Genomic DNA, 56,091 nt, shown 5'->3' on the forward strand with positions numbered 1-56,091 from the left:
CCAATTCATACAGGGAGAGAAGGCTGACAACTGTGTGTGTGTGTGGGGGGGGGGGTCTGGGTGAGGGAGATGGAGAGATAAAGCAAAAAAGTACAAAAAAACAAAACAACCTCTCACAGACACAGACATCAGTGTGGTGATTTGCAGAGGGGAGGAGGTGGAGGAGGACGTGGAGGCATAAATGGTGAGGGACGACTTGACTTGGGCCGTCCTGAGCACACAAGATGGTGTATAGAGATGTGTTGTAGAATTGGGCACCTGAATCCTGTATAATTGTGTTAACTAGTGCCACCCTAATACATTCAATAAAATAAATTCAGTGAGCCTGACCTGTGGTGGCGCAGTGGATAAAGCGTCGACCTGGAAATGCTGAGGTCGCTGGTTCGAAACCCTGGCTTGCCTGGTCAAGGCACATATGGGAGTTGATGCTTCCTGCTCCTCCCCCTTCTCTCTCTCTTTCTCTCTCTCTCTCTCTCTCTCCCCGCTCTCTCTAAAATGAATAATAATAAAAAAAAACTTGTCTCAAATAAATTCAGTGAAAAAATCATTTAAAAATTATGCCAGATCCAGTCATGAAGGTTTACTTGTAGGTTTTCTTTCATGAATTTTATTATGTTAGCTCTTATATATTTAATTGTTGGGTACATTTTGAGTGAGTGACTGTTGGTGTATGGCACACCTTAAGTGTCCAACTTTATTCACTTGCACGTGCATACAGTTGTCCCAGAGGCCCTCGGTGAAGAGACTATTCTTACCTCCAATGAATGGTCATCAGTCGTCCACTGTTGTTCTTCCGGGAGCCAACAAAATGCTGAGCGAATTAGAAGTCAGACATAAACCGCTGGCTTCACAGGAACATCACCTGATGATGTAGGCAATATGAGAGTGTGATCGGAGTGGATAAAACATTGAAGCTTTGCTTCCCAACCTTAGATGAAAGAAATAAAACATGTGATTCAAAACAGAAAAAAAATATAACAGAGCTGGCTGCAAATACAAGCAGGTACAAGAAAAGTAAAATATTTTCTTTGAAATGCAGAGGGAAGAGAGAGAGATGTAGGGAGAGTGAAAATAAGTAAGATTCTCCCACTTTATAATCGCATAGTATGTCTGTCTGCACAGGGGAAAGAAGCGTGACTTTCATTTCCTTCATAAATTTTATATTTTATAACAATTATTTCACAGGTTATTTATTGGTTTTATAAGTAGAACAAAGACTCAGCGGTAGAATGTAAGTTAAGGAAGAGTGCTCCATATTAAATTATTTCGGGAAGTGGAGTGCTCTTTATTGCTAACCTCAGGAAGGATAACCTGAAAATGCATAAAGTCTTCTTGGAGTACTGTAAAAAATGAAAACATGGTGTCATCCTCTGCAGATAAGTGTCATCCGATACCTGTGTTTTCATGTAGTTGGATGAGAAATAAAAGGCATAGGTTTGATTCCCCTTAAAAGTTTAATACAGACAAGTTAATGTTGGTGATAGAAATGCCAAAAGGTGTTAAGACTCAATCTTGGTTATTCACGGGCTCCGAAGAGAGTCCATTGATGTCCTCTGTTTCTATATGTTTCTTGTTTTACAGGCGTTTCCTAGTTGCAGAACCAGCATGGACGGACTGCCTTTGCAAAACTAAGGCAGTGGTGTTAGGAAGCCACCAGATGGAGATGTTGAGCTGCCACTGTTAAGGTCAGCCAGGCCAACTTCAGTGGACTAGGAGCAACCAGCAGTTCCAGCAGGGGGCGCGGCTCGGCAAAAGTCCTCCTGCATGCGCACTGTGCTAGCCGATCAATGAGGGTCTGCTGTCCAGAGTCCCTCAGAAGAGCGTCGTCTGTCCGTCTGTCCCTGGTGGCAGAAGGCTCCGGGTTCTTGTTAGGTAGGCCCAGGGTCACAGCGCCACCACAGGTGGGCCCAAGGTCGTGTGTGGCAGTCAGCTCCGATTTCTCCTCAGACATGAGAAAAACGGCCTATGGAAGCAGGCAGGGAGGCTGAACTCTGAGGTGATGTCCCCCAGGGTTTCTTGTAGGACAGAGGACAGACAGAACAAAGCCCCTGACGGCACGGCCACACATGCGGTCATCGGAGGCCATCCTGGGTGAAGTTAAGATGGCGCGTTGGGAAGCCCCAAGTCGTGTCTGTCCCCGGACATGTGCAGAAAGGCTTAGTCCCAGTGCAAACGGAGGGACTCTTACTTTTGTTATGCCCAAAGTCAGGCCTCCCTCTGGGGACCGAGGGAGCCGAACATAGGGACAAGAGTACAGCAGAGCCCTGGCCAGTTGGCTCAGTGGTAGAGCGTCGGCCTGGCGTGCAGTAGTCCCAGGTTCGATTCCCTGCCAGGGCACACAGGAGAGGCGCCCATCTGCTTCTCCACCCCTCCCCTCTCCTTCCTCTCTGTCTCTCGCAGCCAAGGCTCCATTGGAGCAAAGTTGGCCCGGGCACTGAGGATGGCTCTGTGGCCTCTGCCTCAGGCGCTAGAATGGCTCTGGTTGCAACAGAGCGACACCCCGGATGGGCAGAGCATCGCCCCCTGGTGGGCGTGCGGGTGGATCCTGGTCGGGCGCATGCGGGAGTCTATCTGACTGCCTCCCCGCTTCTCCCTTCAGAAAAATACAAAAAAAAAAAAAAAAATATGGCAGAGGGGGCTGGCACTCAGATGTCCCAGGGGACGCCCTGGCTGGGGAGGGTCAGGTGGCCCCCATCTGCCTCGACCCCTTTCTGGTTGGACACGAGGCACGGGGACCCCTGGTCTTGTGCAGAAGCCTCTTGCCCGGCGTGGCGCACTGACCGTGTCCCGTTCCTTTAACGTGTGTTAGGGCTCACACGGTGCAGGAGAGCTGTCGGTGCATCACCGGAGACTGGGATGGCATCGCGTCGGAGGAAGGGTCGAGGAGAGAGGTGAAGGCCCCGGGGACGGACCAGGCTGCGGTAGTTCCTTGACTCTGGGAGCCAAGAAAGAAGAGAGCGGAGTGAGTTGAAGGGGTTCCCAAGGTGCCGTCTCTCACACCTTTGCAGGTATAGCACACACGGCTGGGGCTGCGTCCTTCACGGCCCTGTGTCTGAGCCCTTGACCAGGAAAACGGTAAAATCCACGTGTGTGGAAAGCAGTTTTATGTCCAGGAGGTGGCCCCCTGGGGCCTCGTACCCCCAAGCAGGGTGACAGAAGCTGGCACAGCAGCTCCTCTGATTGCCAGCAGGCCCGTCCAAAGCATCTGACGTGTGTTTGCTACAGGGTCGGTCTGACATTAACCCTGACAGGCTTGCGACAGCGTCTTCATGGCATGGTCCTGGTCCTTGACCTTTTTCCATCGGACTTGCACACACAGGATGCTTTCACAAGTCTGCCTTAAAAACTTTTGGTGGCGAAGATCCTAAAACACCACACAATGAGGAGATTTCTCGGTGAACAGTTACCCAAATAATTAAATTCACTTAATATATATATATTTTTAAGATTTTATTCATTTTAGAAAGCAGACAGAGAGAATGAGAGAGAGACGGAGAGGAGAGAGGGAAGAATCAACTCCCATATGTGCCTTGACCTGGCAAGCCCAGGGTTTCGAACCGGCAACCTCAGTGTTCCAGGTCGCTGCTTTACCCACTGCGCCACCACAGGTCAGGCCTAATATTTTTTTCTATTTTTATTTAGATGCAGGAAACAATCCTGTAGTTCGTGACAATGGGCAAGAATCATCCGGAACAGAATTGAGGTGTGTTTACAGTCATTTTTGCTTGTCCGACAGAAACAATAAAAGTCTGTCAGGTAACAAGTATTGTACGTAATGGCATGTACTTGGCATGGCATTAATTTCGGTACCCTTCATGAAAACTTAATGTAATTTCTGGTCCATCCTAATCCCTGCTGGTCAGCCTGTGGCCTGCGAGGTTTTGCTTGTGGACCAGAGCACCTTAGAAGATTCACCCAAAGAAGTGAGCTCAGCCTCAGTGGGCTCATGCCATGGGCACTTCTAGACACTCGGAAAAAAAGAAAAAAAAAAAAGAAGAAAAAAAACTTAATGTAATTTCTTTACAGAGCTAAATTATTGGATCTGGGGCACGAATTTTCAGATAAGATTTAAGAAACACTGCGACGGAAGTAAATTGTGTCAAACTGTATACCATTTACAATGGGAAATGTTAATCAGTGGTCTTCAAGACTGTCATTTAGTGCCTTGTTCTTAGCTACAATGAGTGTTTAGTGTGATTTGGCCTCATAGATTTCCTTAGTTTCCCTTTTTACTGTAGATGTAGAGAGATTAAAAGCAAAGGTGATGCTTTTAATTTATACCTGGACACATTTGATGGGCTGTGCGATTGCATGAAGTAATCTCTGTTCACTTGGTGTGGCAAAATAGAGATATATCAGTGTGTGTGTGTGTGTGTGTGTGTGTGTTTTAAGTGAGAGGAGGTGAGGCAGAGAGACAAGACTCCCCCGTTCAACCGGACAGGAATCCACCCGACAACCCCCATCTGGGGTCAATGCTTGGACCAACCGAGCTATCCTCAGTGCCTGAGGATACGCAATGGAACATTTTATGGTAAAAAAAAATTCACTTAAAACCTCCATAAATGTGTCTAGAAAGTATTCTTGAATAACATTGATTTCCTCAAACCACGCATGGTGGTTCTCTTTTAGTCATATATGTTCAAAAGCCTCTCCAACTAATTTTTTTTTTTTTGTATTTTTCTGAAATTGGAAACGGGGAGGCAGACAGACTCCTGCACGTGCCCGACCGGGATCCACCCGGCATGCCCACCAGGGGACGATGTTCTGCCCATCTGGGGCGTTGCTCTGTTGCAACCAGAGCCATTCTAGCGCCTGAGGCAGAGGCCATGGAGCCATCCTCAGTGCCTGGGCCAACTTTGCTCCAATGGAGCCTTGGCTGTGGGAAGGGAAGAGAGATACAGAGAGGAAGGAGAGGGGGAGGGGTGGAGAAGCAGATGGGCGCTTCTCCTGTGTGCCCTGGCCGGGAATCGAACCCAGGATTCCTACATGCCAGACCGACGCTCTACCACTGAACCAACCGGCCAGGGCCCTCTCCAACTAATTTTTTTTTTTTTTTACAGAAGCAGAAATAGACAGGGACAGACAGACAGGAACAGAGAGAGATGAGAAGCATCAATCATCAGTTTCTCGTTGTGCGTTGTGACTTCTTAGTTGTTCATTGATTGCTTTCTCACATGTGCCTTGACCGCGGGCCTTCAGCAGACCGAGTAACCCCCTGCTGGAGCCGGCGACCTTGGGTCTAAGCTGGTGAGCTCTTTGCTCAAGCCAGATGAGCCCGCGCTCAAGCCGGCGACCTCGGGGTCTCAAACCTGGGTCCTTCCGCATCCCAGTCCAACACTCTATCCACTGCGCCACCACCTGGTCAGGCTCCAACTAATTTTTTTTTTTTTTTTTTTTTTTTTTTTTGGTATTTTTCTGAAGCTGGAAACGGGGAGAGACAGTCAGACAGACTCCCGCATGCGCCCGACCGGGATCCACCCGGCACGCCCACCAGGGGCGACGCTCTGCCCACCAGGGGGCGATGCTCTGCCCCTCTGGGGCGTCGCTCTGCCGCGACCAGAGCCACTCTAGCGCCTGGGGCAGAGGCCAAGGAGCCATCCCCAGCGCCCGGGCCATCTTTGCTCCAATGGAGCCTTGGCTGCGGGAGGGGAAGAGAGAGACAGAGAGGAAGGAGGGGGGCGGGGTGGAGAAGCAAATGGGCGCTTCTCCTATGTGCCCTGGCCGGGAATCGAACCCGGGTCCCCCGCACGCCAGGCCGACGCTCTACCGCTGAGCCAACCGGCCAGGGCCTCCAACTAATTTTTAAAAATAATTTTCTCAGTGTTAAAAATTATTTTCTCCTGATTGGCAGTTACACAGTGGATAGAGCGTCAGTCTGGGACACTGAGGTCCCAAGTGCAAAACCCTGAGGTCGCTGGCTTGAGTGCAGGCTCACCAGCTTGAGCACGGGGTCTCCAGCTTGAGTGAGGGATCATCAACATGGTCCTAAGGTCACTGGCTTGAGCAAGGGGTCACTGCCTCATCTTGAGCCCCTGGGTCAGGGCACATATGAGAAGCAATCAATGAACAACTAAAGTGATGCAACTACGAATTGATGCTTCTCATCTGTTGCCCTTCCTGTCTCTCTCTCCTTCTCTCTGTCTGTCTCTTTCCCTCTTTTTCTCTAAAAAAATAAATCAATAAAATTATTTTGTTCTCCTTTGGAAACTTTTATGAAATGAGTAATGTTGTGTGTTCTATATAACAAGATCTAATAACGTCCATCTAAAACAGCGGTTTTCAACCTGTGGGTCGCGACCCTGGCGGGGGTCAAACGACCAAAACGCCCTGCCGGGGTCGCGACCCACAGGTTGAGAACCGCTGATCTAAAATGTGTCCTTTGAATTGGAGGATATGTTATAAATTTGTCAAAAATGAGCCTTTGTAATTGTTTCCTCATGAGGAAATAAAAGGCTGCCTCTGAGATCCTTTTAATACATTTTGGAAAATAGAAACTTTTGCTCCTTGGATCTTTCTGCACCCTAAAAACATTGCGCAGTTAGAAAATTTAGAATGGAGGTACTATTAATTGAAAGTTTGCACAGCACATACAAGGAAGCAGATAATCTTGGATTTTCAACTGATGCCTATTGTTCAATACTAACTGTCTCTCCACTACTGTTGAATAGACATTGCTCATACTATCTTGAACAAGCAGGGAAAAGTCATTTCAACATGGCCTGTTAATAAATATATATGTTTAATGTAGATAATGTAAAAAAGATTATTCGTGCAGAGGAAAAGAAATCCGCAAGCAAATTCAACACTGCCCTCAAAACCATTAACCAGAAAAGTAGGCTTACAGCAAAAACCATCAAAAGAAGTGGTAAGGTTGTTGGTTTTTCAGAGGTGGAACCTTTGTATCATCTCTTAGTATTTGTGGGTACAAATTCCCTAAGAATAATACTGTTATTTTCCATTTATTGAAGGCTCTATTGAAAAATGTAATAGGCTCAATTTTTCTCAAAGCAAAGCAAACAACAAAAATTCCATTATTCTAAATGTACACACCTTAACTAAATGGAGATGTATTAACTAGGGGTCACTAGACATGAATGACCCTTTCCCCCTTTCAAATTACAGCCGTGTTTCCTTGCTATTAAAGAAAAACATATATATCTTCATTCTAAGAATTTGCTAACTGAATAAAAGATAAATGTATCATGCTATTTAGTTATATTCACTTAAGTAGAAGAAAGTTAATTTTATATTGTAAATAATTTCTAAATTTACCTGAAGTGGGTTTATCCTCCATGTGTATAAATCTTTATTGTGCCGAAGAGGGTAAAAGTGAAATGTTCCAGTTTGGGAATGTTATATGGTAAATGGCTATAACATCTTGAATGATTTTATTTACCATAGCACATGCAATGTCTTGTTTAGTAAGGAAAAGATGTCAAAACCCCTTGTAGATACAATGCAGTTTTCTGGAAAACTTATACTACAGTTAAATCTTTCTTAGTTTTCAAGAGCTGAGACATGTGAGATAGCTCCCCTCTTAGCCAGTTAGGGACAAATACTCTTGCAGTGACAGTGAATCGTGCAGTTCATTTCCCTGTTTCCCATCGGAAGGTTTCAGCTCCTCTCATTCCCTCTCCCTTTACGGTAGAATTTTTGTCAAATGCATCGTGTTTTAGGTGCGTTTACTTTCTTCTTAGCAATGTGAAGTCTGACAGTGCTCACTGTTACGTTTCACAGGCAGAAGCCTGAAGACAGATATTCTCAGAATCTTCTGACTTTGCTTCACGAGTGGGAAGGAGAGGTGCAGAAAACACGGAAAAGGAAGGAACACTGACGGTTGGTATCAGGCTTAGCTTTATAATCACTTTATTGTGAGCAAGTCTCAAGCAAGAATGGAGAGGCTGGACATGTCTTAGACCCACTGAGACAATCTTTCTCAGTAAAGACCATCTTTGTCAGCCATTTTTGGCAGAAAAGCCCTCTGGAGGAGTAGCACTCGCCCAGTTTGGGTCATTGGCTCACTCCTGAGCCGCTCGTTGCGGTCGGGCATGGTTCATTGTTAGTGGGCTGACCCGATCACATTGAGGAGGACGGATGGTGGAGGAGGTGTTGCTTTTGGAGGGCAGAGGACAAGGAGTGGAGATGTTTCCGGAGAGGGGCCAGTGACTGGACTTGGGAAATACCATTGCCAAGCATCACTGCGGGCCCAGCTCTATAGTTAGTGTCAGAGAGAGGAGAATCCCTCATGGGACTAGTACGCATGCTGTGGCGGAGCAGCCGGGGGGTTGGACGTTTCGGGGTGGGGCGCGCACACACTCATGGACAAAATGAGCAGGGGGCGAGGCACATATGCAAAGGTGTAGGTGTTATGATCGACCGTGAATGGAATAAGGGATGGTGGGAAGTGTTCAGTTCAGTGGGTGTTAGTTCTTGATAGAGACCTTAGCTGTAGTATGAAAGGGACTGAACTACGAACACAGGGAGGTGGAGGATGGACGTTGGGGGAAATGGAGAAACAGCATATAGTATAGAGTGGTCAAGACCCTGGGCTGTGGAAGCATGGTGTTTGCGATCCAGCTCTGATGGACTTAATTACTAGCTGTGGAGCCAGGGGCAGATTGTGTATCTCTGTGTCTCAGCGTCCTCATCTAAGAAGGGGACGTAATAGGAGTACCTACATCATAGGCTTGTCCTAAGGAGAAATGAGGTCCTTTACGTAATAAGTTCATTTAACACTCTTCCAAACCAGACCTGGCACACGGTTCCTATGTAAGGCTGCTCTCCTTCATATTCTATAGATACTGCAATTGTTGGGGTCGACAGAATCTAGGGTACAAACATGTCAGCCAATGGCTCGGCTTAGAGGAGAAGACAGAACTGTTCTGGAGGTTCGGTCAGAGAATTCAAAGGCTGCATTACTAGAAAACTCATCTGTGTCCATGTTGGGTGACCAGTAATTACATGTTTTGAATATCGTTAGGAAAGGATTTTCCTTACTTAATTACTAAGTAGGATTGTTGCACACTTTTTTACTTCTTTTGCTAATGATTGTAAGGGCCATATGTGGTGGATTTTGAAACTACCAGGAATTACTGTAATAACTGGATGGTGCCAGGCAACACGGAAACTGTTAAAAATATTGACTTAAAAATAATCCTGGAGCCCTGGCCGGTTGGCTCAGTGGTAGAGCGTCGGCCTGGCGTGCGGGGGACCCAGGTTCGATTCCCGGTCAGGGCACATAGGAGAAGCGCCCATTTGCTTCTCCAACCCCCCCCCCTCCTTCCTCTCTGTCTCTCTCTTCCCCTCCCGCAGCCAAGGCTCCATCGGAGCAAAGATGGCCCGGGCGCTGGGGATGGCTCCTTGGCCTCTGCCCTGGGCGCTAGAGTGGCTCTGGTCGCGGCAGAGCGACGCCCCAGAGGGGCAGAGCATCGCCCCCTGGTGGGCAGAGCGTCGCCCCCTGGTGGGCGTGCCGGGTGGATTCCGGTTGGGCGCATGCGGGAGTCTGTCTGACTGTCTCTCCCCGTTTCCAGCTTCAGAAAAATACAAAAAAATAAAAATAATAAAGAAATAATCCTTTCAACTTAATGCAGAATTATGTTTTGCTGAATATTAAATTAACCATGTTTTATCTCAGTTCTTTTTCTTTATGCTTTTAGGATTTGTTTTGCAAGGAACAAAAGCTTCTTCAACAAACTATAACTGCTCAGAGCCAGAAACTGGAAAAACTTAAAAGTTTACATAGCCAGTTCTTAAAGGTCTGTTGTATTTGGTCAATACATTCTGATAAAAACGTATTCTATTCTAAAGGAGAAGTTAAATTGTTTCATAATTTATGGGAATGATATTTTGGTTAGATATTTTAAATCTTAGCTATTTTTCATTTGGACTTATTTTTATTTTTAGGATTTATTTAGAGTGTTGTGGTATTATTAAAGCAAGGAATGGTAAAATGGAAAGATTACTTAGACACGTGATTAAAATTGATGCTTTAATCATAAATTCATGCTCAGCAATCAGCTTTCAAGAGATTAGCAATGACTAGTACCAGGGGTCTCCAAACTTTTTACACAGGGGGCCAGTTCACTGTCCCTCAGACCATTGGAGGGCTGCCAAATACAGTGGTCCTCTCACTGACCACCAATGAAAGAGGTGCCCCTTCCAGAAGTGCAGTAGGGGCTGGATAAATGGCCTCAGGGGGCCACATTGCGGCCCGCGGGCTGTAGTTTGGGGATGCCTGGTATGGCTCAAAAAAGTCTATGGTTAGGTTCCAATGTCTTTTGTGTTGCACCACTGGTTTATGTAAAATAGGAGGTAGCAATTGTAATTATTGAATATCTCTTTTATTTTCACATATATTCTATGAGTGTCTTACGGCACATTTGCTGTTAGAATTACTACAGTGACTAAAAATGGCTTTCTATGCAAACTTACAATCATAGGGAGAAGGCCCGGCTACCTGACAGCATGAAAAAGCCACAGGGGGGCAAAAAAAGGTATGAATTGAGAATCACGTAGTGGCCCACTCTCACATGAGCAGGCCGTCTTCATGACGCTCTCCTCTGCTTCATACACATACACACTGATTTAGGAGGGGATGGGATCCCGGACATTCCCCTTCCTTTTTTGGATGGGATGTTCTTTTTATTCATCTCGTTCAAGTACATGTTACTGTGTCACTCTTCTGAACTAGTTGAGACGGTTTAAGTAAAGTAGTAGGAGAGTTTTAAAATACATATTCTTTAAAAACCTGAGAATTATGTATATGAAACCACTGTTTCACAAGTGTTTCCAAGTAGACAGTACATTGCTCTAATGCTCCCCGAGAACCAGTTATTAATTGATGTGAAGATTTGATAAAGCGCTAAGACAGATTTCTTCTAAAGTTTATTACTAAATGTCAGCACTTGGTGTAGGAACTTAGTGTTGTCCTTGTCTCCTCCAGGGTCCCGTATCCTTCCCATTCAGTTATTACTGAGACCTGCAGTTCTTACCTCTGCAGTTGTACTTTGATTTCTTTCTGTGAATTCCCACTGCTGCTGCCCTAGCTCAGGACCTCATCATTCCTAGCTTGTACTGTTGCATTTGGATCTGATTTCTCTCTTCTCCAATCCATCCTTCGCAGTTCTGCGATATCATCTTCCAAAACATACACCTTCCCTCCTGAAAACATGTCATTAGCTTCCCACTTTGAATTCTCGGGTATGTAATATTTAACCTCTGCCCCATAATAAGACTCTCTTTGTAGTTTCATTCTTCCATTCCTTCTTTCCTCCCACCCCTCCAGGTCTCTTTCTCTGAACTAATTCACCACGACGTCCTTTGCTTGTGCTCCTCCCCCTAGAATACTCTTAATTCCTTTTTTCCTTTACTTATTGAAATTGTATTATTTTGTCAACTAAATAATCATCTTATTTTTCACTGCATAGTCACGGGAAGATGTGTTTCCTTAATTGTTAGGTAAAAACAATTTTAGCTTGACCAGGCGGTGGCGCAGTGGCTAGAGCGTCAGACTGGGATGTGGAGGACCCAGGTTCAAGACCCCGAGGTTGCCAGCTTGAGCGCGGGCTCATCTGGTTTGAGCAAAAGCTCACCAGCTTGAGCCCAAGGTCACTGGCTCGAGCAAGGGGTTACTCGGTCTGCTGAAGGCCCACGGTCAAGGCACATATGAGAAAGCAAACAATGAACAACTAAGGTGTCACAACGAAAAACTAATGATTGATGCTTCTCATCTCTCTCTGTTCCTGTCTGTCTGTCCCTATCTATCCTCTTTCTGAGATAGACTCTCTCTCTCTCTCTCTGTAAAAAAAAATTAAATTTTTTTTTTTAAATTTTGGTGTTATTTTTATTTATACGGTTTTTTTGCTCACCGGAATAAGGAAGAGATAGTGCATCAGTTTTTAAGTTCCTCCACAACACTCCACAGAGTACTTTTTATATAGGGTGTGCTAGATGACTAGTTGTTGAATGAAGAGAGAGGAAAGGTTTAGAACATAAGTTTGTTTTTCATAACTTTCAGAGGCCTTTTTACATACAGATCATTGTAGTCCCTCCAACAGAATCACATTACACTGATTACCAGTCACTTACAAGAACATTGTTACCTGGTGCTTAGAGAGTTTATTAGAGAGTTTTTAATTAATAGTATTTCATGATATGGGACTTTCAGTCTTTTTCTTGTTTGTTTTATCTGCCCCACCTTGATGTGAACTGTCCCAGTAAAGGGTACTATCTTTGCACTTCTACAATAACAATATTTGACTCAACTGTGATATTTAAAATTTCTCTTAGGTGGGCAGTTTGATTTGTGTGCATTCCTTATAATCTTTTTATTGGGAATAAATAATGAATATCCTGTGAACATTAAGAGTTCCTTATTTATTTATTTATTTTTTTTACAGGGACAGAGAGAGAGTCAGATAGAGGGATAGATATAGACAGACAGACAGGAACGGAGAGAGATGAGAAGCATCAATCATCAGTTTTTCGTTGCAACATCGTAGTTGTTCATTGATTGCTTTCCCATATGTGCCATGACCGCGGGCCTTCAGCAGACTGAGTAACACCCTCCCTCCCCCCGCTCAAGCCAGTGACCTTAGGTCCATGCTAGTGAGCTTTTTGCTCAAGCCAGATGAGCCCATGCTCAAGCTGGCAACCCCGGGGTCTCGAACCTGGGTCCTTCCGCATCCCAGTCAGATGCTCTATCCACTGCGCCACCGCCTGGCCAGGCAAGAGTTGTTCCTTTTGAAGCTTAATTGTACATGCTTAGAACTTGAGATGAAAAGTAGTGGTTTATAACTGAGCTAGGCTTTTTGTTTTAGGATATACAGCACTTAAAAGAGGACTATGACCGTCTTGTTACGGATAAAACAGAACAATGTAGACAAGAAGTGGTCAAATTGCTAAACAAAACCATGGAGGATGAGGTAAGTAGTGTATACTTAATATTCAGAACTAAGGAAGGACAGGAGCATTGGGGTGTTTTGTTTGTTGAAATGTATGTAAAAATTGTCTAAATATTATTTCCTTTCCTGAGACAGTAACAGCAAGAGCTGGCATCTTTCAGAAGCATCTTCAGTGCCTGCTATTCTTCTGACTCTGAAGAAGGATCTTGAAACTAAGTTTTTGATACAAGGATAACATTAGATACATTACAGTGGTTTAAAAATTTCTAGTTGAAATCAGTACACCTTATTTACCATCAGTTTGTCTTTCAAGTGCGAGAATCCTTTTCTGTTATCCACCAAGTGAGCCCTACCCAGTTCCGTGCGTAGCAGCAGAGCCACAGTTAAATGTATCAGGCTTTCAGCCCTTTGGGAGCAACGGAGACCCTTTCTCCCCAGCACTGTCAAGGAACCTTTAGCAATAAGTCGATATAATTTTAGACTTTGGCCTCAGCAATTCCATATCAGTCCTGAAAGGTAGAAAGCAAAAGTATGCGATGTTGCATTGCCTTACTTAAAGAGAAAAAAGGAAAGAATACCTGATTTGCTTTATATGTATAAGTACCTTTTTGTGTTTTCTCATCAGGCTACAGAGCCCATTCCAATTAAAATAAGACTTGGAAAGAAAATCTATTCTAGTGCTTATAAAAGTTATTAAAAACAACTTGAGTTTGCATTCTAAATTGAATTAAATTGGTTAATATCATTAATACAACTGAAAAAGATAGAACTATCTGGGCTGAGACGTGGGTTTGTGAATGTGTCATTTCCACGAAGACATCAAACTGTCATTTAAATGCGACTGTTTGACTATTAAATGACACCTCTCCTTAGCATTGATTAAAAGTGTTTCATTAACATACACCTACACTTAATTTTGTATAGTTTAAATATTTTACACCTACCTTTTTTTCTTTTCTTTTTTTAATTTAAACAAGGGGAGGGGAGCTAGAAAGACAGACTCCCGCATGCGCCCCAACTAACATCCACCCAGCCACCCCTGTCTGGGGCCAATGCTCCAACCAACTGAGCTATCCTCGGTGGCATCCGGGGCTGACACCTGAACCAATCGAACCACTGGCTGTGGGAGGGAAAGGGAGAGAGAAGGGGCAGAGGGAAGAGAAGAGAAGCAGATGGTTGCTTCTCATGTGTGCCGTGAACGGGGATCAAACCCGGGAGGTCATCACTCAGGGCCGACGCTCTATCTGCTGAGCCAATCAGCCAGGGCTTCCACCTATCTTTATAGATAAATTAAATCCAAATTTTTGTTGTTTTTTTTTAATTAAATTTAATTGGGTGACATTGATATATAAGATTACATAGGATTCAGGTAAACATTTCTATAGCATTTGAATAGTTGATTGTGTTGTGTGCCCATCAACCAAAGTCAAATCATTTTCTGTCACTATATATTTGTCCCTCTTTACTCCCTTCCACCCACACCCCTCCCCCTGGTAACCATTTCACTTTATGTCCATGAGTCTCAGTTTTATATCCCACCTATGTGAGAAATCATAAGTCCCTAGCTTTTTCTACTTGACTTATTTCACTCAGTATAATGTTCTCAGGGTCCAACCATGTTGTTGTAAATGGCAAAGTGTCATCATTTCTTATGGCTGAGCAGTATTCTATTGTATATATGTACCACACCTTTATCCAATCCTCTATCAAAGGACACTGGTTGTTCCATGTCTTGGCCACTAGAAATATTGCTGAAATAAATATGGGAGTGTGTGTGTCTTTGTGCACCAATGTTTTTGAGTTTCTTTGGGTAGATACACAGTAGAGGGATTGCTGGGTCATATGGTAGTTCTATTCTTTTTTTTTTTTTTTTTTTTTCATTTTTCTGAAGCTGGAAACGGGGAGAGACAGTCAGACAGACTCCCGCATGCGCCCGACCGGGATCCACCCGGCACGCCCACCATGGGGCGACGCTCTGCCCACCAGGGGGCGATGCTCTGCCCATCCTGGGCGTTGCCATATTGCGACCAGAGCCACTCTAGCGCCTGGGGCAGAGGCCACAGAGCCATCCCCAGCGCCCGGGCCATCTTTGCTCCAATGGAGCCTTGGCTGCGGGAGGGGAAGAGAGAGACAGAGAGGAAAGTGCGGCGGAGGGGTGGAGAAGCAAATGGGTGCTTCTCCTGTGTGCCCTGGCCGGGAATCGAACCCGGGTCCTCCGCACGCTAGGCCGACGCTCTACCGCTGAGCCAACCGGCCAGGGCGGTAGTTCTATTCTTAATGTTTTGAGGAACACCATACTTTCTTCCATAATGGCTGTACCTGTTTGCATTCCCACCAGCAGTGATAAGGGTTCCTTTTTCTCCACAGCCCCTCCAACACTTGTTCTTACCTGTCTTGTTGATAATAGTCAATCTAACACTGACAGGCAGACCCTGCAGGCCCCAGAGCCCTGCTGAAGTAAGTTCTGCTCTGTGGGGTGGGTCCCTGCAAGCTGATCCTCCATGGTGGTCACAGCCAGTCCTTGAAGCTGATGGGCCTTGGAGGAAATCCATCTCATTGATGTTCCAACAGCAATCGAGGCTCAACTACAGGGTGTACACCACCCACATGGGGGGATACACCCAGAGTGCCCAGCTTGGGTGAATGGGGAGGCTGTGCCACTAGGCCCTACAGGATACTCACTACAGAACTCCACTCTGCCAGGCCCAGGAGAGGTGGCAACTCTACCTAATACACAGAAACAAACACAGGGAGGCTGCCAAAATGAGGAGACAAAAAAACATGTCCCAAATAAAAGAAAAGAGCATAGCTCCAGAAGAACTAAACAAAATGGAGATAAGAAATCTACTAGATGTAGCATTCAAAAATTGGTTATGAGGATGCTCAATGAACTTAAGGGAGGAATAGAGAAACTTAGAACTTCAGCAACATAAAAAAAGGACATGGAAACCATAAAAAAGAACCAGTCAGAAATGAAGACCATGCTAACTGAAATAAAGAACAATTTACAGAGAATCAACAGTAGAATAGATGAAGCCGAGAATCAAATTAGCAATTTGGAATGTAGGGAAGCAAAAAACACACAATCAGAGCAGCAAAAAGAAAAAAGAATCCAAAAGCACAGAGTGTAAGGAGCCTCCGGGAGACTTGAATAAGCTTTCCAACATTCCCAGCATGGGGGTGCCAGAAGGAGAAATGAGAGAGCAAGAGATTGAAAACCTATTTTTTTTTTTTTTAAAAAAGGACAAAACTTCCTGAACCTGGTAAAGAAAATAGACATACAAGTCCAGGAAGTGCAGAGTCCCAAACAAGATGAACCCAAAGAGGCCCACACCAAGACACAATAATTAAAATGCAAAAGGTTAAAGACAATGGGAGAATTTTATTTTTATTTATTTATTTATTTATTTATTATTATTTTTTTTTTCATTTTTCTGAAGCTGGAAACGGGGAGAGACAGTCAGACAGACTCCCGCATGCGCCCGACCGGGATCCACCCAGCACGCCCACCATGGGGCGACGCTCTGCCCACCAGGGGGCGATAATCTGCCCATCCTGGGCGTCGCCATGTTGCGACCAGAGCCACTCTAGCACCTGAGGCAGAGGCCACAGAGCCATCCCCAGTGCCTGGGCCATCTTTGCTCCAATGGAGCCTTGGCTGCGGGAGGGGAAGAGAGAGAAAGAGAGGAAAGCGCAGCGGAGGGGTGGAGAAGCAAATGGGCGCTTCTCCTGTGTGCCCTGGCCGGGAATCGAACCCGGGAATGGGAGAATTTTAAAAGCAAGAGAAAAGCCATTAGTTACCTACAAGGGAGCTCCCATAAGACTGTCAGCTGCCTGACCAGGCGGTGGTGCAGTGGACAGAGTGTCGGACTGGGCTGCAGAGGACCCAGGTTCGAGACCCCGAGGTCGCCAGCTTGAGCACCGGCTCATCTGGTTTGAGCAAAAAGTTCACCTGCTTGGACCCAAGGTCACTGGCTCGAGCAAGGGGGTTACTTGGTCTGCTGTAGCCCCCTGGTCAAGGCACATATGAGAAAGCAATCACTGAATAACTAAAGTGCCACAATAAAAAACTGATGATTGATGCTTCTTATCTCTCTTCATTCCTGTCTGTCCCTATCCATCCCTCTCTCTGATTCTCCCTCTGTCTCTGTAAAAATAAATAAATTAAATAAATAAATAAATAAATAAGGATTAGTACTTACTTTAAAAAAAGAAAAAGACTGTCAGCTGATTTCTCAACAGAAATTTTGCAGGCCAGAAGGGATTGGCATGAAATACTCAAAGTGATGAAAAGTAAGGACCTACAGCCAAGATTGCTCTACCCAGCAAAGCTAGCATTTAGAATCAAAGGACATGTAAAGAGCTTTCTAAACAAGAAAAAGCTAAATGAGTGCATCATCACCACACCCGTATTACATGAAATGTTAAAGGGTCTGCTGTAAGAAGAAGACAAGAAAAAGAAAGAAAAAAAATGTGACCAATAATATGTTATAAATACATATCTATCAACAACTGAATCTAAAAAACCAATAAACAAAAAAAGCAAAACAGAAACAGACTCATATATACAGAGAACCTTTTCCTGTATGTGCCTTGACCAGGCAAGCCCAGGGTATCGAACTGGCAACCTCAGCATTCCAGGTTGCTGCTTTATCCACTGCGCCACCACAGGTCAGGCACAGAGAACCTTCTGATGGTTGCCAGATGGGGAAGTGGTTGTGGGGTTGAGTGAAAAAAGTGAAGAGATTAAGAAGTACAAATTGGTAGTAACAGAATAGTCCTGGGGATGTAAAGTACAGCCTAGGAAACATAGTCAGTAATATTCTAGTAACTATGAATGGTGTCAGATGGGCATGAGATTTATTGGGATGATCAATTAGTAAGTTACATAATGTCTAATCACTGGGGTGTATACCTGAAATTAACATAATATTGTATGTCAACTGTAATTGGAAAATAAAAAATGATTTAAAAAAAGATGTTAAAGAGACATCACGGTTAAATACAATGTGCAATCCTGGTGTGAACCCTGGACTAGAAAAACAGAAGTACTCTACAAGACATTATTGAGACAAGTGGCAAAATCTGAATAAGGATTGTGGATTATGATATATCAATGTTAAATGTCTTGATTTTGATGGGTATATTGTGGTGATGCAAAAGAAAGCCCATAAATGTCCATATGCTTAGGAAATACTGATGTTCTTAAGAAATACCCTTAGGTTGAGAAAACAATAAAGTAAATGTGGAAAACTGTTACCAGTCGGTGAATTTGGGTAAAGGATATATGAAAGGTCTTTTGACACTTCTTGGTTTTTTGTTCTTGTTTTAAACTATTTTCACTTTTCTGTGAGTTTGAAATTATTTGAACATAAAAAGTTGAAAAGAAACCTAACTGGTAGTGGCGCAGTGGACAGAGCACTGACCTGGGACACTGAGGTCCCAGATTCAAAACCCTGAGGTCGCTGGCTCGAGCGCGGGCTTATCCAGCTTGAGTGCGGGCTCACCAGCTTAAGCGCGGGCTCACCAGCTTAAGCGTAGGGTCACCGGCTTGAGTATGGGATCACAGATATGACCCCGTGGTCACTGGCTTGAAGCCCAAGGTGGCTGGCTTGAGCAAGGGGTCACTGGCTCGGCTTAAACCACGTCCCAAGTCACGTATGAGAAGCAATCAATGAAAAATTAAAAGTGACGCTACTATGAGTTGATGCGGTTTTTTAAAAAGATTTTATTTATTGATTTATTTTTTTTCTTTAGAGAGAGAGAGACAGAGAGAGAGTGAAAGAGGGGGTGAGGACTGGGAAGCATCAACTCGTATGCTTCTCCTATGTGCCTTGACCGGGCAAGCCCAGAGTTTCAAACCGGTGACATCAGCATTCCAGGTTGACATTTTATCTACTGCGCCACCACAGGTGAGGCACAAGTTCATGCTTCTCATCCCTCCCTTCCTGTCTCTACCTCTCACTTAAAAATAAAAAATTGAAGAGAACAATTAAAAAAAAAGATGCACTATGATGCATTTTATTGAAATTTAATGAAAAAGTCACATAGGTTCAGTGTCGTTAACATCAAGCAGGCTTCACAGGACCTGTGACCTGGAACCTTGGTTAGAAGAAAGTATGCTTGGCACATTTTCAATAGACTAGGATCTGTCTTTGCTTTTGTTTGTCTTCTCCCATCCCCCTCCTTTGAAAGGTGATGGTGAACTTGCTGACCAAGTTCATGTTAGTGTTTCTGGTTGAGTCACACAGTAGGCCCTGACAGCTTTATGTTGGAGAGGCACCACAGAGAGTGGAAATGCCACTTCCAATAATATTAAAGGTACTAGTAATTAAAGTAATGATAAACCTTTAGTTGTTAGTCTCATCTATTAAAACATAGTGAAGTATACAGCAGGATTAATTTACCGGCAAGGAAGTATGATAGTCACAGGACAGCACTACTGATGTTCTCTAAGCCCAAAACTGTTATGTCACTATCTTTGTTTCAGCTGCAGAATTCTCTACAGCTTTGCTCATTTCTCACCCTGTATCTTTCTCAAGTATCCACGTACTGGTCAAATTCCATTACAATGTCTTACCTTCTGTTTGGTCCGTTTATTGCTACTGTAACAACCAACGAATATCTACTAGGCACAAACCTTATAGAAAGGCTGGAATTTACCATGAGGCTCACTTACACATTGTCCGAACCTCCATTTCTCTAGCTGTAAAATGCCCTTCTGAACAGACAGATCTTGTCTTGTTCAATTTGAGCCACATCCAGTCAACACATTAGAAAAACTTGTGGGGAGAAGGAATATTTCATTTGGTGATACTTTCCCTGGCCTAAGGGAACTTACAACATAATTGGAAGGACAGAAACACATCAGACACTAAGTGACTTGTGCAGAGGATAGATGTGAGAAATAGGAAACCTTAATCCTGGTCTACCGTGTTTTCACTGTGTCACCATGGCAAATGACATGATCTCTTAAGGCTTCATGCCTTGTTTGTAAAATGACGCAGTTGGATTGGATGATGATAATAGCTGAAATTCACTGAGCACTTATTATACACCGGGCCCAATACTCAGCACTGAACAAAGATTAATATATCAAAATCTCACAATTCTGTACTGCTGGGAGGTAAATACGACTATCATCTGCATCTGACAGATAATCTATAAGATCCTTTTAACTCCGATGCTATATAATTATGTGATTTCAAGTTAAGTAATACAGTAAACTGTATTTTCCAAAGATGGCCACAATATTTCCCATCCCACATGCTCTTAGTTTGACATTCCTGCCCTTGAGAGGTGAGTCTATGTCCCCTCTCATTGAATTTGGGTATGCTTGTGACTGGAGAAAGTGATGTATGTTACGTGACTTGAGGCTAGATCATAAAAGACAACAGAGCTCATATTAGTTTTCTATTGCTGCACAACAGATGACCACAAACTTACCGGCTTAAAACAATACCCATTTATCAGCTCACAGTCTGTAGGTCAGAATTCTGCAGATAGCATGGCTGGACTCTGTGCTCAGGGTCTCATGAGGCCAAAATGAAGGCGTTGGCTAAACTGAGTTCTCAGAGGGTCATTGGGGATCATCTTAGAATTCTGCCTACCACATAGCTTCTGTCTGATTCTCTTCACTCACTTGTTCTTGGAGCTTAGCCACTGTACTGTGAGGAAGAACAAGCAGCTCATGGAGAGGAACTGAGACTTGCTCACCAAGAGTTCCAGCTAAGCTCCTAACCAGACACCAGAATTAACTTGTCAACCATGTAGTGGGCCATTTTGAGAGTAAATCTTGCAGCCTCCAGCTGAGCTGCCCCAGCTGGCAGTTCATGGAGCAGATGTGCTGTCCCCCATTGAGTCCAGCCCAAATTGCAAATTTATGAGTAAAATAAAGGATTGTTGTTGTAAGTCACTAAGTTTTGGGGTGACTTGTTATGCAGCAATACGTAACTGAAACCAAGTAACAATCCAAGTGAGAGGAACTACAAGTACTGAAAGCTTCTGTGGACAAGGAGTAGTAACTTCCATTTCCTTTAGGACATTGGGACATCTAGCAGTATAGGCCTAAAATGCATTCAATCCATGCTTGCTGACTTATTAATTCGAAGAGTATACCAGTCATCTATATTTGGAATCCTACTATTTTAGAAGGGTTATCTAAGAATTATGCTGCTTTCCTTTTGAGGAATGGCTATACTATATATTTTTAAGCTATATTTGTGAAATATTTGGGATGTAAATGAACATAATGAATGCAATAGTTTGTAAAAGTACAATGTGCTTGTTTATAAATCACTCAAGTATTAATATTTCAGTGTAATTACTTTTCAACATTTATTATTTTTACTGGAAAAAGTAGAAAACACCAGGAAAATAATAATTGGTTTTGTCATTAAGAATTTTCATCAACGAACTTTAACTAGTAGGTGAAAGACTGTTGGAGATGAGAATATCCATAGACTCTCAAACAGGCTCCCCCTGGATTATGTTGATTAGGGAAAAGGAGCCTTTACAATGCAGGAACCTGGCACACAACTCCTTAACCAAATGATCAAACTTAATATCTACAATGATGGAACAAAGTGCCTGTCATTGTGATGCATTAAGGACACAACATCACGTGTGTAGTATTCCTGCCAAAAAAAATGTCTAACCTAAATCTAATTATGAGGAAACAGACAAATCCAAATTAAGAATATTTTGGAAAACCACTGACTTGTTCCATTAAAAAATACCAATGTCACTAAAGACAAAGAACACTGGAGAACTCTTCTAGATTAAGGAAGGTTGATCTAAAAAAGATGATGAATGTCAATCTTGATTGCATCCTGAATCTGCCCCACCCCAACAAGAAAAAAAAGAGCCATAAAACTGTAAAACTTAAATATGTACTGCATATTAGGTAACAGCACTGTATCTGACTGGATTATTGTATTGTGGTTCAGTTAGGAAAATGTCTTTGTTAGGAACCAAATGCCGGAATACTTAGGGGTGAACTGTCACTAAGTTTGCAAGTAATACTCTCGCAAATTGTGTAAGGACTAAAATTCTTTACCTGGTTGAAGAATTTTTTATCAGCATCTAGTCAATACTGCCCATGGACTAAACAAAACAAGCGAACTTTCCTTCTGTATAACGGAGAAGCAAGCAGCTGAACCCTCACTTTCCTGCGTGGTGGCCACCGCATGATGGGTGCAAATGACAAGGCTGTGGTTCCACCTTGCTAGAGGGACACACACACACAGACACACACACACACACTCTACACACTTCAGGTACACACACGAAGGAAGGCACAAGGACAGGGCCATGCTTGGCTTCCCAAAGCCACTCACGACAGCGTCCTGTACGTCCGATGCACTTTACGGCAGTCATGTAAAGGCACAAGGAAGAGGCTGCTCTTCTGCCCCGGAAGTAACACAAGTCACTGAAGGCTCGAAAGAGAGGCCACAATCCCACCCCACAAGGCAGACGCGTGTGGGTGCGCCCATCTGCATGCGCACGCGTGCACACACAGCAGCTGCTGCAGCGGAAGCAACAGCAGCAGCACATGCTGTCGCACTTTAGGCAGTTAAGCTAAGGCGTGAGGCCACGGGCAGATGATGTCACATCCGGTTAGGCTGTGGCTTCCGGTCTGTGAGCTCCAGGGCATTGTGAGCTGGCTGTTCATCCGTTGTTGCTCCCAAGACTCCGCGATCATGGTGGCGATAGTGGCACTGTGGCGGAAGGTGAGGGACTACATGAAGACCAAGGAGTTCCGGGATTATGTGACCAGCACCCACTTTTGGGGTCCCATGGGCAACTGGGGCCTACCGCTGGCTGCCTTGAAGGACATGGAGGCGTCGCCGGATATCATCAGCGGCCGCATGACCATGGCGCTCATCTTCTACTCGATGGCTTTCATGCGCTTCGCTTACCGCGTACAGCCTCGAAACTTACTGCTGATGGCATGTCACGGCACCAACGTGGTGGTGCAGAGTGTGCAGGCGAAACGCTACCTAACCTATCATTACGGAGGTGGCGCTGAGAAGACTGCTGCTGCCGATGCCGGTGTCGATGCCGCCGCCAACACCAACGCCGCCGCCGCCGCCGCCGCCGGGGACACTGACACCGACACCACAACCTGCGACTGCCACTATGATTAGGTGGCCACCAGCCCCAATCTGCAGTCCTCGAAATGAGATTTTTACTGACTGGCTGAAATGGCCCTGTCGAATCTTTGCAGCTTCCAAGCACTGAACTATTATTCTTCCTAAAGAAAAGACCACTGAAAAGCTTGGCTTTGACTCTAAAACAATGCAAATCTCATTTAAACCTGCAGTTTGGTTAATAAAAGATAGAAAGTAATACAAAACTGAAACTGAGTGTCGCCTCTTTCTTGACCTGAAAATAAAATGTTTCGTAGAGGGTGAGGGAGGTAGATTGGTTGGGCTTTTCTTCATGGGACCTGCAACTTGAGGGTTAGTTTTACATGGGGAAGAAAGACTGTTTGAATGAAAGATACTTTAAATTACCTAGCTCGTTGCTTTTATTTTATTAAAACTCTCTTGGGAACATGTTTTTGTTACTTGTTTTGGGTGTCCAGGACAAATAAAGATGCTTACCACACATGGCTTTTAAAACTTGGTAGAGCCACAAATCTCTTTACACACACACACACACACACACACACACACACACACACAGTCTGGGACTATAACTACAGATGGAAATACTTAGAAGTGAGTTTAAATGAACTCAGTGAAATTCAGTTTAGACTTTTAAGGAATTCTGATTAAGAGAATCTAGAATCTCTTGGTGACAGAACAATTATAGAATCTTCCATGGAAACAGTTGATAAACAACTATGAGGTCGGTTGCTGTCAACCCTGTACTAGAAAATAAAAATGACAAAATCATAATCCTTTCCTCTTTTCCTCGTGCCTAAAGATGGGGGAAATGGCAGTTTGTAAAGCTGGTTAACCTATCACCGTGTGTTGAACACTAGCTATGGTTGGGGGTGAGGGTCTGCGATCAACAATATCAGCCCAGAATATCCCTCTAGGAATCTCACAGGTGCTATGGAGGTTTCTTAAACCAGGGAGTAGGGGAGCAGGGAAAAGAGACGGTGGGGTTGTGGTTGTGAGGCCATTCTGCAGCTAAGGGCACCCGCAAGGAGTTGACCCCAAATCTCCCACTACCTCTGGAGGATGCAAGAAGTTCCAGGGTGGTCTACTGGGGACCCCCAATGTATGTGTTTAAGACTGCTTAAACACCGCTTTTGTTAAATATTTCAAATGCAAAGACATGAAATTACCGGGATTTAGATAAGACAGGCACATTAGAGGAACTCTGGAAGATTTCCCTTTATCTTTGGTGGCATCTAAGCAGAAGTCCTCATAGGCAGTTTCTGCATTTCATTCTACATGGCGGGGGAGCAAACGCTGGAAAATTACAGTGTATTTAGTTATCTATCAATGTATAACAAATCACCCCCAAACTTAGCTTTAAAGAAGTATTTAAAATAAAAACAACAACAAATACTTATCTCACACAATTTCTGAGGGTCAGGAATGGGAATGGCTTAGCTGGGTACATGCCCCTGGCTAAGGGTTGCTTAGCTGCCCACTGCGGCTGCAGTTTCTGAAGACTTGCCTGGGGTTAGAGACTCCCACTTCCAAACACAATTTGCAGGCTTCGGTTCCATCATGTTGGCCACTGGGCTGTGCTTACAACACACTTCCCCCACAGCAGGTGTTCCAAAAGAGAGGAGAAAGCCCAAGATGGAAGCTAAACATTTTTGTAGCTTAACCTCAGAAGTGATATACCATCACTTGAGCTGTGTTCTATTGGTCACACGGACCAACCCTGGAACACTGTGGGAGGACAATCCAAGGGCGGAAACACCAGGAGGCAGGCACCCTTGGGAGCCATATTCTAGGTTGGCTACCACACACACATGGTTCTGAAATAAAAATTCTCATGCAGTAATAAAAGTTCTTAAAAGTTCCAAAATGAATCACATAACCTTCGATCAAGATTTTTATGGCTGTAGCCGGTTAGCTCAGTCGGTTAAGAGTGTCGTCCTAGCCTGACCAGGTGGTGGCGCAGTAGATAGAGTGTCGGACTGGGATGCGGAGGACCCAGGTTCGAGACCCCGAGGTCTCCAGCTTGAGCGCAGGCTCATCTGGTTTGAGCAAAAAAACCCTCACCAGCTTGGACCCAAGGTCGCTGGCTTGAGTAAGGGGTCACTCGGTCTGTTGTAGCCTTCTGGTCAAGGCACATATGAGAAATCAATCAATGAACAACTAAGGAACCTCAATGAAGAATTGATGCTTCTCATCTCTCTCCATTCCTGCCTGTCCCTATCTATCCCTCTCTATGATTCTTTCTCTGTAAAAAAAAAGAGTGTTGTCCTGAAATAGCAAGGTTGCGGTTTGGATCCTCAGTCCGGGCACACATGGGAAGCAACCAAAAAATACATGACTGAGCCTGACCAGGCGGTGGCGCAGTGGATAGAGCGGCGGACTGGGATGCGGAAGGACCCAGGTTCGAGACCCTGGGGTTGCCAGCTTGAGTGCGGGCTCATCTGGCTTGAGCAAAAAGCTCACTAGCATGGACCCAAGGTCACTGGCTCGAGCGGGGGGTTACTCAGTCTGCTGAAGGCCCGCGGTCATGGCACATATGAGAAAGCAATCAATGAACAACTACGGTGTCACAACAAAAAACTGATGATTGATGCTTCTCATCTCTCTCCGTTCTTGTCTGTCTGTCCCTGTATCTGGCTCTCTCTCTGTCCCTGTTAAAAAAAAAAATGCATGACTGAGTGGAACAACAAATGCTTCCCTTCCTCCTCCCTTCTCTGTTCCTTCCTCACTCTGTCTCTCTAAAAATCAATAAAAGTTCAGCCCTGGCCAGACAGCTCCGGAGCATAGTACTGGAGGGCGGAGGCTGCCGGTTCGATTCCCCGGTCAGGACACATACAGTAGCAGCTTGATGCTTCTATCTCTCTCCCTGCCTCTCTCTCGGAAAAAAAAAAAAAAAAAAAAAAAAAAAAAAAAAAAGATTTTTATTAAATCTTTGAAGGATTTTTCCCTTCACTATTACATGAGTAGAAATTAATATATTTTTAGATTTGTATTACAAAATGTACTTTGTAATTTGAGTATATTTCAATAAAAGGCCACTGTCAGTTGAACACATTTCAGAGCAGGCAGGTTTCTAATTATCCTAGTAAGGGAAAAGGAGGTACTCTTTGCTGATAAGTTCCTATCACTCTACATTTATAATTTAGTGGGCAAAACGATTAGCAAAAACATTCAAAAGATTACAACACCTCTACTCTAATGCAGTGCTGCATTTACAGGGTTCAATTCATAGTATGCCCACCCAACTAAGAGATCTAACCCTTTGTTGCCTAAAACATTCATGCTTACAGCCATATAAGTGATTAATCCTTTAATAAAAGCGAATCTTTCATTAGGGTAACAATCATTTCATAATCTCCCCAACCTCTCAAACATGATCCTTTCTGGCCTTTGCAATTTAACTTAAACTGTCTACAATCTCTACCACTACTTCACGAAGTCAGTAATTTTCTGAATTGGCAATGACTTTTCCCAGTTTTTGTTACTGACACACGTTTATTATTTCCCAGAATTTGTGTTTTATATTGAGTTTAATAAGTCACGACTTCCTCCTTATGTCCTGAGCTTCCTGGCAAAGCACAGGCTAAAATCCAAAGAACTGCCTTATCTTTGCAACTAGAATGCCAAAACCGGTTTTCTCCTCTAATTCTTTCAAAACCATGAACCACATATTGTGTCCCAGGGAGAGGCCGAGAGCAAATCATATTTCTGGATGAAAACAAGGCACTCTGAGATAAAACAAAGCCTTGTGAGGGAAGAAAACCCTCTGGGCTGCTTCTGACCTGACAACATGCGAGGACCCCTGGAGTGGAGCTCAGCCCACAGAAACCGGGGCTAGGACGCATCACAGGAAACGTGACATATAAGTCTTGCAGTTTGAATGTATATTGTTCATGTCTCTTTATTTCAAAATTTAAAATAAAATTTCAAGAATATACAAGTACATGTTTGTTGTAAAAATCGTACAGGGTAGGACACAAAACAAAAAAGCCAAATTTCACTGAAACTTTCTTCTTAACCAAAATTCATTTCACAGAGGTAACAGCAAAAAAGCTTAGGGAAAACATACAACTTTCTAGACCTGTTATTTTAAAATATAAGTAGTTTTACAGCATGCTATGTAGTTACACTTTCTGCTTTTGTATTTGATATGTCTTAGAGATCATTCCATATTACTGCATTGTAGCATTTCCTTACTCTTTTTACCAGTTGCGTAATACTCTGTTAGTGTGACCGTGCTGTGATCTATTTGACCCGTCCTCCTCTGCTGGCTGGCTGCCAGCACGCTGTGAATACCCTTTGGTGCATTCTCTGTGCCCACATGCCCGGGTCTATAGAAGAGAGGCCCACAGGTTGATGTCCTGTACACGCCAAATTTGCTTTTAAGCCCTCTCTGGGAATGTCTTCCTTCCGTTGTTTCAATTTCAATGTAATTAAATGCTGCCAGTACAGTTTTCTGAATAATATGTTTAATTTATCAGAGCAGACATTAAGTCCAATAAGATGAAACCTCACAGACCGCCGTCCATACCTTTAAAATCCCTACATTTGCATTTATGTCAGTGCCTGGCGTGTGGCTGACACTTGCTAAACGTTTGTTGGATAGATAAGGGAAAGCTAACCAGATATGAGGAATGAAAACCAAGTGTTCGTAAGCCCAAGTTCCTAAAGTAGGAAGTGAGGTCTTAAATTGGTTACTAAACCAAGATTTAATTTGATGCCGAGTTTTGTATCTTATATCTAGAAGCTAGGAAATAATTCAAAGTTTCTTAGTTTGGGGGAGTTGCAAGATGAATGAAAATTCTTACTTTACTACTGAAGTCATCTCAGAGAACTCCCAGAGATAAAGCGAGAAAGGAAATGGAAGATGAAAGACCGAAGAGTCACAGGAAAGATTAAAGCGGGAAGTTACAGGCACATCTGTATTCATCCAGGTTTTACAAAATTACATTAAATGCCTTTTAATGTAAAAATATACCAAATATACCTCCACTCCTGGCTCCTTCTCTCCAGATCACATCCGTGAGGGGCAGTGAGGAAGGCAGGGCTGCGCTGCACTCGGGCTATTCCTGCAGGCGGGGGGACGTGGCCCTTCTGCTGCTGAAGGTGCAGGGCAACAGGCCCAGTTAAGCGCCACTGCATACGATGGTACGGTGGTTTCACAGTTCAGGAAACAAACAGAACAAAGTCAGAAGTGCGCGACTTTTGGGGTGAAAGGAATAGAGGAAGTATGAAGGAATTTGCAAGTCTGTTGGAAGCAAATGATGTCTTTGAATTTCCCTAAGAATGTTACAACTTTCTTCTTAAATGGCCTAGCAAGGACCAGGCTTAGATAAGAGTATAACTAACATGCACGTGTATATATGAATACCCCTAAGCTATCAGTTGACTCTGCTGTCAACAAATGATCACTGAGCACAGGAGGGCCAGTCCCTGTGCTCAGCACTTGGGATCTAACTGAACAGGAAGAGCTGTGACTGCCAAATGAGCTTCCTCTTCTTAAGTGCCACGAACCAGCCAGCCTCCGCAGAGCTCCCCCGGCTTCCCCGTGTGTGAGGCTGGCCTGCACCTCCGCACGCCGCCTGCTTGGGTCAGTCCAGTCAGCGTGTTCTCCAGCCTCCCACCCCACCGACCAGCCCGGGCCCACCTCCTTATCCTACTGCCTCAGGCTACCAGAAATGGTAGTAACAGTTCTGGAATTGGAAATGGCTAGAAAATGGCCTTTCAGGCAATTTTTTCTTGCCTTCTTCCGAAAAGGAAGGATTTATGCCCCAACTTTTCCATCCTAGCGTGCCCCGTGGGCGTCCTCCTGAATGAGGCGTTCAGGAGGGAGGGGCAGGGCGGGGCAGGAGACAGAGAGCTCTGCACGACCCTTCTGCAGGCCCGGCCAAACAGCCTTTCCTGTGCTAAGCAGCTAGCGTTTAGGACCAGAAAAGGATCTCACCTTTTAAAACGTAACAAAACAAAACGAACCAAAGAAAAACATTAAAAACCCCTGGATAACAGTTTTGGTAAGAGAGTATCTAATATTTTTTGGCCAGTATAGATCTTAGAATACCAAGCTCATGAATATATATATATATATATAAAAATATACTCCCAAAGAGTCACGGAAAGTCCAGAAAAAGACAACAAAAATTCCTTTGTGATTGGGTGGAGCCATCAGAAGAGTTTTTACTCGTGCACAGAAAAAGGTGACTGAGGTGGAAGCAGTGCGACTCTCACAGAACAGGTCCGATTTTTGTCAAAGCACAACCTAAGATAAAAGAAAATATTTACTTTTATTTGAGGGAGAAAAAAAGTAAAATACTGAAGAGAGTTATTTATTTTAACAAGTTTTTCATGGAAATCGACAAGTTGCCATTAATAAGTACAGCTAAGAGCCAGGCTTCACTTTTGGGCTGATATGCCTTTTGATTATATTATAAAGTTGATTCACTTAAGACTCGAGCAACGACTTCAGGTGTATTTGGCTAAAAAGAGCTGGCAGGGAGTTTATGTTGAATTACTTCACATGTGACAGCCATCAACTAAAAGGAGCACAAAGCCCAGGGTCCTCCCTCTCAAATAATAAGGACGCAGGGAAACTTCAGAGGAGACTAAGTGTGTGTTCATCCTGACCTCACATAAGAGAACAGCCATCAAAGAGATGAGGCTGTTCTATCCTTATTTAACATCAAATGCCTCCACTCACCTCAGGCTTCCCCTTCAGGTGTCTGGGCCCCGGGCTCCTTTGATTCCAGTTTCTGATGGGGTAGATGGAGGCTGTCTAGCTTCTGCATATCTTCTGTAAGACCATTTCGGAGATCTTCATTGTTTCTTAGAAATTCTTTTATCACTTCCAGTCGATTTAAGATCTGCAAGGAAAAACCATACCGTTTACAGCTCAGAGCATTCTATGGCAGCCTTCAGGTGAAAACGTACCAGCTCCCAGCCTGGTTCTGCTCACGAGTCCACCAAGAGACAGACACCTTGGCTACAGGGACCTATTCACAAACAGGTGAGGGTTCGAAACACAAAACCAAACAAACCCTTTAAAGCAAAGCATCCTCTACTCAAAGGAAGACCCAGGCTAGCTGGTTCTGGGCCACACAAGGGGGTGTCTGCTTGCCTCCTCAAAATTTTTTAAAACACCCTGCATTTGTATGAAAGGGCCATACACATGACACACAAGGATGATCTTCAACTTACGATGGGGTCATATCCTGACAAGCCCTCTGTAAGCTGAAAATACCAGTCAAAAATGCATTGAATACATCTAATCCACCAAGCCTGGCTTAGCCTACCTCGCCTATCTTAACCGTGCTCAGAACACCTGCGTTAGCCTACAGCTGAGCAAAATCATCCCACTGCTGCTTCCCAGCACCATAAGAGGGTATCATACTGCACACTAGCCAGGAAAGGATCAAAGTTCAAAGTACGGTTTCTACTGAAGTGCGCTGTGTCGTACCATCATCAAGTTGAAAAATCTTAAGTAAAACCATTGTAAGTTAGGGACCATCTATACACACACACACATATATACATACACATATACATACATATGTACATATATATAAAATTAAAATGAAGCCCCTTTCACTTTGAATTTTATACCCATACATGTATTACTATATATATATTTATACACACACACACACACCCATACATATAGACATATGTGTGTATGGTTATCCATATGGATGTATATGTATCTGTGTGTATATATTTAGAAGTAACACACATATAGGTAAAAACTTCAAGACGAGCAGAAGGGTACAAGGTAAATAATAGGTCCTCTTCCCAAACCCTGTCCTCAATCACTTAGCTCCTCCCCACAGAGGTGACCACAATGAAATTCCCTGTGTTTCTCCAGAGATATTCTATGCATTGCCATGTGAGCGGTGTATATATTGTATCCACATTTTAAAAAATACAAATGGCAGCATGCTAGACATTGCTCTTCAACTGATCTTTCCTACATCAGATTGTAAAGAGTGGCCTCATTATAATTTTAATGGCTGAATAATGTTTCAGTTATGGATGTTTTACATTTTAACATATTATTTCACCCTGGCTGGTTGGCTCAGCGGTACAGCGTCGGCCCAGCATGTGGATGTCCTGGGTTCGATTCCTGGTCAGGGCACACAGGAGGTGACCGCCTGCTTCTCTATCACTCCCCCTCTTGCTTCTCTCTCTCTCTTTTTCTCCACCTCCTACAGCCATGGCTCAATTGGAGTGAGTTGGCCTGGGGTGCTGAGGATGGTTCTGTGGCCTCCCCTTCAGGTTCTAAGAAGAGCTTGGTTGCTGAGCAATGGAACAACACCCCAGATGGGCAGAACATCGCCCCCTAGTGGGCTTTCCGGGTGGATCCTGGTCAGGGCACATTTGGGAATCTGTCTCTTTGCCTCCTCTCCTCTCACTTAAACAAAATAAAACAAAACACATTATTTCAAACCTTCTGTTAAGACCAATAATGCTGTATATGTGTCATTTTGCATAAGTGACAAGTCTATTTGTAGGATGTTTTTAGAACTGAAATGCAGTTTTAATCTTGATGAAGTTTTGTTTCATTAATAGATTTTGCCAAAACTTTTGTCTACTGAGGTTGTACCAATTTAGACTCTCACCAGTAACATATTTCCTGCTATTTAAACTAACAAAAGTGCTCTCAGATACGACCACGGAAGAATAGCAAGGGCTTATTCCAGGACACCCTCGCTGCCACTGTGCTTATTACAAAGATGAAAGTTACTCATAGTTTTGGGTGCGAATTTTAATGGGGAACCCCGAACTCCAAGCTAAGTCAAGGCGATCTAAACCTAATGAAGAAAACTGGTGGAGTACCCTACCCCTCGCAGAAAGGCGGTTCTAAACTTTAGAGTGTCCATGACTGATTCTGATGCAGTAGGGTGAGGGTGGAGACTAAGGAAGAACCAGGCGATTGTGACGTCAGCGAATGAAACAGCCGGAGATGCTGGTCAATGTCTGCTAGGGACAGAAGGGAGGGGGAGACTGGCTGCGGCTTGTCACCAGGATGAACAGGGAGCGGGCAGGGCCAGGGAGGAGGTCTTCGGATAGGTTAGTAAGTACACGGGGGCGTGCCCTTCGGCTGGAGCTGTTTATTGCATGGCTGGAAACAAGCATACCGCTCCTGAAAGACACCTGGGCTTTAAATAATAAATCTGAAAACCATAAACATGTAAAATGAAGATTACACCAATGACAATATTCACAGCATACACAGCACCACGTGGGCACTGCACGGCTAGTGTTCACTGCCTAGGCCAGGTGCTCTAGAAGCCCCCCAGGGTCCTTCCCATAGTGGCCGTGACTGCGCCAGCTGGGTCTGTGCACCACACACACGTGCTCCAAGCTGGAGGGGGTCCCATTTGGGGACCTTCTCATTTGATGACTTGGGAGCTGTGATCCTTTGTGTTGTCATCTCCTGATCCTCTCTGCCCTTGAAATGTGCTTAAGCAGCAATTATTTTAGCTTGGTTAGGTGGGGAGAAGGGAGAAAAAGTTAAAAGGAGTTTTTTTTAAAAAAATTAATTATATGTAAAAGGGGAACAGAAAGTAGAGATGGGAAATCTGAAGTACATACTAGAAAAATTAGGGAACATAGTCAGACTTGGATATTAAAGCTGTGTGACTTTGGGCAAGGCACTCGATTGGCCTCTCTAAGCTTACTTCCATGTATGAAAATAAAGGGTGATATCCACCCCACCTAGGATTCCTGCGAGGATTAGAAATAAGCTACTAAAGTACTTAGCCCTGTATCTGCACTTCCTTTCTTCCTACAGTCATTAACAAGTGTCTAGTCAGGATCAGTCTACCAGGCGCCAGGGACGATTATAGACAGAAGATGCTTAGCACCTCGTTCTTCTGGTCCCTTAGGCCAGAACTCTGGGGCTTGTCTTTGATGCCTTTTTCTTTTTTAAAAAAACTGTCTTTACTGATTTTTAGAGAGAGAGGAAGGAAGAGAGAGAAACAGAAAAATCAATGTTTCTGTATGCGCCCTGACTAGGGACCGAACCAGCAAGTTTTGCGTATCAGGATGATGCTCTGAGTAAGTTATCCGGCCAGGGCAGACCCCTCTTTCTCACATGCCACCTCTGTCCACCTCCTCACCTCTCTACTTCCACCCTGGCCTTGCCACCATCTCTCCGACCTGGTAACTGCAGCAGCCTTCCACTGTGTCTCTGTGCTCCGCCCCCCTACTTCCACCCTGGCCTGGCCACCATCTCTCTGACCTGGTAACTGCGGCAGCCTTCTACCCTGTCTCCGTGCCCCGCCCCCCTACTTCCACCCTGGCCTGGCCACCATCTCTCTGACCTGGTAACTGCGGCAGCCTTCTACCGTGTCTCCGTGCCCCGCCCCCCTACTTCCACCCTGGCCTGGCCACCATCTCTCTGACCTGGTAACTGCGGCAGCCTTCTACCATGTCTCCGTGCCCCGCCCCCCTACTTCCACCCTGGCCTGGCCACCATCTCTCCGACCTGGTAACTGCAGCAGCCTTCTACCATGTCTCTGTGCCCCGCCCCCCATCCTCAACATAGTGGCCAGTGTGCTCCTTTTGTCGTCCTGCTGCTGGGACCTCACCCGCAGCTCCCATCTCAGGAGGAAGAGCCTAGGTCCGTCTCGATGGCTCACAAGGCCCACTGTGACCTGCCCCCTCCATCTCCACTCTCTCAGCCCTTCGCCCACCCTTCTCTCCCTCACCCTGCTCCGCCGCCTGGCTCAGCTTTTTGCTGTTGCCTCTGCCTGAACGCTCCTGCTCCTAATACACACATGGCTAGTCCTCACCTCCTCCAAGGTGTTGCTGTCTCTCCTTCTCCAGAAGGCCACACTGACCACCCTGTTGTAACCTGACACTCGTCCCCACTCAGCCCAGCTGTTCCTGATCCCCCGTTCTCTGCTCAACACAGTGCTTCTCCGAAGGCCCTAGTTCCTTACTGTACTGACTGTTTACCGTCTGTCTCCCCCTACAGGGATCTTTGTTTTTCGGTTTTTGTGGGGTTTTTTTGTGTTTTTTTTTTTGGTAAAAGAATTTTATTATGTAGCTTAGCATTCTGCTAACAAAAAGCATTTTTTCACATTTTATTCAACCTAATGAATTATATATCTATGATTTTTATCTACATGGCTGCAGTATTACACTACTTAAGAAAACCTTCCTTTCATTTTTCATTTATACTTTGGTGCCATTATACAGTAGATGGCTCTTCCTTCAGAAAATAAAAATATTCTCAATCTAAGATTAAAATGAAACAAAGACATTAACACCAAGTTTCCTGCACCACTTGGTAAAACATTGCAATAAGAATCAAAACTGGATGCTGCTTAACACACAAAGAGGGTACAACTTCTGCCAGTTTCAGCCAAACCTCTGTAGGAATGATTTAGCATCTGGGTTTATTTTTACTGCGGTTTTCACACGCGATAGGTGGAATTGTACCATAATGAAGAATAGTCACATTCTTCATTTGCATAAGAGATTCAAATATTGGACTCTAGCCGCTCGGGATCTTTGTTTTGTTCATTGATGCACACACCACATTTCTAGAATCGTGCCTGCAACATAGTGGGTGCCTGCTCAGTAAATACTTCTGGAATATAAAAAATCAAGTGTCATTTTGGTCCTTTTCCCGACTGCCTCGAGTACGTTCCGTCTCTGCCCCTTCTCCCCAAGCTTCCTCATGGGTCTCTGAGAAGGTGGTTCCCTCACCAGAGTTTACGAAATCAGTACTGATTTTCAAGAATGTGCAAGTTCTTTACATGGTTTTTTGTTTGTTTGCTTGTTTTGCCACTTACTGCAGTCAGTGTTCTTTAGCTGAATTTTTCAACTCCCAGGTCTGAACAGAGCATGGCGAGCCGGCAGGCTGTGTGGAGGGCTCTTGGCTGGCAGCTGAATTCTGCTGCAGCTGGGCCCTTGGTGGAAACCCTCCACACATGTCCCAAGGGACCCGACCAGATGCTGCTCCCATGTGGCTCTGAAGTGGAACGCACTCTACAATCACAGTTACACCTGCACGGTGTATTTTCATGGGAGCCCTTCTATAACGTCATAGAGCATTAAGGCTCGTCGAGCGAACAGGAAAGAATGGGGATGATGAGCTCTCTTGCTCCGCGCTCCTCGACACTCGCGCTCATGCTCCATGATGCAGTTTTGGAAACCGTCACACTAATTACCACCATTAACCACTTTTTCTCAACTTGGCTCTTTAACGCCACTCCTACTGCTTTAACGAGTGCCAGAAACAGGTCTTGTTAAACATTCACAAACATAGTGCTCTGGTCATAATATAATCACGGTATCTCTGAATTCCTAGATGCATATTTTTTCATATTTTACCATCTCACCACTGACAGAGTCTTACAATAAGTTGGCAGCATTTCTTTTCTTTCTTGGAAGTAACGGAATTAATGGTGTGTCTTACAATCGATGGCACTTTAGAGTCACAGAAATTTGGTTTATCGAATCATCTGGCTTTGGAGACTAACCCTAGAGAACATGGATAACCATACCTGGTACTGAACTTCCAAACAAGGTCGAGTTCCACACATCATGGAAAGGCAACCTTCAACTTCATAGAGATAACATGCAATCAATCTGAATTTACATTTTGATCAACAGAGAAATCAAGAGAAATGCCACGGTCCAGTGAACAAAAGTATGCAAAGTGAGAACTTATCAACTCTATCTAGAGACTTGGGGATCCAGAGGGACGGGCCAATTAACCCCAGCTTCCTCGTTGCAAAACAGAGACGGCGAGGGGTGGAGATTTCCAGTCGCTAGCCCACCGGTGATAGCAGATGCAGTGAGCAGGAAGGCGCAGGCCCAGAGCGAGAGCCACAGCCCGCCTTCAGAGCCCGCCGTCAGAGCCGGCCGGTGGCCTTCCGTCTGACAGCGCCTGCTCCTTGGGGTTGCGGCCTCACGTGTACCGCAGGGGCTGTGACAAGATGATTGCCAGGTTCCCTTCCGGCTCGCAATCACATAGACTCCTGGCTCGGGTGTGCGGCGGCTGATGTGTTTTGCTCTTTGTTACACAAATAGGAAAGAACTGCAGCTCCCTCAAGAGAGAAGAGGGAAGTATGGACGACTCGGGGCCATGAGCCCAATCCCCTGGTTGCCTTCTCTGTTCGACTCTGCTTCTGAGAGCAGCAGCGGAAAGAGAATCGGGGCTGCCGCTAAGGGCATTTTAAAATAAAGCAAGACATAACAGGATTTAGAAAACAGAAGTCTTGCCTGACCAGGTGGTGGCACAGTGAATAGCGCATCGGATTGGGACACAGAGGACACAGGTTCGAAATCTGGAGGTCACCGGCTTGAGTGCAGGCTCATCTGGTTTGAGCAAAGCTCACCAGCTGGAGCCCAAAGTCGCTGGCTCAAGCAAGGGGTCACTCGCTCTGCTGTAGCCCCCCCCCCCCACATCAAGGCACATATGAGAAAGCAATCAATGAACAACTAAGGTGCTGCAATGAAGAATTGCTGCTTCTCCTCCCTCTCCCTTCCTGTCTATCTGTCCCTCTCTCTACCTCTGTCACAAGAAAAAAAGAAAGAAAGAAGTAGGAAACAGAAGTCTTATTCCTCATTTTAAATACCTATGGTGTGCCAGGGAGGGCGCGGCCAAAAACCCCACAGTGCCCAGCCCAGGTGCTGAAGGGGCTCACCCAACGGAATGCAGCATGCGGGTCGAGGTCAGAGCAGGCCGCCTCGGCCTAGGCACCAGTGAGGAGCACAGCTCAGGGAATGAAATCCACGCTTTGTGGTCCGTAAACACCTCTCTATGTTTAATGAGGTAATCAGCAGAACTACTTTCCTCGGACAAGGTGGAATCCAGGGGTAAAATGATTTGTCTGAGATCTCTTGGTGATCTAGAACCCTAATCCAGCAAATGCTAGAATATTTCAGACCCTTCCTATTAGACAATTATGTTGTTCATTTTTTTTCTTTTTTCTAGAGAGAGGAAGGAGACACAGAGAGAGAAAGAGACAGAGAGAGGAAAGAGATAGAACAGAGGAAGGAGCAGGAAGCATCAACTCCCATATGTGCCTTGACCAGGCAAGCCTGGGGTTTTGAACCGGTGACCTCAGCGTTCCAGGTCGACGATTTTACCCACTGCGCCACCACAGGTCAGGCCTGTTGTTCATTTTTTTAAAAAATTTATACCTTACATGTAACAAAGGGGATTCATTTCTCCTGTACTACCTCTTAGGAAGTAAACCATCATTGGGCTTGCAGCGTCCTAAGCTAGAAACCTTGTTGACCCTTTAAGTGCCTCCTTCTCCAGCTCCTCCCAGTCCCATGCCATGCTCCAAGTAATCTAACCAGCCACTCAGAGCCATCAGCTCTGCCCAAGTAAATCTCCTGCTCCTCCCCCACACCTCTAGCTTCTGCCCTCTTTCTCAAATCCTCCCAGGACTGCAAGAGCCTACGGGCTAGTCTCCAACTCCAACTGCTGCGAGAGTTAACTTTCTAAAAGCCTTTTCTGTTCTACTTACTCTTTCTTGCTTACAAAAACATCTGTTGGCTCCCTGCCCCTTTCCGGGAATAAGGTCCAAACCCCTTGGTGCAGCACAGAAAACTTTTCAAAATCTGGCTTCAACCTGCCCGACCACCTCGCGCCTGACCACACCCCCTATGCTCGCCCGTCAGTGCGCAGGCCCAGCTATTCTCTCAAAGCCTGGCAGCTGCTGTTCCTTCTGTGAAGAACGCTCTTCTTCTCTTGCCAATTTGCCAAACTCTGATTTGATTCTGTCAGTCCCAGCTCAACAGTACCTTCCCAGCAAAGCCTTTCTGCAACCAACCCCCTCCCCAACCTGCAGAGAAACTCCAGGAACTTTGTTCAGAACTCTGTGGTCGCCCTTACTGTGCTGTCCCACTGGGTGGTGCACAGTAGGTGCTCACATGTTTGCTGATGAAGTGGAAATAACTGTTTAAAGGTAATATTGGCCCTGGCCGGTTGGCTCAGTGGTAGAGCGTCGGCCTGGCGTGCAGAAGTCCCAGGTTCGATTCCCGGCCAGGGCACACAGGAGAAGCGCCCATCTGCTTCTCCACCCCTCCCCCTCTCCTTCCTCTCTGTCTCTCTCTTCCCCTCCCACAGCCAAGGCTCCATTGGAGCAAAGATGGCCCGGGCGCTGGGGATGGCTCCTTGGCCTGTGCCCCAGGCCCCGGAGGGGCAGAGCGTCGCCCCCTGGTGGGCATGCCGGGTGGATCCCGGTCGGGCGCATGCGGGAGTCTGTCTGACTGTCTCTCCCCGTTTCCAGCTTCAGAAAAAAGAAAAAAAATTTAAAAAAATAAAAAATAAATAAAGGTAATATTAACCTGTGCCAAAAGAATATTCAGTTCTGGAAGTTATTTGTCTTATGTATAAATCAGAAACATAACTGGCAGTATGGTAACATGGCCCACTCCTCCGCCCTGGTCTTTCTTTGTACCGCTGACTCACACAGAGGATATCCCCCCCTCCCCCCACTTTTTACCTCTTCTGGTAACACTTCTTGTTCTTTTGCTTGAAGATATGTCTCTTGAAGTTTTTCCTTTAGTAATTCCATTTCTATTTCATTTACTTGGCTCTCACTCAGGTAAATGCCTGTTTCACATTCACATCCATCTGGATAATCTTCCTCGGGGATATGAACGGCCCAGTCAGATGACAACAGCTGTGGATTACCAAACAAATATAGGAACTGATTGAATGGAAAAGCTATTCCATTGGATTACTCAAAGAATTTATAATTAAATCCACTGACTGGATCCATTTTAGCCCTGGCTGGTTGGCTCAGCAGTAGAGCATCGGCCTGGCGTGCGGGGGACCTGGGTTCGATTCCCGGCCAGGGCACATAGGAGAAGCGCCCATTTGCTTCTCCACCCCCCCCTCCTTCCTCTCTGTCTCTCTCTTCCCCTCCCGCAGCCAAGGCTCCATTGGAGCAAAGATGGCCGGGGCGCTGGGGATGGCTCCTTGGCCTCTGACCCAGGCGCTAGAGTGGCTCTGGTCGTGGCAGAGCGACGCCCCAGAGGGGCAGAGCATCGCCCCCTGGTGGGCAGAGCGTCGCCCCTGGTGGGCGTGCCGGGTGGATCCCGGTCGGGCGCATGCTGGAGTCTGTCTGACTGTCTCTCCCCGTTTCCAGCTTCAGAAAAATACACCAAAAAAAAAATCCACTGACTGGATCCATTTTAATAACATCCTGTGACCATAGAAAAGCTTCTCAGCCCAACACAATTCTAAAGATTTTTTTTATTGATTTTTAGAGAAAGAGGAGAGAGAGAGAGAGAGAGAAGCATCAACTTCAAGTTGCTTTACTTTAGTTGTTCACTGATTGCTTCTCATATGTGCACTGACTGGGCAAGCCTGGGTTTTCGAACCGGCAACCTCAGCACTGCTGGCTGATGCTCTATCCACTGCGCCACCACAGGTCAGGCGGCCCAGCACAATTCTACATTTCACATCAACGTGCTTTTCCATTTACGTGCTAAAATTTCATTTAAACCTAATAAACTTCAAATTCTGAGTAACTATGGTTGCTTTTTTCTCCCTAGTTCTTGACGCCAGAACTGTTTTATCTCATTTTTACCTGTTCTATTCTGGAGTACACTGCCACAATCTCTGGGATATTTTGGAATTCATTCAGAAAACTTTGGATCTTCATCTGGAAATCTCGAAGCCATGTAGAAGATACCTTCATCTCTGAAGAGTGCATGATCTCATTACGACACCTAATCACCTAGAGAGAGACAAAAAAAATAAATAGATAAAAGGTTTCAAAGTCACACAGTGGGGTAAACTTTTCTTTGTAGGTCCAAAGAAAAGTTGCAGAAAGGCTTTTTGTTAGTTATAAAAATGCCCCTGCTCCCTGTTGCTTGAATAATATATAAGGTCTACCGGAAAGTTCTGTCCGTTTTTGGAATAAAACAAAATACAAATTTTTCTTACCGTCAATAAACTTTATTAAATATAATTGCCATTATTATTAATGATTTCTTGCCAGCGTGAGGGCAATTTGTATATCCCATTTTTGAAAAATGTTTTATCTTTTGATGCGAAAAATTGAACCAGTGCTTGTTTGATATCTTCTTCATTTTTGAATTTTTTGCCCTTCAAAAAATTTTGTAAGGACAAAAACAAGTGATAGTCGGAGGGTGCTAAGTCCGGGGAATATGGTGGATGCGACAGACATGCTTCTGTAGCATTTCTTCTTTGTTGAAATTTGTAAAAATTACAGTGGAGCCTGACCTGTGGTGGCGCAGTGGATAAAGCGTCAACCTGGAAATGCTGAGGCTGCCGGTTCAAAACCCTGGGCTTGCCTGGTCAAGGCACATATGGGAGTTGATGCTTCCTGCTCCTCCCCCTCCTCTCTCTCCTCCCTTCTCTAAAATGAATAAATAAAATCTTAAAAAAAAATGTTGAATGTAAAATGTAGTTGAAAATTAAAAAAAAAAAAAATTACAGTGGCGTAAATGAACTTTATCAGTAGCCATGGGTACACTATCGCTTCACACATAAGACTAACGTGAATCAACTTTGTTTTAGTTAATTTGCTACGTCAGTATGTATACATTAAGTGATAAAAATAGAGAGGCACACATGCGCCAAATAAACATGTGCTTACGTGTCGAAACTTGTTGTGATAGAAATGGACAGACCTTTCCGGTACACCTTATATATGTTCACCGGGGTAAAAAATATAAAAAAGCTTAGGACTGACTACCTGTAGCCCTTGAAATCTAGTGACTAGCTGGATATCTCTTACAATCCCCCATATCCCTTAACTGAAAACAGCCAGCCAAAGAGCAAGAGCATTGGCTACCGGCTCTACGTACACACAAAGGCTAAAGCAGACGATGCTGGCCCAAGAGAGTTTTCTGTTGCAGAAACCATGATGAAAAGACCAACTTTTGCCTGTATTTTAAGACAGATGGTGCTGTCTAATCATACAGTACTTAGGGCATGTAGTCTTCCACATTCTTGTTAAGAGATATCAAAGGGGTCAACTTTGTCTTGTGAGTTTTTGTCTCTGCTGATGTCATAGAGGATTCTCAGTTCTTTCAGTAGCTGGAAACCTAGCAAAATACACATGCATTTTCTCTACATGCATATTTCTCTCTCTCTCTCCATATATATTTTATTATTAAGTGAGAGGCAGGGAGGCAGACAGATTCCCTCATGTGCCCCGAATTGGGATCCACCCAGCAAGCTCCCTACTGGGCAATGCTCTGCCCATCTGGGGCCACTGCTCCGTTGCTCAACAACCGAGCTATTTCAGCACCAGAGACGAGGCCATGGAGCCATCCTCAGCACCCAAGGCCAACTTGCTCGAACCATTCAAGCCATGGCTGTAGGAAGGGAAGAGGGAGAATGAGAGAGAAGGGAGAAGGGTGGATAAGCAGATAGTTGCTTCTCCTGTGTGTTCTCTGACTGGGAATCAATCCCAGGACTTCTACACACCAGGCCAATGTTTTACCTGAGCCAACCGGCCAGGGCTTTCTACATATTATAAATAATCCATTCAAATATACTCTCTTCAATGACCCTCAGGGTAGTAAATGTGCCAGAGCCGTTCTCTAGTGAAACAGAGAAGTCTGCATCTCTGAGAGAAAATCTGACAAGCGATCTCTTCTCACCTTGTTTATTCAGTACTGTTTCTATTTCCTCCAGTTCTATGGAGCTTGGTCTTGCAGTGGTCTAGCCAATGAAATTTAGAAGGGCAGGACTCAAATGCTGGCACACAGTGAACAGAATGATGCATCATTGCTCTGTATATGTATATTTTTAACACTGAAAATAACTTCGCTTCTGTTTATGGCAGAACAGATAAGAGAAATTTGAGGTTCACCAAATTTAGTGGCAAAAGGTAGAACAGCAAGTTGTCAGGAAGCTTTCATTAGGGAGAACTGAAGAGTCCGTCTCCTGACTGCATTTGCACAGCGGTTCCTGGACATCACAGAAGGTGCATGGGACGTGAGCCCCACTAGCCTGCTGAGTGATGCCCACTTTGAGGCAAAGTCTGAGTTTCTCTGCACACAGTGTTGGGAAGAGACAGTATGCTCTGTCGGCACTCTGCTTTAGCATCCCAGGGGGTGTCTCAGCTGCTCTTCACAGTACCTACACGACCGACTTCCGTCGTATGGTGTGAAATCCACAACTCTTACCTCTGTGACTTTCTTTCGATCAACCACGAAGTGATCACAGGAGTTGATGAGGCTTAAAAGAGCAACTGCATCACATTCCTCAGGTCCTGTTTTGTCTGCCAGTCCTCGGGGCATGAAGGCCTGTGGGAAGGGAGGCACAGGGGCACCTGCAGTCTCCTCCAACCCTGTGAGCTACTGGGGCCAGTGTCACTTGTCTGTTCACAAGAGTTGACTAAAATTCTCTTACTGAAGTTTCAAGTTAGAGCTTTGTGAGCTCAAAACCCAAGTCAGGAGACAGGTGACAGCTAAGCCACGGTCAAGGGCAATGGGGTTGCTCTATCCACCCTTCTGCTTTTGGAGACACGCACACTTTGACATACCTGGTGTTCTGCCCTCACTTAATGGCATAGAAGCAGAAGCATGGATAGAAAGCACCTTATTTCTTTTGCTTACTGATGTGCCAGTGGCTGAGTTGTTAAAGAAGGTTTAAAATTTCAAAATAATATATACTCCAAAGCAGACACTAAAATGACCTGAGAAAGTTCAGGTGGTTAGTACTGAACACAGTTAAGAATCTGGGCTTTGGAGTATGTGCAACAGGGCTGCTTTCAAACCCCAGCTCTGCCACTTGCCAGCTGTGTGACCTTGGGTTAGTTACTATCCTTAGATCCCTCATCAGTAAATGGCAGTAGCTGTTTTCATCTACCTGGAAGTATGCTGCAAGAATTAAGTAAGTTGCCTGACCAGGCGTTGGCGCAGTGGATAGACCACAGGACTGGGACACAGAGGACCCAGGTTTGAAACCCTGAGGTCGCCAGCTTGAGCGCGGGGTTGTTGGCTTGAGCATGGGATTATAGACATGACACCATGGTCACTGGTTTGAGCCCAAAGGTCGCTGGCTTGAAGCCCAGGGTCGCTGGCTTGAGCCCAAGGTCACTGGCTTGAGCAAGGGATCACTGGCTTGGCTGGAGCCCCCTGCTCAAGGCACTTATGAGAAAGCAATCAACAAACAACTAAGATGCCGCAACAAAGAGTTGATGCTTCTCATCTCTCCCTTCCTGTCTGTCTGTCCCTATCTGTCCTTCTCTCTGTCTGTGTCACACACACACAAAAAAATTAAATAAGGCAATGCATGTAAAGCACTTGTTTGGTGCCTGGCACATGCTAATAAACACGCCATAAGCGTTGGATTATGCTGACGGCCCAGGGTGAGTAGGGCCTCCATTGCAGTTACAGATGGAGTCCCAGGGTCTGAGGCACTAGATAATATCACAAGGCCTTGTTCTAGCATGATCTTGCCTTTCATAGTATTTTCTGGAACAAACCCCCAAAACAGTGTTATAGCAAGGCTTAGGCATATTTCTTTCCTGAATTATTTCCAAATTTATATCGGAAGGCAACAACTTTTTACTAAGCTAAGAAACTCAAGAGTACATTCCTGCCAAGGGACTAGAAAAGATCAGATGAAAAATCACGTGCAATGAGAACTCTAAATAAAGAATTTCCTTGAAAATAAACCCATTTCAGTAGGCAAGTGACCACAATGCTTTCCCAGTGCTGCTCGGAATGGCATTCCAGAAAAGGCTGGTGGGGAGTGCTGACACCCCAGGGAGAGTCCGGGCCATCTTGACGGTGGTGAAACCCTACATCTGAGCCTCATGTAATGAAGACAAGTCTTGTATACCCTACGATCCCTATCAACAGGTACGGTAGCCAGTACCATCACTGTCTTTCTATGTTTTAACAGCCACCCACCTGCCAGCCCTCTGAAAGAAGCCTATTATGGATGCTACAAATGCTAACAAAGAAGTGAGCTAATGTATCACAGGCAAACTAATTCATGAAAGGAAGAAAAGAAGAAACTGCTTACTCTAACTGCTGGGAGGAAAATACAAAGTTAAAGCGGCATTAGTTGCCTCAAACTCAGGCAGTTTTTTTTCATTGTTTTTCTTTTCTGTTACAAGGTATGTTCTGTTCTGTCTGGCATTTTCTCACCAATATAAACCTGTCTAAAGTTTTATTTTAGTAATTCTTCCCTTTCTTTAGAAATAGAAGCTGGCAGGGAGGCTCTGCTACTTGCTTACCCTCTGAAAGCTGTTTCTTAACATCATGCCACGTTCCACCGTGTTCCACGTGTTAACGCAGTTCTGTCAGACACACCTATTGCCTCTCGCTACCGTCTACTGTCTCTGTGCTGAGTAGGAGGAGGTGAGGTGGGAGAAATCGACGGGGGAGACCACTCTGGGCCTTCCTGGCTCTGGAAAGGCGTTGGAATTTATTCTAGGGACATCAGGAAGCCATCCAAGGGTTTTGGGTAAGGGACTAAAAGGATGTAATCCCCACTGGAAAACCACACGTCCTGTTGTGTGGAGAATAGACCAGAGGCGAGCACGCAGCAGAGGTGGCTAGGTGGGAGGCTGCAACCAGAGGCCAGGAAGGAGAGAGAGTTGTGGTGCAGAAATAAAGAGAAGGAGGATTCTGTAACTATTCTGCAGGTACAAAGAAGGTAGTGACCAAGACATGGAAACAACCAGAGTGTGCTTCAATAGAGGACTGGATAGAGAAGATGTGGTACATCTATGCAATGGAATACTACCCAGCCATAAGAAATGATGACATACTGCCATTTATGACAGCATGGATGGACCTTGAGAACATTATACTGAGTGAAATAAGTAAATCAGGAAAAGCTAAGGACTATATGATTTCACACAGGTGGGATATAAAACTGAGATCTATGGACATAGAGAAAAGTGAAGTGGTTACCTGGGGGAGGTGCATACGGGGGAAGAGAGCAGAGGGACAAATACATGGTGATGGAAAATGATTTGACTTTGGGCGATGCGTGTATAGTTCAAATGCTATAGAAACATTTACCTGAAACCTATGTACTCTTATTGATCAATGTCACCCTGTTAAATTTGATTTTCTAAAAAAAAAAAAAAAGAAAGAAAGAAAGAAAGAGGATCTGGGAGAAAAAAAGGTCGAGTTGGGAAAGAAATGAAGCAAGAATGATTGTAGCTAGTCGGTGGCTGGGCGCGGGCATGGGCGCAGGTTCGGAGGGCAGGATGAAGAGTACCGCTTGAGAAGTCAATGCGAAGTGCCTAGGAGGTAATGAAGGGGAGGGCTCAAGTGAGCAGTGGCAGACGGGCATCTGGAGCTCAGGAGAGGGCAGGGCTCTAGGCACGTATCTGGGAGCCATCAACATAAAGGTAGTATGTACGTATTTATTTGCGTGCGTGCATGCAAGAAAGAGACAGACAGACAGACAGGAAGGGAGAGAGATGAGAAGAATCAACTCATAGTTGCAGCACTTTAGTCGTTCAATGATTGCTTCTCCTAAAGGTAGTATAAATATTTAACTCCATAGACCTGGGCAGTCTCACGAGGTCTGAGAAAGGCCAACACTCAGAAGAGGCAGCAGGGGAGCCAGGGAGGTGGGGGGAATCCAGGAGAGAGTGTCACAAAGCCGGAGTGTCTCCAGAACAGGGGCCAGCAGTGTAGAACGCCTGAGAGGCAAGAAAAACGAGGGTGGAGAACTGAAAGTCACAGGTGACCCTGACAAGACAGCTGCAGTGGAGTGGCAAGCGTGGAAACCAGCGTGGAGTGGGTTGAAGAGTCACGGGAGCAAGGAAAAGGGAAAACAGGCAGAAACCCCTCTTTTCTGAGAAGTTCTACTGAGTGTGCGTGTGGGAGGCAGAAAGACAGAGATAGCTTAAAAGAATAGATCAACGGAAGTTTTTCTTTCTTTTAAAATTTTATTTTTCAAGTATTCATTCCAGTGTGTATTTTTTTTAAAAAAAAACAGCTTTATTGAAATTAATTAACATACCATACAATTCACCCATCTAAAATGTACAGTTCTTTGCCACACATGGATAGATCCTGAGGGCAAGTGCTAATGAAACAAGTCAGAGAGAGTGAGACAGACCCTGTATGATCTCACTTTTTTGTGGAATCTAAGAAACCAAACAAACCACCAAGCTCACGGTACAGAGAACAGATTGGTGGCTGCCAGCGGCAGGGGTGGGAGGAATGGGTGAAAGGAGTCAAAAGGTACAGACTTCCCTTTATAGAATAACTAAGTCTCAGGGATGTAATGTACAGCATGGCAACTACAGTTAACAATACTGCATTGTATCCTTGAAAGTTGCTAAGAGAGTAAGTTCTCATCACAAGAAAAAATGTAACAGTGTATGGTGACAGATGTTAATTAGACTTAGGGTAGTGATCATTTTGCAGTATATACAAATACTGAATCATTACATTGTACACCAAAAACTAATATATGCCAATTATACCTCAATAAAAATTTTGAAGTATACAGTCCAGAGGTTTTGGGTATATTCAGAATTGTGCAACCATCACCCCCAAAAGAAACCCTCTGTCTATTGCCTATCACCTCCCTCTCTGCCCAGGCCCTAGCAATTACTAATCCACTTACTGTCTCCACGGATTTGCCTATTCTGGGCATTGCACAGAAATGGAATTATACAATATATACCAAGCTGCTGCTGCTGCTTTTTTTTTTTTATCAAGAAAGAGGACAGGGAAGTACAGACAGACCGGAAAGGAGACAGATGAGAAGCATCAATTCTTTGTTGCAGCACCTTAGTTGTTCATTGACTGCTTTCTCATATGTGTCTTGACCCCGGGGTGGGGGGGCTCCAGCCCAGTCAGTGACCCCTTGCTCAAGCCAGCGGCCTTGGGCTCAAGCCAGTGACCTTTAGGCTTAGCCAGTGACCATGGTATCATGTCTATGGTCCCACGCTCAAGCCAGTGAACCTGCACTCAAGCTGGTGAGCCCGTGCACAAGCTGGATGAGCCTGCACTCAAACTGGAGACCTTGGGGTTTCGAACCTGGGTCCTCAGCATCCCAGGCTGATGCTCTATTCCCTACACCACTGCCTGGTCAGGCTGTGCCTAGCTTCTTTCACTTACCATAATGTTTGCAAGGTTCTTCCAAAGTTGCGGCATGTATCATATTTCACTCTTTTATGGCTAAATATTTCCATTGTTTGGATAAACCACATTTTGCTTATCCATTTATCAGTTGATGGACATTTGTGTTGTTTCTACCTTTTGGCTATTATGAATAATGCTGCTATGAATACTTATACACAGGTTTTTGTATGGATGTATGGTTTCATTTCATTGGGTATATACAGTGTGTCCGTAAAGTCATGGTGCTTTTGACCGGCCACAGGTGTCGGGAGCCGATCCACTAATGCTGGCTAACTAGGTCACAGCAGGAGAAGATCCACAACTGCTGATTGACAAAGTCACAGCAAAAGAAGATCGATGGCTACTGGTTGATAGAGTCACCGCAGTGGACTGCGGGTTGACAAAGTCACCCCATAGGAAAAGCACAACGATACTTCCCCCTTTGATCTTTTGAATTAATCTGGCCTTATATTCCCCCTTTTCTGGGTGTGTGCTATTATTTATGGCACAGGGATAATAGTACCGTGCTTTCCCTGTAGATTCGTAGTAATTTCTTTGGAAATGAGACAGAAGGTGTAAGTTCCACAGAAAAGCCTGTAAGCCCCTTGAACTGGGCTCATAAACATAAGAGGCTGGCCATGATATCCCTCATAAAGGGTTAAGTTTGTAGGAGAATTTCTTCTTATTAATCATGTTAGAAAGAATAAAGTTAGAACTTAACTAGTGTATAAATATAGTTAATAAATAAAGTTTAACTAGACATTAGAATCTTAGGTAAAGTGTAGTGGAGTGGCCTGTTGCGTGGCCTTGGATAGGAGCTCAGCTGGCAAGTAAAGAATGTTTTGTTAAAAGACTTGTTTTGTCACTGAAGGCAGTTGCTGGGTTTTTCTCAGTAAAACATTCTCATGAGATTTTTGTATTTTCCAAGAATAAGGAGAGGAATGTGGTAGGATTCATAGCAGCAATAGCAATTAATGCCTTCTGATATTATGTTGCTACTAGCTATCTTGCAGGTGCACTCTATGTATCTTTAAGTAAAAGTTACTCTTAATGCTGTGTCAGTTTCTTAAATAGCAAGACTTTTGTAGTCTTGTGAAAAAAGAATTAGGACACTACATGAACTCAAGGCTATTTGCCTGAGCAAGCGGTGGTCCTTTGCTAGTCCTTGATGATTTTGTCTGCTATCTCTTTCTGCGCCCTTGACTCACAACAACAGTAAAATAGAGTTATTAATTAGTACTAATCTTTTAGAAGTTTGTACCGATATTGTTATTACTATTCAAGTTATTGTATAACTGTACTTTGAATGACTTACCACCTGATTTGTAGCTTATAGATATGAATTAACTGTTATCTGGAAATATGTAACCATAGTGAAACTAAAACAATGATGTATTCAAAATACCATGTGATTGTAACTTAGTGTGTGTGCATAAAAAGTAAAGTTAGACCAGCCATTGGCGGAGATGCCTGGCAGTAAATGCTAACCAGAGAATAAAGAGAAAGAAAAGAATTCAGCTCTCTCACTTGATTCGTGCCGACGCCGTCTCTTCCTGTGGGACCCCTAGATTCCCCCCAGGGCTGGACCCCGGCACACAGGAAAGCAACAAAAGATGATAGAAGTGTGAAATCTGCACCAAATAAAAGGAAAACCCTCCCAGTTTCTGTAGGATGATGTGGCAGCATGTGCGCACGTGCAGATGATGATGTAACACCATGTATACAGCGGAGCAGCCCACAGCCATGCCAGTTGAAATGTGGACGGTACAGAGGAAAGTTCAGTGTGTTCTGTGGCTCTCTAAATTCGAATCCATGACCAAAGTGCAACGTGAATATCTGCACGTTTATAACCAAGCGCCACCACATAGGAATAAAATTACTTGGTGGGATAAGTAGTTGAAGGAAACCGGCAGTTTGGTGGAGAAACCCCGTTCTGGTAGGCCAGCAGTCAGTGACGAGTCTGTAGAGGCTATACGGGATAGCTACCTAAGGAGCCCTAAAAAATCTGTGCGTGAGCCCACATCGAACTGCACTGAATAGGTATGAAACTGGGAGGGTTTTCCTTTTATTTGGTGCAGATTTCACATTTCTATCGTCTTTTGTTGCTTTCCTGTGACAGGTCAAAAGCGCACCATACTTTACGGACACACTGTATATAGCTAGGAGTGGAATTGTTGGGTCTTATGGTAACTCTATGTTTAATCTTTTCTTTTTTTTAAAAAATAAATAAACCAAAGCACGATTAAAGTTATTTGTCCAGTAACGGGAATAAGCTGGGAGGAAGGCTGGACAAACGAAGACTCAAAGTCCTTAGGCAGATGGGAGGGGAAGTCCCACGCACAAGGGGAGGGGCGGGGCGACGAGAGGAGACACCCTTCTTCCTTTGAAGCGGAAGGAAGACGGTGCACACGGAGGTGGGTTGCGGTCTGCTCAGGATGAGGAAGCATGCATCTGGGGACATTCATCAACTCCAGGAAGAGTGAACAAGGTAAGCAGCTGGGATTGAGGGTGGAGGAACACGAGTGGGAGCTTGGCAAGGAAAAGGCAGCAAGTTCTCTCACAGGAGCCTAGAGAGAGACATGGTCAGACTGCTGGGGCTCCTGAGCCCAAACTGAAAGTGACAAGATTTCACTTTTTTTTAATTGTTGAATAATATTCCATTGTGCATATATCTACACACACAACTTCTTTATCCATTCATATACTGATGGACACCTAGGCTGCTTCTAGATCTTGGCTATTACTAGTAATGCTAGAATGAACACAGGAATGCGTATATCTTTTTGAATTAGTGTTTCGGTTCTCTTCTTACTATTTGCAACAACATGGATGGGTCTAGAGGGTATTATGCTAAGTGAAGTAAGTCAGACAGAGAGACAAATATTGTATGAGTTCACTTATTGTGGAATCTAGAAAAACAAATAAACAAAACAAAACAAAACAGAAACAGACCCATGGATATACAGAACAAGCTGATGGTTGCCAAAGGGGTGGGGGTAGGGGAAATAAATAAATAAACGTGTTGCTCATTAAAGAAAAAAATAGGGAAATTCTTCCCCTGGAGCAGAAGCAGATGATGGCATCATTAGGGCTGTAGTTGGGCCAGGTGAGTTCGAAAAAAGGAGAAAAAAGGAGAAAAAAGGAGAATGGGACTGGAAAACAATATGAACATAGGGTTAGACTATAGGTGACAGCAACAAAAAGTGGCACAAACAGGTGGCTTGTGCTTCAAGAGGATTCCGAGGGTATGAAAGCAGCAACAGAGACCAAACTGGTGAGCAAGTCACAGTAAAAACTAGAGTTTAATTTTGTTTTCTAGGTAAAAGGAGAAACTGGCAATTCTATAGCAGCTTAAAATAAAACGGGGAAGAGGGTGCAGGTGTGGTGGGTCTACTGGTCCATGACAGCCGAAAGTCTGGGGCTGCTCGTACGGTCCAACTTCATGTTTGAGGTTACGGAACAGAGGCTGGCCCAGTATCACACCACAGCAGCTGAGCTGGGGCTCTGATTTCTGCTTCCCAGCACCAAGCCTGTGCCTGCTGCTAACTGGCATGAAGGCTGACTCCAAGTTACTTTGTGTTAGGAGACCACTTTGACCCTTCCCACCCCCTGCCTTGTTTCTGGCAAATATCAACAATGAAAAAAGACAAAAAAGAAAATAAATCCCCAATTGGCGCAGCTACTAAATCACATTGCCAAAATCTAAAAACAGGCCTATTAGCACCCTTCCATTTGGCTACCTACCCCATCTCTTAAGTTTTATACCTTAGACGGGCACTTAAAGTCCTTCATATGTTAGCCTTTTCTTCCTTTAGCTTACTCTGCCACCCTCCAGGTACCCTAGAACCAAAATGAGCTTCTGTGGGATCTTACTTCAAAAACGCATTTCATGTTTCTTCCTCTGTGCCTGGGCTCATGATGCTCACTCTGTAACTTGCCCCAGCATCTCTTGTTGAAATCCTTCTCTCTCTCTCTGCCCCCTCTCTAAAATGAATAAACATAAAATCTTAAAAAAAAAAAAAAAAGAAAGGCCTGACCTGTGGTGGCACAGTCCATAAAACGTCCACCTGGCACACTGAAGTCCCGGGTTCAAAATCTCGGGCTTGCCGGGTCAAGGCACATATGGGAGTTGATGCTTTCTGCTCTTCCCCCTTTTCTTTCTTTCTTTTTCTCTTTCTCTCTCTCTCTCCTCTCTAAAATGAATAAACATAAAATCTTGAAAAAAGAAAGAAATCCTTCCTACAGCTTTGCAAGCAGGGCTAGCAAACTCGGATGCCTTCAGGAAGCAGACAGAAGCTTCTACTCCACTAAGCTGGGTTGGGTCCAATACAACAACCCTGAACTACCTAGACACCAGACCTTAGATTAAACACCCAATTTCTCGGGATCTGTTTATGAGGTCCCAGGCTCCAGGGACTCCTACCTGGTGTGTTCAACTCTATAGACTGCAGGTGCTTACCTTGGCAACTTCCCAAGCGTCCACGGGCCAGCGGCCCGGCCGGCAGTTTCCCCAGTGGACGTCTCCATTTCTGTTGGTGTGATGTTTCAAAATCTCGCGTTTCCACTCTGCGCACACCTGACACTGAGGCTGAAACTACAAGAGGCGGCGGTGAGAGGAGCTGGGGGGATACTTGGGCATCTGAGCCCCAGGCATTGCGGTCGGCCTCACACCAGAGAAGGCACCGGACAATGCGCTGGAGATGGAGACGGGACTGGGGACGGAGACGGGATCGGGGACCGGGATGGGGCTGGTAGGCGGTGGTCAAGGCCCCGGGCCAGGTGCTCACCTGGCGGGCGTGCGGGTTGCACCGCCAGCCGCTGCGGCAGGTGGCGCGGGGGCCCAGGCCGGGGACCGAGGCGAGCAGGCCGCGGTGGAAGGCCAGCACCTCCCGGCCGACGAAGCCCTGCAGGCAGCCGCGCAGCAGCAGCAGGCAGTGGCCCGCCTTCACCCAGTTCTTGTACTCCGCGCAGTTGAGACGAACAGCCAACTCAGACAGCACCATGTCCCGGGCCTGGACTGGGCGCCGCGGGGCGAGCGACAGTGCGCAGGCGCAGAACCCTAGGCGGTGCCGGAAGCAGCGCGGCGCAGCCAGTAAGCAGCCTCTACGTACGAGGGTGGGTAGCGGGATATACAGCGCGGCGTCCTCGGCAGGCATTCTGGCTTCCGGTGCTCGTGGGCCCCACCCTAGTCTTAGGTGACCCCAGACGTATAAGCCCGAAATCTTCTACCTGAACGTCTAACGCCCTTTTCTCTATTACCCCAAACTGAGATCCCCGCCAGACTGTACTTTCCTCCTTCTCCTGATGTCTATGCTCCTGTTTTTTATGGTAGGGATGTGCTTTACTCACTTCTTGAATTACATGTTAACTTGTATTATATAATTCTAGCAAGTTTACTTAACTGGTTCCTAAACCCACAGATTGACTGTAGCAAATCGGGGCATTAGTGAAATAAGTAGTGGCCTGTACCACACACTTACGTTTACAGTGTGCCAAGGTGACACAAAGCACAAAAGCGCCTGCCATTAGGCCACCTAGGAGCAACAAAGTGAACACATCACCCGATTCTGGATGGCTGGAAGGCTGCTCTGCCCTGAGCCAGATAAAGGCTGCTTCTTTGGTTCTGAAGCATTGAGCTTAGATGATTATTTTGTACTCCTGTTTTCACAATAATTAGTGTTCCTCCCATAAGGGAGTCTGAATTAAGTTCCAAATAATTGTGCCATGAGGGTCAGGAGGCAATGTTTAGTGAGCTTCTTGAGCTTGGAAAACATGTTAAATTGTGTATAGTCAGAAGGCTCTAAGGGAAAATACTAAACATTGAATCCTGTTACCACTTCCTATTTCATAACAAAGTGGTAGTGTTCAGAACTAGATCTGGACCCAAATTGCCTCTTCCTAGCTGTTTGATCTTAAGACAGTCTTAAATTTGATCTCAGCAAATTGCTCTAGGCCTCGGTTTACAAACCTGTAAAAGGAAGATATTAATACCTACCCCAATTGGGTTGTTGTGAACATTAAATACACACTGAAATACTTATAACAGTACCTGGCAATAGTAAGCTCTCAGTAAATATTAGCTATTATTTTATATTGCCCTAAATGTGCCCTTTCATCAATCAGTCATATTCCTGGCAAGGTATTTGAACAAATCATAGCCACTTGGAAGTGGAGGCAATTTCAGAAACTTGTGAGATCTTGGTCTCCTGGAATTGTGTAGCACAATGCTGGTTGGCCTCTGCTAATTTTTTCTTAACAACCTTAATATTAAATCGATCCTAAATAAATTTCAAATCATTCCCTTAAGACACACTGTCCATTCCCATTAAATCAAATGAAAAAGAAAATTCCACAAGAAACAATAAAATATACACTAACATTTTCCCCTTTCTATCCCTTTATTTCCCCGACTGTAAGTTGTCTTAAAATTTTCAGTGTATTGACTTTATATCAAGAACATCTGGGTAATAAACATTAAAGCAAAATGTAATAGGTATTTCTTTGGGGGAAAAATGAAAGAAACAACTTAAAAAAAGACTTTATTATATTATTATAAATCAATTACTTTTTTGAGAGAGAGAGAGAGAGGGAGGATGGGACAGAGAGAGAGAAGCATCAGTCTATTGCTCCACATAGATGTGCATTGATTGCTTCTTATACATGCCTTGACCAGGGCTTGAATCTGCCACCCTCAGGCTTGAACCTGCAACCTCAGGCTTGAGCCGGTGACCCTGTGCTCAAGCCATCAACCTCAAGACGGAGCCAGTGACGCCACACTCTAGTTGGTGACCGCAGTGTTCTGGGCAGACTTACTACTAAGCCACCACTGGTCAGGCAAAACAACTTTTTATGTTGAAAATGGGTCTGAATTTATAGTAAAATTGTTTCTTGAAAGTATCAAATTAAACACAATCCAAAGAATGACTAACAAACTATTAGTATCATGTGGCTGGATATATTACTATATTAATTGCAACAGTCAAGTTATTAGTGGTAATCAAATTCAAAATTGTATTTTAATTTACGCTTGCATTTAACTCAGAGTTAATTTTCAAATATAAGGTTCAGCCCATTATTAATAACCTGATATGTTCTGTTGAAGTTTTCACTTTTTTCCTAACTCTGAAAGTCTATACATTCTGAAACGGCATTTTGGCAGATAAAAAAAGGTGTCAAATCAGAACCAATTGCTTCTTTCAAGGTTAAACGTTAATACTAAACCATACTACTATCCAGACATCATGAAAGTTAACTAGAGTTGGTAGTTCTCTGAAACTTGTGTACGTTTTATTTATTATTGAAAACATCTTATTTATTTATTTATTTATTATTTATTTTTGTATTTTTCCGAAGCCAGAAACGGGGAGGCAGTCAGACTCCTGCATGCGCCCGATCGGGATCCACCTAGCACGCCCACCAGGGGGCGATGCTCTGCTCATCCAGGGCGTCGCTCTGTGGAGACCAGAGCCATTCTAGCGCCTGAGGCAGAGGCCACAGAGCCATCCTCAGAGCCCGGGCCAACTTTGCTCCAATGGAGCTTTGGCTGTGGGAGGGGAAGAGAGAGACAGAGAGGAAGGAGAGGGGGAGGGGTGGAGAAGCAAATGGGCGCTTCTCCTGTGTGCCCTGGCCGGGAATCGAACCCGGGACTCCTGCACGCCAGTCCGACGCTCTACCACTGAGCCAACCAGCCAGGGCCTATTGAAAACATCTTATTAAGATCCAAACCCCCTATTAGAAAAAATCTCTATGGGCATCTAGTCCCTTTGATTGAAACTGGGTAACAAAAGAGGTAAAAGACATGGTTTGTGATGAAGCCTAAAATTTGAATGCTAGTGCTTTCAAGCTTTAATAAAGTACATACCAATTCCAAGTACCAAGCATGATATCAAAAGTCAAATTCATGGGTATACTCTCAAATAAGCATCAAAAGTGAAGTTTGTTCACCGAATCGTATCTTATTTTTGATTTGCACAATGCATTCAGAGATAAGTTATAAACAGGAAAAAAGTATCCACTGAATGCATCATATTTAAAGTGCAATTAACATTTAAAACCAACCATAGTTAAAAGGGAACATACCTGACAAGTTAACTCTATTAATAAAATTATTTGAGGCAATAGTATCCTATAGATAAAAATACATTTGTTGTATATACATGTAGATTTCTACACGAAAGAAAGGATTCAGCTCCAAATAGAAAATGGCTGACCCTTGATAAAGGCATCTTAGATCGACAAACCGATGTGATTACCAGTGTAAGGAGAACTGGAAATGAAGGATAAAAGGTAGGTTAAAGGAAGGATAGAAGTTGAGTCACCTGCTTCTGAAGAGTGGCAGAGCTGGGCAAGAAGCAGGAGGTGAAGGCAGAAGACACAGAAGAAAGGCAAAGGAGGCCCCAACTCTGATCAGAAATGAATAGAGAATCAAGTCAAATTGAGGACAGATACGAGATAGCTGCAGTGAGATGCTTGAAACTAGAATTTGGTAGTTGCTAGTTATATAAAATGTAATTAGATAAAGCACCTGAAATTTAATGGAGAACTAATATTACAGGGACCAGATAACTTAGCATGATAGTGTTATTTTATAAAAATTTCCAAATCTTATCAAGTCACCAAAAGACCTTTTGCTTCTGATCACATTCTTCCAAGCTTATCAAAGTCCCTGACTGACTGGGAGAGACAGCACAGTGCTCCAAAAGGAAACTCGGCTAGATGTGTCAGTATCAGAAACTCTGTCTGACCCTGAACAGACCCTGGATCTTACGCTCATCAAGGTGAGGGGACTGGACCAGCTTTCTTCTAAGCAGAACATGTACCGTTTTGTTGGCAATGAATTAAACTGGGATTGTTTAACAGGGGTCTCAAACTCGCGGCCCGCATGCGGCCCGCCAAACAATTTTGTGCGGCCCGCAGACTAATCCACGAAGTTCAAGAAAAGTGTTGCGTAACAGTTGCCTTTTGTAGACCTAGTGCGGCCCACCGAAAGGCTGTGATCTTGC

At 44.7% G+C, this 56,091-nt stretch overlaps 2 protein-coding genes and 1 non-coding gene across 4 annotated transcripts; 2 read left to right on the top strand and 1 right to left on the bottom strand.

The window, feature by feature from the left end:
• Window positions 1-3,836: 3,836 nt before the first annotated feature.
• LOC136386650 (small nucleolar RNA SNORA52) lies at window positions 3,837-3,971 on the top strand. Its single transcript, XR_010748008.1, has one exon. It is a non-coding gene; the product is annotated as a small nucleolar RNA SNORA52 (small nucleolar RNA).
• An 18,555-nt stretch (window positions 3,972-22,526) lies between these two features.
• Window positions 22,527-23,050, top strand: MPC1L (mitochondrial pyruvate carrier 1 like). The gene has a single exon (XM_066357776.1). It carries the CDS (start codon window positions 22,604-22,606, stop codon window positions 23,048-23,050), a length of 447 nt encoding a protein of 148 aa, XP_066213873.1. The 5' UTR covers window positions 22,527-22,603.
• A 3,867-nt stretch (window positions 23,051-26,917) lies between these two features.
• CXHXorf38 (chromosome X CXorf38 homolog) lies at window positions 26,918-52,116 on the bottom strand. Of its 2 annotated transcripts, XM_066356866.1 has the most exons (7): window positions 51,877-52,116; window positions 51,549-51,683; window positions 42,167-42,286; window positions 39,592-39,741; window positions 38,500-38,679; window positions 29,727-29,889; window positions 26,918-29,288 (listed from the first exon to the last, which is right to left on the bottom strand). In XM_066356866.1, exons 1-6 carry the CDS (start codon window positions 52,090-52,092, stop codon window positions 29,728-29,730), a joined length of 963 nt encoding a protein of 320 aa, XP_066212963.1. In that variant the 5' UTR covers window positions 52,093-52,116; the 3' UTR covers window positions 26,918-29,288; window position 29,727. The 2 variants fall into 2 exon arrangements, with proteins under 2 accessions (XP_066212963.1, XP_066212964.1); XM_066356867.1 differs by lacking the exon at window positions 38,500-38,679.
• Window positions 52,117-56,091: the final 3,975 nt, after the last annotated feature.

This window comes from Saccopteryx leptura, chromosome X (assembly GCF_036850995.1).
Source record: "Saccopteryx leptura isolate mSacLep1 chromosome X, mSacLep1_pri_phased_curated, whole genome shotgun sequence".
Classification (NCBI taxonomy): domain Eukaryota; kingdom Metazoa; phylum Chordata; class Mammalia; order Chiroptera; family Emballonuridae; genus Saccopteryx; species Saccopteryx leptura.

What these genes read in the sequence shown, in the direction of transcription:
- MPC1L (XM_066357776.1), top strand. Translation starts at nt 22,604, where the DNA reads ATGGTGGCGATAGTGGCACTGTGGCGGAAGGTGAGGGACTACATGAAG.
- CXHXorf38 (XM_066356866.1), bottom strand. Translation starts at nt 52,092, where the DNA reads ATGGTGCTGTCTGAGTTGGCTGTTCGTCTCAACTGCGCGGAGTACAAG. An exon ending in ATCGAAAGAAAGTCACAGAG is followed by an intron (nt 39,742 to 42,166) that starts GTAAGAGTTGTG and finishes GTCTCTCTCTAG; the next exon opens with GTGATTAGGTGTCGTAATGA. An exon ending in TGTACTCCAGAATAGAACAG is followed by an intron (nt 38,680 to 39,591) that starts GTAAAAATGAGA and finishes GGTAATCCACAG; the next exon opens with CTGTTGTCATCTGACTGGGC.